Source organism: Ixodes scapularis, unplaced genomic scaffold, assembly GCF_016920785.2.
Source record: "Ixodes scapularis isolate PalLabHiFi unplaced genomic scaffold, ASM1692078v2 PGA_scaffold7__128_contigs__length_106722199, whole genome shotgun sequence".
NCBI classification, from domain to species: Eukaryota; Metazoa; Arthropoda; class Arachnida; order Ixodida; family Ixodidae; genus Ixodes; species Ixodes scapularis.
The window spans coordinates 37,718,988-37,784,468 of record NW_024609882.1 but is presented as its reverse complement, the minus strand read 5'-3'; the positions used below and the strand labels follow the sequence as shown (position 1 = coordinate 37,784,468).

General features: G+C 43.9%; 3 protein-coding genes across 3 annotated transcripts in view; 1 reads left to right on the top strand and 2 right to left on the bottom strand.

The window, feature by feature from the left end:
• Positions 1–5,891: 5,891 nt before the first annotated feature.
• LOC115308712 (60S ribosomal protein L30) lies at positions 5,892–9,727 on the bottom strand. Its single transcript, XM_029966758.4, has 5 exons — positions 9,682–9,727; positions 9,512–9,559; positions 8,613–8,758; positions 6,975–7,105; positions 5,892–5,970 (listed from the first exon to the last, which is right to left on the bottom strand). Exons 2-5 carry the CDS (start codon positions 9,530–9,532, stop codon positions 5,930–5,932), a joined length of 339 nt encoding a protein of 112 aa, XP_029822618.1. The 5' UTR covers positions 9,533–9,559; positions 9,682–9,727; the 3' UTR covers positions 5,892–5,929.
• A 186-nt stretch (positions 9,728–9,913) lies between these two features.
• On the top strand, positions 9,914–53,510 carry LOC8024178 (WD repeat-containing protein 35). The gene is made up of 33 exons (XM_040502261.2): positions 9,914–10,080; positions 10,258–10,369; positions 10,477–10,551; positions 11,009–11,101; positions 11,180–11,281; positions 12,251–12,330; positions 13,442–13,522; positions 15,106–15,262; positions 16,013–16,155; positions 19,545–19,670; positions 19,763–19,855; positions 21,548–21,640; positions 22,301–22,500; positions 24,303–24,369; positions 24,462–24,479; positions 24,584–24,637; positions 25,093–25,202; positions 26,351–26,471; positions 28,738–28,806; positions 30,404–30,532; positions 31,150–31,238; positions 33,212–33,329; positions 35,972–36,057; positions 36,531–36,677; positions 39,364–39,496; positions 41,201–41,263; positions 44,165–44,377; positions 45,121–45,267; positions 46,007–46,139; positions 47,523–47,609; positions 48,691–48,820; positions 51,230–51,298; positions 52,267–53,510. Exons 1-33 carry the CDS (start codon positions 10,057–10,059, stop codon positions 52,445–52,447), a joined length of 3,543 nt encoding a protein of 1,180 aa, XP_040358195.1. The 5' UTR covers positions 9,914–10,056; the 3' UTR covers positions 52,448–53,510.
• A 7,032-nt stretch (positions 53,511–60,542) lies between these two features.
• LOC8024180 (regulating synaptic membrane exocytosis protein 2) overlaps positions 60,543–65,481 on the bottom strand; it is a 96,528-nt gene continuing 91,589 nt past the window's right edge. The window contains exons 18-19 of the mRNA XM_029966753.4: positions 64,670–64,809; positions 60,543–62,570 (exon numbers count right to left, since the gene is read on the bottom strand). Of these exons, the coding sequence (XP_029822613.2) occupies positions 62,382–62,570; positions 64,670–64,809 (329 nt within the window). The 3' untranslated portion in view covers positions 60,543–62,381. The remainder of the gene's footprint in view (positions 62,571–64,669; positions 64,810–65,481) is intronic.

Genomic DNA, 65,481 nt, shown 5'->3' with positions numbered 1-65,481 from the left:
CAATAAAACAAAAAGTTATTTAGTTTTTCTTAAGATTATCTCGGTACAGGTGTAGCGCAATTCTTAGCAAAAAAAAAAGCATTTTCGCGCAAGATGTAGTAGACTTTCGCGTTCAATGTTGCAATTTGGCGTAACACTTCCATCACTGGGGAACTACCTTAAAGGTGCACTGACAGGGTATTTATGCTCGCTGAGGTTTTTAGTTGTACATGACATAAGAGAGCCCAACTACCCAGAACACAATTTGCGGCTCGCAATTCGGTTTCTTTCCGCCCGAAAACCCCCGATCGAGAGCTGGCCCGTTTGCGCCGCGCTCACCCTCTTCTGCATGGTCACGGGCCGTTTACTAAGGTTAGACGCAAACACCAAATTTAATCGAAGTCATGGGTCATATTTTGGACAGATCAAAACAATTAGGAATCACTCTGTACGACACGCTCGACCACCAAGGCGATTCGCACGAAGACGTCGCCGAGTCGTCGCCCCTTTTCGTGGCTGAAGACGGCGCTTGTCTTACGAACACGACTTGGTAAGAGCAAGCGTCAAGCACGAAGTGCGTACTTTGAGTTGAATATGCATGCATGTGTATGATTTTTTTACTACAGTCGGTGACAGGTCAAGAACGAAGTGGAAGCTCCATCCACCCCTTTCCACTTCAGCGGAAAAAACGGTGGAGAGGAGGTCGCCTCCACTTTAGCACTCGCTCTACTAAAGTGGAAAGAGGTGGGAGAGCTTTCACTTCGTTCTTGACCCGTCACCGACTATGGGTGCGATGTGACCAATGCGTGGTGCTGCCAGACTTCGAACCCGGGGAGTGCCTTTGCTGCAGGGAAATTTGCAGCAAACTTTCCGACCTACAGTCGACCCGCCGCATAACTATACAAACGAGGAGTTCCCCCTCGTCTGCCTGAATATTACGGTGTTGAAACTATCGTAGTACTTCAAGCTCAAGTCTATGATGTTAGGAAGTGGATATTCTGCCGGCAGCCGGCACGACTTGAAAAAAAAACTGCCGGCAGTTGTCCCCTATCGAGTCTCGTATGAAACGAATATTAAAGCTGTAGAGTAGCTTAGTGGAAAGGTGTCCGCTTCACACGTAGCAGTCCCAGGTTTAATCCAAAGGGTGAGACTACTTTTTTTTTTCTTCCTATAAACATTTTGCGATATTTACACATTGTATTTTGCAATTATCACTGAACAAAAATGTTCTGGACGAAACGTCGTTGAACTATGCTATGGGACTCCCTTTTTGACAGCTGCGAACTCAATGTAGTCGCTTCCTACAAAATGCAAGGAGCATATAAATCGGGTAGCGCCCGCTTTCCGAGGTGCCCGTAACTGTTCTGCAGGAACTGCAGCCAGCCATTGGTCTCGATCCTGTTGATCTTTCGGAAACTTGTGCAGAGTCTGCCGCACACTACCACTTTCGGATTGCAGAACTGTGATGCAGCTCTTCACGCAACATCTCGGGGCATTATTTTCGGAGCCGATGACGGACATTCACCAACTCTTCAATGTATTTACAAAACAACTCATCTTGAAGTGCAGAACAGCGAGGGGAACAAACGTAACTGCTGAACGATCGCACGGCGAACGTTACCCGCCACGCTGTCGACGCGTCGTCTGCTGCGCGCAACAAAAAAAGAAAAAAAAGAAAAATATTGTAGCCACGTGACTTCCGGCACTTACTCTCTCTTTCGTGCGCAGGTTTCGGATTTGGTTTCATTAAAAATATACGTGACTCTATAGCAAAATATTATTTGGGTAGTCGTCTGACACCATAATAAATCGCCTAGCAGAAAATTAAAAGCTTTTTTTTATTTTTTTTTTTGGGGGGGGGGAGGGTATTAGTTTTTACTGTATTTGTTCAAATATAGACCCGCATTTGTTCTCTTTTTCTCGGCACAGCTATATAAATTAAAGGACAACCTACAATCAAGGCCAAGGAAGGTCGACCTGTAATAGTACCGAGCACAAATTTCAAGCCAATCCAGGCACTCCCCCGTGTCAGCCGCTGCTCCTAGCACTCCGGTGCAAAGGAGTGAAGCTTGACGTGCGTGCTCAGGAGAGTGGTGGAGTTTGACACCAGCGGCGCATGTGCCACGGTACTCTCAGAGCCGTTTATTGGGAGAGTTTGGCCAATGGGTGGAGCAAAGGCCGCCGCCAGCGCCGAATACTGCCCCCGCGGTTAGAGCCTAAACTAAAAGCTTGACACAGAGTGGGAAATAAGCAGACCGCGACGTCACAATATTGTAAACGACATTTAAAGCGTGAAATAGAAGCGTTCAATCTAGGCGTCTCGGTGACAGTTTGCTCTGGGCCGGCTTGGTAGAACAGCTGCTTAGCTGAGACTGGCTGAAAGAAAGCAGTGCAACAAAGGCTGGAGCGCCCGAGCTTCTTGAAACGCGGATGGAGTCCCGCTCAGCTCGTGCGCTGGCTTTGGCAGTGTGTTCTTTCCCCCCGTCTCAGCTGAGACGCTGTTTCTAGAAAGTCACCCTAGCGACGCTAAAACGGCTTAAATTAGTCGTGCCGCACATTTAGAGCTCACGACCACCGCTAGCGGCTGTTTCGAGGCCTGTGGCAGGCCCCGAGACGCTCGCCTATTCAAACCATGAATGGCCAAACTCTCCCAATAAGCGGCTCTGGGTACTTTGTAGCCACGGCATGGAGGCATGATAATAAAGTGATTGCATCAGGAGTAGAAAACCCTGGTTCTGTCTTATTACAGTATCCACCATCATGCTGTATGCAAAATTTATCGCCACTTTAGCTCCCAACATTGCCGACATTGTATGGAAATTTAGACTACCTCGGCGATCAACCAGCCGGCGCAGTTGACGGGAAAGTTTCGTTTAACAAGTCAAAGCGCAGCCAACGCTATGAGCCAGTGGGATCAATGAAACAGCGTAAAAGTGCAACATTATGGCATTCGTCATCTTATACACGTTCTTTCATCTGGCTAGACCAATCAAGTGCAGCGAATGTCCCGCAACTTCTGCTTTTAGCATGGGTTCGAGCCTTCGATTGTGCTCTGACCCAAAACGAGACCATAAAGTTACTATAAGGGATGCTAGAGGTTCAAATGGCACTAGTGTGCTGTTACAAATTGAAGAGTGTGCAATTTCTCTGTGCCTAAATACAAGAGAAAATATCACGAATAATTCATACAAAGTAGATTGGAATGTTTCCCAGTCACGCAGACGATCAAAGGAAATTGAAGGCCACGTAATATAGTTTAATTTACCTTAAATACGTCCTGCTTTATTCTTTCTGCTCATGAATATGTGTGAAGATGCTCGTATTGCGTTCAAAACATCACCCCGCAGGCTCGAAATCTTTAAAAATATGAAGAAGCCAGAGAACAGGTGTGCAATAAACGATGCCCAGCATAGGAAAGAATAAAATGACACACCTTTCATAGCCTAAATACTCTATTCTTTACGTTTTTAAAGTTTTAACCGCTTGTAAATATATACGACAGGGTCATTTTTACGTGACAGGGCTTGCATATTAGCAACATACAGGGTGTTTCAGAGAACTCAGGCCAAATCGCTCGTGCAAAAACTAATCATCGCAAAAAAAAAAAAAAAAAGGCTTGTGTCGTTTTGGTCTTTGGCCAGGGGCTTATCTAGGAAAATGATTGAAGTCCGGGATTAGATTGTGAATTATGCTTGTGTAATTAACTTTTTTTTAATATTGTGTTTAAAGGCATGATTACAATTAGAAAATTGCGCGCGACGCAGCAGAGGTTGGTTGCACTATCTCTCCACGGGGCGCGGTGCCGCCCGGGCCGAGATGCGCTCCGAAAGTAAACCGAAACTTAAAGGGGCACTGACACATCAAAATCATATTTTTTTTTATTATCTGAAACGATTGAAAACGATGCCGGGACATTACCCACAAAATTTGAGATTTGGGAATTCAGTATTCGTGAAGTAAAAAAACAATTTCCAAATGCCGAATTCGAAGTTCCCGCGCGATCGGCGCCGGTGCCTTGACGTCAAAAATTGAGGAGACCTGAGAGTCGACTTCCTTTCACCACTCCCTGCTGTTGCCATGGCGACCCAAAGCGAGGAGGAAAGGAGTGAGCGGCGGCGCGGACCGGTTTTGAGCGGTGTCGCCTGTTTTCCGTTGGAGGATACAAATCCAGGAGACGACACCACAACGAACTCCCGATTTTTGGTATTTCAAAAAGAAGGGCCGTAGTGCGTTCGCAATTGCGTTAAAAAACATGTTTTAGGATTGCCGTAATTAAATGTTCTAGAGATGTCGCCTACAAAGCTTCTAAATTTCCTGATTTTTGACGTCACCGATCAAAAGAAGCGAGGAGGCGAGAGGCGGGAAAATCAAACGCCCAAAATAAACAGGCGCGCGCGCGCGCGGGAAAATTTTTTTTCGCGATGCGGTTTTTTTTGCGTGTCTATGACTGCAACTTGCATCGTTTTAGACAATAAAAATAAATATGACCTTTGGGGTGTCAGTGCCCCTTTAAAAACCTGGCGAATTTTTGCGGTTCTTCAGAAAGCCGTAAAATGCTTCACGCGCCTTCTATCGTTCGCCAATTTGTTGATTTAGTGTTTTATGATGATGCTGAGCAATTTTCTAATTGAAACCATGCCCTTAAACACAATATTAAAAAAGTTAATTACGCAAAAATAATTAACAATCGAATTATCCCGGACTTTAACAATTTTCCTAAATAGGCCCCTGGCCCAGGACCAAAACGACACAAGCCTTTTTTTGTTGCGATAAGTAGTTTTCGCAGGAGCGATTTGGCCGGAGTTCTTCGAAACACACTGTATAAGCATCACCAGTATGCTGGCAAACATTGAAAACACTACACAGCTTTCGATTGTTACTTTGCTTACTAAGATTTGCTTAGAATCGTCGCTCGTTTTTACATACTTGCTATAACAGAGGTTTGGGCCTTAAATATAGCTAAGTGTAACATAGTTCACTGGCAATTACACTTTTGCAATGCTAACAAAGGTACCAACTATTTAGTAGAACCTAAATAACAAAAGCTATCAAAGTTATTTTCCGGTGAAAACTCAGCCTTTTGTGGCACAGGAGCACCGCAAACGTCGACTAGTTGCTGTCTGCTATTTGCCTCTCGGAAGCTGCATACACACTAGTGCCAGTTGAACTTCTAGCGAACATTTTAAGTCTATGGATTAGAGAAACTGCATAGTAAGCAGAGGCACTGTGAAATATATTTGTACAATTTTCCTTTATATACTTTAACGTTTTTCTTTGTTGAAGCCCACTCGGCGCAGGTGAATTCTAGATCATTTTCTCCCGTGAATCTGAATATCCCATTTGTTTTCCCCGAAGGTGTAACTAAATGCGAGAGAACACGAAGCCTCCAGCCTTTTATTACGCCATAGAAGGATCTTTCAGCCTCCAAGCACATCACTCGTGTGGGCAGCGCATGTAATTGCAAGTTTGCCAGGTACATTTCCCAGCACCGACACCAGTCACATCTTTTTCTGACCTTTTCGAAAATCGCAACAGTGTGTGCATGGCTTTTATAGGCACTGAAGATGTGGGAGAACAGATATTCTGGATATGACATCACGCTCAGGGAAGGAGGGAGTTCAGCAGCATTTTGAAAACTATTTTCAGCAGCCTCCGTGCACGAAACTGAAATATAGTCTCGATATTTTGAAGGCCAAATGGAGATGATTTAAATGTTTTTCCTCAAATACAGAACCGCTTCTGCTTCCCTTTAAGCCTACCTCAGCACAGGTGTGGCACAATTCTTAGCAAAAGTGGCGCTTTTGTGCAAGATGTAGAGGACTTTCATTCATGGTACAAGTTGGTACACTACTTCCATCACTGGCAATACTTCCTGCCAACGATGATTGATGCTAATAAAAATAGAAAAGGCGGGCTGGGTCTTTATATTTATTACAATCGGAGGTCCACATCACTGCTCGGAAGGCATACTTCTAATGATGTCCGAATCACCTGCAAACCAAAGACATGGGTGTCAACAACACTGTCAGTGAGCTCTACGAGTTGGCTATAGTTGGTGACAGGTCAAGAACGTAGTGGAAGCTCCTCCCCCCTCTTTGTACTTAAAGGCCGACCAACAAGCAGAAAGAGGGAAACTCCCTCAATTCCTCCGTTCCATTTGAAAAAGAAGGTGACCCTCCTCCTCTCTACCGGGAGTAGTTCAGAGATTTGCTCCTGTGTGGAGAGGAGGGGAAAAGTGGGCGAGTGGGAATGGAAAGAAGGAAACTGGGAACCGGTTTTTTCCCTGGTAGAAGACGATTCTGTAGGTCGGACTAAGTAGAGCGAACGCTGAAGAGGAGGCGACCTCCTCTCCACTGTTCGCTCCGCTGAGGTGGAGAAGGGTGGGGGGAGCTTCCACTTCCTTCTTGACCTGTCACCGACTATAGTGAACACAATTTTTCAAACAGCCATCCCTCCCATACCCAACTATTATTTCTTTATTTTTGGTTTGTATCCCTAACCAAGCAAAGATTGATTACAGCATTCATTTACATTATTGCTAGCTATCTGCATTTCTTGTTCTAATGATAATTATAGTTATTGTTTCTTTTCAATCATAACACTTTTAGAATATTATGGTACGGCTGAACCTCATAAAACTTCTGCACACAAAAGCCCTATTCCCCACTTCTCTGCAGAGTCACTGGTGCTGGATGCAGCACTTTTTCCTAGTGCCAAACATTGTTCAGTTTAGGGATGTTCTAATCGAGGCAATGAAAACTTATCCTAAAATATTTTCTCAATAGGCCAACTATACTAGGTAAGCTTTGCACGAAGTTCGAGGTCCTTCCAGGAATGCTTGTAAAAAAGGAAAGTCGTAGAGGTGTGGCAAAGGCAAGTCCCGAAACAGATTTGCTCGCAATTGTAACCCAGACTTGAGGGGGCCACAAAATACGGATTGGAAGAAAGTCTGAATTCGGACAATGAGAAGAGATGGGGGGAGGAGCAAGACGTACCTGGGTCGGTGATGCTGAGACAGCAGACCCTGTAGTACTTTCCGCAGGCGGTACCAAGCTCGATGTTGTTGCCCGTGTAGTGGTGAACGCCAGTCTTGGCGAGCATGGCGTAATACTCAATCTCACTCTTCCTGCAAAGAACCAACAAGACAATTCACCAACATAATAACTGATACACAAGCAGGACCCAAGCAACTTTCCCTGAAGCTGCCAATTTTAGTCATTTTATACCAAAATTTAATTCTCTAAGTTGAATACCCACAAGATAATGCGAGACAGACTAGGCTTTCCGCAGACTGTCAAGAACATTTGCAAACTCAAGATATCCAAGTCATCTTGAAGCTCTCAAAAAGAATTCCGGGTTTTTGAGCAACTATTTCAACTACAGATTTACCGACAAATCTGGGGAAATATACTTCGTTTCATATTTAGTGCACAATGCTGCTTGCACAAATATGTCTCTGCACCTAGCATCTCATTAGCACAAGAACATGTGCAAAAGAACCAAAAGGCCAATCCACACACTCATGCCAGCAGCTTTGACAACATTACACCCCAAGTATAAAATAAAATACACTGTTGCCCCTCATCCCCATGCACAATGCTGCTTGCACAAGTATGACTCCTCACCCAGCATCTCATTAGCGGTAGAACATGTGAAAAAGAACCAAAAGGCCAATCCACACACTCATGCCAGCAGCTTTGAAAACATTATACCCCAAGTATAAAATGGATTATACAGTTGCCTTGCCCTCCCCCTCCCTCCCCCCTCTCTCTTTCTTTCTCTCTTCCCCCCCCCCCCCCCCCAACAGTGACAACAGCAATGGCACCCCGGAAACTCTGTACGACCGTCTGTTCCCGAAATCAAGTAAATTCAGTCTCATCTGGTGCATCCAATGTCCACTGTCATGTCACTGCAGACGATATGGCGAATGCACAGATGCTTTACCTAACAGAAATCTGGTTTCTGCACATGTGCAGTGACCTCAGTGTAATTTAAACGGTAAAAGCAGATTTCTCTCTGTCCCTCTTTCGCCAACCGTTCGACTGCCATCCGCGAGAAGCGACCCCGTTGAACCTGCGTTCAACGGGGTCGCCTCTCGGGGATGGCAGTTGAATGTGGCTAAAGAAATCGACACATGCACTTGAGTTCATGACGATCAATGATTTAACGAACATTAGGGTAGTGGTCCCTGCCCAAATCCTGCAACGGCGGGAATAGGCGAATAACAAGGAACTCAGCCCGAGCCTCATGCTTCGCAAACCGCAGCCCGTGGCCACGACTTACTGGAGGGAACGCCATTTGTTTACGGCTCTTTCTGCAACTACCACTGTGTGGAGATGCATGCTTTGTTATGTACATCCAAGGATTATTGGCAAGCAGTATCTACTACACGTGCCAAACTCATTGCACAGCCCCTTTTTGGTCATGAGATGCTAGAAAACATAAGGCGATTGTTACTGCGACAATGTTTCGCTTTCAGTCTTTCTTTTCAAAGTAACCCAAGGTGGTGGAAGGGACAAGTCAGGTACAGAAGTTGTAAACCCTGCAGACCAGTTCTGCACAATGTCAACCAGCGTTAAAATGGCCTGCAATGCATGATGTAACAGAGCACGGTAAGCTGAAAGGCAGGGTACCTGAGAGGAGGGGTGTTGTTGGCAATGATGATGAGCTTGGCCTTCCCCTGTCGCAGTGTCTTGATAGTCTGCTTGTGGCCGAGGACATACTTGCCAGACTTCATGACCAGCGCTAGCCGAGAGTTGATGCTCTCCAAAGCCTTTTTCTGTTGGCAAAGACAGAGCAAGAAACATTGAACCCTCTGGGAGAAGACAGCTGTATTTCATATAACTAGAAAACTAGAGGAGGCACAATCAACACAATTCGCTGTGTTCACATTAATCAATATATATAAAAAAAAAGCCCTCTTCTCTAGCGAATACTTCAACCATGCACTATATGTATATATATATAGATTTATATATTTTTTTTTTACTTTGTGTGTGCAGATACGCCGCGTATTATGGTGTCACCAGCCTCACGTGGTGGCTCACATAACCGATCAGAAACAAGCCTTCATCGTAGCAATTTGATTTACCCCATCAACATCAGTAATAGTCCCTAACAGATGTCTGACGTATCTCGGACTGCTGTAACATCGGCGGGAACGCTAGCGTAGTCCATGTGCTGGTGTTGCGGGGACCCGTTAACGAAATAAGGTGCTTGTAGAAGTCAAGAGAAATATTACCCAACTGATCGACGAGCTACTTGTAGAAAAAGCTCTGAAACCACTAATTCAGCCAGGTAAAGTTTAAAAAATCGAATTACCGCGAACCTAGGCACAAGTGACAACGTGTTTGCACAAGTCACAGCGTTGCACATTGGTGTCGCCAATCCATTGCCCGCTTTAAAGGTGTTTCTCATTTCTTTTGTATACGTTAGCACATCAAAGCCGCTCTTTATTTCGTTTTTAGAAACGCTCCAACGTTTTCCCAAGCGCCGGCAAACCAAAGAAAATGCAAGTTAGGTTTAGCGTCACCTGTTTCTTTTGAGCGACCATCTTCACGCCGGGCGTGGTTCCGGAACTCTGAAAATAAAAACACTCCAAATGAGCCAAAATAATCGGTCGACACCCCTTACACGCTTCTAAACACGCTAAAATTTGATCATTTGCGTTATTTTAGCGGCACATCAAAATCCGGCACTCACACCACGTTGCTGACGGCAGTAGAAAGGCCCGTATGTAGACTCTCTAACCCAGGGTTCAAGTCGACATGTCAAATTTTACGCAAACTGCTCACTCTTTTTTATAAGATTCAATATATTATAACTTTTAATTATATAATTTACGTAAACAATTGTGATTAAATTAATATTTAAAATAAACCTAAACATATTTTATTAGAGCCGCTGGGACCGAGAGTAGCGCGTAAACTTGAGCGAGCGCTTGAGCGTCGCCATGGCAGCTAGCCTGAGTTGTATCGTTGTTCAAATTTCGATGTTTTGATCCGACGATTGTTCGATTCGGTACTCCGCTCCAAGTCTCGAACAGTTTGGACTGGATCGCTTCGTCGTCAGAGTACCATGTTCATTTACTTGAGCAAGAAGGTGAGAGGACGCTTTTGAACTTCTTTTCCCACGCCCAAGCCCGCGCGGGTGAATGACTTCTTCCTAAACGCTTCTGTTTACAATGGGAACGGCGGTCAAGTTCTATCGTCTTCCGCGACAGCTGTCGCGCTTTGACCTAATCGTCGTGCTAATTCGCGCTTTTTCACTTATGTATAGATCGCCATTCCAAACAACACGAGGATCCAGTGTCTTGCGTGGAATAAGGACCACGGGTACATCGCTTGCGGTGGAGACAACGGATTGCTCAAAGTGTTGAAGCTAGAAACAGGCACGCCTCTTTATTGTTTCTTCACCAATTTGTTTTCGTGGTTTTTGTGCTCGTTATACGGTTAGAACCTGACATCAATCGTTGTTCGATCGTGTCGCCGTTTCTAGAAAAAGATGGCAAAGTTAGAGGACTCGCTGCGCCCAGCAATCTGTCCATGAATCAAACTCTGGAAGGCCATGGCGGTAAGTCAAATAAATCACTCACATACGCTCAGTGCGGAGGTATTATCTTGATGCGAAAATTCTATAGAGTATTAATGCATATGATAGCGCATTAATGCATTTTGTATTTCATAGGAAACGACCCTATCGTCACACTTGTATTGCTTATTTATAATCATTGACATCATGTTTCGAAACATTCTTGTTTTTAACTGCTCTACTTGGTTTCAGGTTTCTTAGCACTCATCTAATTATGTGGTTTTGACAAAAGTTTTCTAGAGAAGTTTAATGCACCATTATTTTGACCAACTGTTTAAAGTTTTTAAGCAGTTCATTTCACTTCATTACTATGATGACACCTTATGCAGAAGAAATATAAATATGTTTGAATTATTCATCCTACACACGTTGATAAATAAATAAAAGTTGTGAAATATGAAGCAATTTTTTTTTTTTAATGCTCATTAAATTATTTCAGGTGTGGTACAGGTTGTGACTTGGAACTCTCAGTTTCAAAAGCTGACGTCCAGCGACCAGAATGGCCTCATTATTGTTTGGATGCTTTACAAAGGTATGTTTCATTCAAAATCTCCCAACAGGTGTTTTCTGCACAACTTGTCTTTATTCACAATCTTTTGCATGCCTTTAGGATCTTGGTACGAAGAGATGATCAACAACAGAAATAAGTCTGTGGTGAGAGGCATGGCATGGAGCGCGGACGGTCAGAAAATCTGCATTGTTTACGACGACGGTAAGATGTGGCGTTTATTTATATGTATTTGTGTGGCATTTATTTTTATTTGTTTATTTTAGTAACACTGGAGCTGTCAATTGAAACTCGTAGGTAGAGTGGTACACCGCTGAAATGACAGCCTAAGAAAACATAATATTAATTGTGCGACCATGCCTTGAAAATTTCTTCTTTTTTTTTTTTTTTCACTCGGAAAGCTTAAAAATTATTTTTTGACTAACAATTTAAACTTTTTAATTTACATGTTGCTGCTTCTTGTGCTGAAGTACAAAGAATGCTGTTCAATTTGACAATTTTTACGGATGTTTTCGTAAGTGGGTTTCGAAGAAAATACTATGCCGTGCTTGACTTATGCATAATCCCGAGGTTTTGCTGTCGCCAAGCATGTACTCATGTCCAAGTCATTGTCGTAGCTTCGCTGAAGTAACGCCTCAATTTCAGCGTCTGTATAAATTTAGCACCCATGAGCCAGACCGAGAAGTACACACATTTTCTACCAGAGCAATTAAGTTATTTCGCCAGCGAGCAAACTCAAATAGACCTCCGTGCGTTTGGTATTGTGTCTGACAGATGGCAGCACCTATAACAACCTCTGACAAATATTGGCACGTGTTCCTCGCCACGCTGTCACCATCCGAAAAAAGTAGCGCTTCTTTAGACGCGCTCTCCATTTCAAGGTCAAAATTGATGCACCTCCAAAGACATGCCCAGTTAAGGGCATGTCTTTAGACTTTAGCACCTAACCCTTTAACCCCATTAAGGGGTTAAGTGCAGCAGTAAAGTTATCAGTTAGAGGAGCTAACTATCAGCATCTTCTACTAGATTCCAGCATTTTATCTCTGTTGTTTGTTTTGGTATACAGAAACTCTTGTTGACTTGATACAGAAAGAATGAAACCAACTCGGGACAAGGGACGACAAACATATCTTTCATGGAAACTCTTATTCTAATGGAAACTTGCTTTTCCAGGTGCCGTGATTGTCGGATCCGTTGATGGTAATCGTATCTGGGGCAAAGAACTAAAGAATCTTCATCTTTTCCTGGTCGAGGTGAGAAAAGATATTCTGAGATACTTGTTAATGTCTGATGTAATGTGGTATCATAATTTTGGTCCATCTTCCTCATATCTTTAATGAAAAACCTGAGACTGGGAACAGATAAAAATACGGACAAGCACGCAGACCGTCTAAAAATGCAGCTACTGATTCCATTTCACATGGTCACATTTATATATCGTTCATCAGTCTGCAGAATTAAAATCTAGATGATTTAGATTGCAATTTAAATCACAAGCAAGTTAGCAAGTTTTGTTGTACGCCTGCACGTTGATGACATTTTGATTTGTGCTTTTGAAAGAGGTCTCATAGAAATGCTGTGCCATAGTGTGCCATGAATGAAACTGCTGCACCTAGTGCTGAGGCACCATTTTTTTGCTAAGAATTGCACCACATGTGAACCGATGTGGCCCTTAAAAAAGTAAAAGATACAAATATTTTAATGTTGCTTTAAAATATTTAAAAAGTAGAAGAAAACAAAACTGGTAAAAATATGTTTTCAAAGCATCTCCACCCACCGTATGGTCTGTTTCTTCTTGGGTCTAAGCACAGTCGAAAGCCCAAACACGTACTATCACAAACACATGTGCTAAATGTGCAAGTCTAGGGGCAGTCGCTGCGATTGGTTGGTTCAACAGGTAAAAGAGCAGACTTAGAAAAGAGACGAATGCCGTGATGTCGCACTTTTGACGCCGTTGGATTGGTGCCATGGGCTCGTAGCGTCACCTGCGCTTTGACTGTAGATGAAACGAAGTGTAGACATAGCTCGTCATGGTCTGAATTCCCAGACAAGGGTAACAGTGTCAGGAGCCGAGTCGCAAGAAATATGTGCAAAATATTGGGATGGCGGTTGCTGTAACAAGGCAGTGTTCCTTGTTAGTAACTTGTTGCGAAGAGTTTGTAAATTTCGGGGAGAGTTGGCGACGTGTAAATATGACAATGTGAAATGAAATCGGTAGCTGCGTTTTGAGGCGGTATCTGTGTGCATTGGTTCCTTCTTTTTATCCGTTCCGAGTCTTGGGTTTTTTCGTCATAGAGCTAGTTCACTAGCTTGCCTGTGTTTTTCACTTTCTTTCTTCTTATCTTTACTTTTCGTTTTTTACAGTGGTCAGCCGATGGCAGGTTTCTGCTTTTCGGACTGCAGAATGGCGAAGTCCATGTGTTCGAACAAGGAGGGAATCCTGTGGTAAGTATAATGTCAAAACATATCTGCACTCCAAATTAAATTTTTTTTTTTTTTTTATAATTTTTGTAGATGTTGTTAGTTGCGTGCATCACACTGAAACCAACCTCTCGCAGCTTTGCTTGCCCCTACTCCCACAATGGGACACATAGAAAGACCGTGCATGTGCCTTAAAAAAACACGCAACTCAGAAAAATGTTTTTTTTTTTTTAAAGTGCCTGGATAGTGCACGTATGTCAGAAAAACACCATCCCCGAAAAAACAAAAAAAAAATTTTAGGGCAATATTGTCAAGCCTGACAAATGATGATGTGGCAAATAACTGGAGAAAGTAAACGTTTAATTGCGCGAACGTGTGCCCAAAACAGAATAGAACAAGGTTAGCGTCGCAGGTATCGATGTCGGCGGAACAGCAGAATTGAGCGCTGGGGCGGACTGACTCCGGCTAGCCATGCTGAGCCTCTTATGTTCACGCGTGGGTTCTGGAACAGTCGGTGTCAACTGCTCAGTGTGCAGAACATTTGGTCCTCAACAAACAATATGGTTCTCAAATTCACCAGAATGCGAGATTCACAGAAATAACAAAAAGGTATGTCTGCTTCCAGGAATCGAACCCCGGCCCCTTTGTGTGGGAGTCAAGCACGATAACCATTCGGCCACGGGTGCGCTTGTTCGAAGACGCGCATGGCAATATCTAGGTTGCAAGACTCATTTTGAGTATCACGATATGTGCGTCTGTTTTGTGTTGACGTGCCAAAATAGAAGCACGCTTTGGAATCACTGCTCACTTAGAATGAGTCGTGCAACGTGCGATTATTGCACTCATCTTTTTTTACATGAAAGATTTGATAATCTCTTTATATGAAGACGTTTATTAACCTTCTTATATGAGAAAAATTCATTTTGTGAATTTTTCTTGGGAGTTTGGTGCCTCTAGGAGCGATCCCGAAAGATGCTTTTTTTTCATGTAGACCTGTCAAACATTCTGAATCGCTCCCAACTCTAAATGTGTCTCGTGACGTAAATATTGTCGTGGATGAACAAGGATAGACAAACGTAAAACTAAAGATGAAGGTTTAATTGCCGAACGTCTGCCAGAAACAAAAGAAAGAATGAACGTTGAGGAATCAACAGCGAGTATTGAGGCATTGGCACGACAGCTGGCTAGGGCGAGAGTCTCCGACTCGGCAAGGCCACACTGGGCTCCTTATCTACTATACTCGGTATCTTGAACATTCGGCCTAGAATGCTCGAGTGTCAAACTAGGGTGAGACTGACTCGGCAAGGCCATGCTGGCCTTCTTATCTTTTACACTTGGTATCTGGAACATGCCTTCTAGAATGTCTGAGCTTCGAACATTTGTGGTAAGAGTAAACGCGAATCTTCTAGAAGTATGGAGTAGCGTTCTCTCTCGGCCCTGCACTCAACAATATTGTGTGAACTGTTTTTTTTCCCCTTCGGGGAAAGGCTTTTTTCATTTTTTTATGACATACGTACATGTTCTTTTTAAGAACTTGACAGAATGTGCTTCGAGAGTTCAGCCTCCCTTTAAAACCATGGTTGTCACGCTTGCTTGGTCATTTTCAGTCCAAGATATCTCTACCAATACTGCATACCTCGACCGGCACCAAGTTGATAGGGTTGCACTGGTATAGCGGTTGCCTGGCCGAGCCTGGCTGCCCCGTGCTCGCAATAGGCTACGAGAGCGGCAAGGTTCAACTCATGTGCAGCGAGAGCGATGACTGTGAGTCGCTTTATGTCTTCTTTGTCGTGTTGTTGCCGTGTCGTGTCAAAGACAGGCCTCCCATCGTTTCAATGCCAGTGACTTTAGAAAAAAAAAAAAAATGAAGGCTACAGATACTATTTTGGAAGTTTTAACCTCGCATTCAAGTTCAATAGCTTGCCCTCCTAATGGAAAACTACCACTTGCCAATAACTATACCTGCTTGTTTGTAACATGCAACTAGCAACCAATAACATACAATGTTATGAGAACACTTTGCACTAGGGCACAGTCCTTAGTTATAGGGCCACAGTGCATTCCTATTGGCATGAGCTTAGACTGGAGCCTTAGTGGCGTCTCAATTTAGGTTTAGGTCGTTTGCCTCGACAGCTATGAATTTGAGAAAATGTTTCGCTCCTTGTGGAGCATTACTGATTTCTCCTTTCACATGTTCAATTATGACACTTGTGCTATGTGCATTTAAGATCATATTTTTCTTTGTTCATCAAACCATACACATATCAAATGTAAAATGCAGATTTCTTTTTTTTGTTAGCCAATTTCTGTTATTACCTTTGTACACCATATACACTATATGCATGATTTTTTTTCTTGATGCGACAGGTGTAGGGCAACAGTACAATTAGAGTAATCTTTCTTTTTTTCTTTGGAGCACTTTTGTTTTTGTTTGGACTAACCGCATGTGGTAAATGCAACACACATATCAGATGTATGTTCTCAATTTTTGTTTTAATTCCGTTGCAATTTCAGCCCCACTCATCCTGGATACGGACATGACGGCAACATGCCTCCAGTGGAATCACGACGGGACCATGCTTGCAGTCACTGGAAAGCACTATGCAGGAGACACTGAAAAAAGGAACATGGTCAAGTTTTTCAACCCTTACGGCCAAGTATGATCGTTCAACATCTTGTATAAATGTTTTTGGTTTTAAGTACCATAGCGAATCAAGGCGCTCGACCCATTAATCAGAATAGTAGAAGGTACGGAGTATGACACGGTTGGCACGAGAGAGCAATGGCCGATTTTTTTCCCTTTCTTGTAGGATTGGGAGGCTGTCATTAGAACTACTAGTGTGTTGAATGGTGCTCATTGGGGGCACATCTTTAAGCAGTAAAATGTTATGTTGCATAATATTCTCTCTGAGTGAGAAAAAAGCGAAAATCCACCGGTGTAATGTTTGTGCTGTGTCTTACGTTCCAAAGAATGCTTAAAGGGCAACTCTGGTCGAAAACGAAACCAAAATAAGTGACTGGCCTCACTTTAGTGGCACAAAATATGATCACAGCCGAAATGTTACATCAGAGTGAAGCCACACACTCCACTAAAACCAAATTTAAAGATGCAACCAGCTGCTTTTTAGCGGGTTAGCTTTTAGTCGCGGAACACTATGCGGCGCACCCTTGTGACGTCACGTCGCAGCTGTACGTACGGCTGATGATCAGCGTTGCCATCCCTCTAGCAGATAGTTTCGGTTTTACCGTAGATGTCCGGAACCAAACTTTGAGCCATGATATTTATAAAACGACACACAATATCTTAAAAAGATTATACCTTGTAATTCAGAGACACTGCTTTAGCTGAACACAGTCGTAATCCCAAATGAAAAAAAATTGACCAGAGCAACTACAAGGTAGAGAGGCTTGCCAGGCAATGTCACAGTGCTTACAATGTTTTTATTTTCTCCTTCTGTAAGGGGTGAATTAGACAGGACCTGGAGGGATAAAAAGAAAGTTTACATTTTTGGAGTCGGATATCATATGCAACCACTTGGCTCTCCCCATTAAGTCACATGGCTAGTTCAACAAAATCAATAGTACCGCTGCAAATCATTGCATCCGTCAAAGCAAAAAAACTAGGGGTGTTAGAATATTGAAATTTTCGAGTATGAATATTAGAAAAAAATAGCTTTGAATATCGAATATGTTTCGAATATGTGTGTACCACTAAGAAATAACAAAAGAAAATATGCTTATACTTTTTTTATTACAGTAAAAACCGAAAATGATGTTAGCAACTTCAGGTAAATGAAACAACCTGACTAGGCACCATATAAACGATGCAACTGGTGATGCAGCTATTACAACTTGACTGGTAATCACTTGACTACTGTACATGAAAGCAGGCAAAGGGTGCAACTGATAAGGTATACAAATTGACAAAATTAAGATTGTAGAAAACTGCACATTTCTAGATAGCATGTAAAAATGCAACCTGTAATGTTGTCACAGAAACTGGTAGTCACCTTTTTTAAGAAAATAATTGAAATTGCCCTTGACTAGCCAGCAAGTCAAATATTAGCTGCTCATGCAATTATTGCAAATTATCATGCAAGGAAATTAGATGTTCCACATATTCAGTACATAGACGTGCCCATTTCGCTGTGGCAACTGCTTCTGCAGCAGAAAATACCCTTGCTCCTGCAGCAGAAGATATAAGGTAGCTAGAAGTGTGACTCACAATGGAGACGTGGCAAAACGAAAGCCAAAACAGCTCCTTTGTCATAACCTAATATACATACCGTGTCTGCACAATTCTAATACACACTTTTTTTTTTGCCAAAATCAGTTTCCAAAATTACATATGCTTTACAATCGAAACCTAAAGCCGAAACTCAAAAGAAAAATGCAATACTCAGTATAAGATGACTAGCCCCATTTGCCATTGCAACCGTCTGTTTACATTCGCCATTTTGGTATCCGTATCACGCACATTCTTTCACATCTGCAAACTCATGTCTGCCGTTTTAAGAATGGAAAAACTAAAGGAATTCCACTAGGAGGCCTTATTTAAATGAAAGGCCATCACACTGGCAGGAAAAGATAACAACAAAGCAGCACTGTGTGGTCTCGCAATGGCAGTGATTCGACGAGCCCACAGAGTGTTGTTTGGAAGACAACCCTCACAGAAACGACGATCGCTCACACGTACAAGCGCGAGAAGCGCGGCACATAATATGCTTTAGACAAATGCAAGGATTACTTCTCTGGACTGCGAAGAACCATCGTCGGACTCTGACAACAGCGACTAGTGCACAGTATTTATTTTTATGTTAGCGTGCATTTCATAAAATCTGTTTTATGAGGCATGTGTTCAACTTCCTTATTTTACCTAAAATCGGCAGCAATTTACTTTTTGAATATCTGGGTGATAAATCTGCCTGCGCATTACAATTGGGAGTGCATTAAAGTCGTGCAAATATGGCAGTTCTACTTATAACGTAAACAGAAAGGTTTTATGAAAAAACATGGCTACAATACCCACAATTTTAGGCGACTAAACTTGGCTTTTAAGGAAGCTCTGAATGTTCAGGGAATGTCCCGTGCGTGGATTAGTCACTATATTTGCCCAAATAATACATTGCCAGAATATTCCGCCATAACCGAATATTAGGAAATTTCTCAGTATGCAATTCAATTCTCGAATCGAATACGAATTGAATAAGAACAATATTCAATTTGTATTCGAAATCTCAAATATTCGCACACCCCTAAAAAAAACTACACATACCATAAACTCCCGAGACATAGCCCACCTGACATAAGGACCAAATCGTATGAAAATATAGAGTGGGTTAACTTTCGATGTACAATCAAGAAAAGTTTTAAAAAATTGCCCTTTTTAGGTTGTGTCTCTTCCAAGCTTGTTATGGTGGCGAGAGGCAACGAAGCATAGATGACTGTACTTCCCAGTCAGCAACGTTCTCTTATATCCCGCCATAGATAAGGAGCTGCATTTACACTGGGGCCATCATTGATCCCGATTCCCAATACTGCTACACATTAGTAGGAGTGGGCTATCCTTCGGTCTTTAAAAAAATATAGCAAATCAAGCCAAAAATAGGGGTAAGCTATCTTGCGGGGGTGGGGAATTTTTCAGGATTTTACGGTAATGCAAGGTGTCCAATATTCTCCTTTCAAGAAGAAGAATATTGGATATTCTCCTTTCAGGGAGAACGAAGGAAGAGTGGCACTCATGGTCACTTCTTTCAAGAAGTGACCATGAGTGCTACTTCTAGACCTTTTTTGCACTATACTTTACCATTTCCTTAGGCAAAATCGGTAATCTCTTGCAATCTGTTACGCACGCAGACGTTTGCATTTTGTAAGTCCGTTGCACTTCAGAACGGTTCTGCACCCATCTCCAGCCACTTGTGGTTGGTTGTTTGAAAGGTGACTTAACTTTGGCTCTCCCCATCTTTCTGGTTTTCTTGGCTCGGACGTATAAACATATCCCGACCTTGAATCCCCTCTAAAGGTCGTGCACTGTTTGTCTTTCCAGCACTTGCACACATTGCGAGTTCCGGGCAGGGACATCTCAGCTTGTGCCTGGGAGGGCACTGGCCTCCGCATCGCCCTGGCCGTCGACTCGTTTATTTTCTTCGCCAACATTCGTCCGGACTACAAGGTCCGTCGCCCACTTCTTTCTCCTTTTTTGACATGGGCACACACAGGGCCAAACGAGGCGTCCGACGTCAAAAGCACAACTTTTTGTTTCAGTGGTGCTTCCTGGCAAACACGATCGCATACTCATTCAGCAAAGTGGATCGTGTGGAGAGCACAGTCATCTTCTGGAACATCAACAGCAATGAGGCAAGTACTCTACGGTTGAATCAGTCCCAATATTCCAGGAGATTTCCACATCCGGTACCCTTCAGTGATTGGAGGGGAGGGTCTGTGGAAAAAAGACGACGAGCGACGTTGCAGGGACATTCAAGAGAATGGGTTGCCTCATCGATGTCCTGAGGCGTTAGTTTTTTAAGGAATGACACAGCAGGCGAGCAGATGTGTGCATTATTGGCATCGGGGGGGTTAAACTCCAGCTGCTGGGGTTTGTCACTGGCAGGATGAGAGAACAGCAGGGAGGAGTTTCGGTTCTTCCTTCCACAGCAAGGGCTTCTCACCGTTGACAACGTGTGGACGCCTCGTGGACTTTGAGCATGCACACACGGCCAAAGCGCGATAAAAGGCAAAGGGCGCACGCCACAGGCGGGGCGTCCAAAAAAGGTGCCCCACCATCCTCATCTCGTCGGTTCCCGTGAAATTTTTGTCGACTGAACGGGTACCCGCCATCCCCCGCGCTCGTTGGTGAACGCGACGGCATTTTAAGAACAGTCGCTAGCTTGGGGGACATCCCGACCCAGTGCACAATTGTGACGTCGTCGGGCAGGAGTTCGGTGGGCAAAATGAGGACGTGGTACACACACACAGAGCTCGGAGGCTTGTTTTGTTGAGCACTGGCGGTGTGGAGCCAAAAGACGCGTCGCTCTGACTCGTGTGCATGGCGTCCCGCATCGAAAGCGGTCCTGAAGTGACGACAAACGACGTCCGGAAAGCCGGAGGTGCCGTCCTGGTGGTTGGCGCTAGAAGCGTCGGCAAAAGGCACAAGGGAACGCGAGTGGCGCCGTCGTCGTGGCGTTTGTACCCCCGGCTGGTAAAGCTTCCGTGGGCCGTCAGGCTGGAGGGCGGCTCGCAGCGGAACAGCCGCCTGCCACTTCCACTACCGCTGCTGTGACACCATCGGGATCACGGCTGGCAACGGCGTGAAACTTTTAGGACGTTATTGGACGGAAGTCGAGGGACCAGTTTTTGGGACGCTATGGTTGGAGATGCGTTCTGGGCACCATACTGGTGGCAGATGATGTGCAGGTGACGGTGCTTGTGGCCGCTACCGGTGGGATGGGTTTTAACTGTGGAACGAATTCGGGACAGAGATGGTGTTTCATTTAGGCAAATCGGTGTGCACCTGCACCTGCTCGTGCAGAGGAGCCGAATTTCTTCTGGGTACCGTTTTTTCTGCTTCGACGACTGACAAATTTGTTGAAGCTGCTGCGGAGAAGAAACGTGTCGAGCGTCGGTGTAGTACGTTCAAGCTTATTTAAGATTTTGCAATTTAGCGAGTATTTGCAACACTGAAGGTAAGGTAGAGCTCGAAATTGCCACATCGAGCTTTAGGGAACGGCCAGCTATTTAGAAATTTTCAATAGAGTCGGCTCAGAGTGGTTTTAAGACTAGGCGTCATTGAGTTTGTCACAAGGGTGTGAAGAATCACTTATATTTTCCACGCTCGTGATGCATTCCTGAAAGACAAGCTGTGCCAAATAATTAAAAAGGACTCTCATTGTCACAGTCCTAATGTCGCTAATTCCTTAATATTTATTTATTTTATTTAACAATACTGGAGCTCTCCTCAGAAATTCGTAACAATGGGTGTATGCACTGTTAAAAATAGGAGGAAAAACATAGGTAAACTAACAGCTTTTACTGTTTTTCTCGCACGAACAGAAACATGTAAAGTATATGAAGAACCTTTTGAGGATGGGCTCTGCAGGAGAACTGTGCGTGATCGCCACCAAGGAAGAAGGACCAAGTCCTCAGGTCAGAGGAACCTTTACATTTACTCCAACTTGATTTGCAGTCACCTATTGCACTTGACTTTAGAGCCATGCTTAAGAAAGCACAGCGGTTTGGGAAGCAGCTAGAATCATCTGCGCAACAGAGCATGGCCTAAGTGCAGTCAGATCTTGTGTACCATATTTTCTGGACTAGAGTTTGCTCCCGGTTCATAATCTATATGAAAAACAAAATATTATTGTACACAGCACACTTGGACAAATGCTTGCCTTATTAGCTCACAAATAAGCTTTTATCACAGATTAATAATTTGGATATAACATTCCGATTTGTGAAGTTCGGTTGGTTTTGACCTACATACCATTGATTCAGCTCCATATCTGCACACAGTACTCCTTTTACAACAGACGGAAATCTTGGTCAAAATCAAGGTCGATTATTACGAGTGTAGACTCTGCCATTCACGAAAACCATCACGTCTCATCATAGCGAACAATCTAGAAGAAACAAATCATTGTTATAGTTGGCACCTGTGGATAGTCCGTACTGCCTAAAATTGCAACTTTTTGCACGTATGGTCCGGAAAGTATGGTACTGGTCTCGACAATCTAATGAAGTTGGGAAAAGACAGCATGTGCTACACGAGGAACTACCATTCTAGCCTGCTGCGTCGCAATCTTGCAGTACACACTGAGCGTCTGCAACTCCATCGGAACGCCGGTGGACTCCACGACGACGGAAGTGGAGCCGCGCCACCTTTACATGACGGAGTCCTACGTCCTTGCCGCGTCGGCCGACCAGGTCTTCGTCTGGCGCTTCCAGACGCCGCGGGGAAGAACCGTCCTGGAACTGTCCGCGCAGAGGAGCAAACCCACGTTGGAAAAGTAGGAAAACTTTCGCCCGATTCACCCACACTTCCCCAGATTTTCCCACATTTTGTTGCAGACTCCTGACGATTGCTTTGACAGTAACATCCAATGTGTTGCATATAATTATGGTGGCTAAAACGTGGCTCCGAGTAAAGTGTTTAGAGTACCACCCGTGCATCAAGATTGGCTTTAGAGTGGCAACAAATGAAGTCGCGGGAACTGGCGTGTCATGCTGTCGAATGCCGCAACCCCAGCGGTTGGTCGTAGATGTTCCAGCAAAAGTACAGGAAGTTCCCGAGAGAATGAAAACGGTGTTTTTCGGCCCGAGTAAATAAACTATGCATCGCTGAAATCTCAAACTCCGTGAGAATCTGACGCTAGCGGTTCGAATAGAATGCATAAGTTTGAGAATGTGATGTCACCTGGATCAAAAAATAATTTAGAAAAACGAAATTTCTCTACGAGCCGACGTCCACCTAAGCCTAATCTCGTCAAAACAAAACTTGGCATTGTGGACGCTTGTGTTATTTATATCAGTGGTAAACACTTGTCGGCAAGAAAGAGGACATTGATTTCTTTCTTGCTGACAAGTTTTTTTTTTTTTTTTCACTGAAATAGATGCCACAGGCAACCACAGTGTCATTTCCTGTTTTGACAATATTAAAGGACACATGGTTGGGAAAAGAAAGTCATAAAACAAATTTACAACGAAAAAAAAAATTTTTAGAGCTATACTTATTGCGCGATACGAATTTGTAGTTGGCACCCGCGGGTGCCGCAGAAAAATGACTCTTATTTATCACGTGACTGGTACATATTTGTCACGTGGTGCTTGCGTTCTTTCGGAAGCTTCCTATTGCCTCTAAAAGTAATTTATTCATATTTGTTTGAAGTATAACAAGAAACTAAGATTAATAAGTAACTTTTAGAGCCCAAAGGAAACTCCTGAAAAAGCGCGCGCAGACGTGATAAACCTGTGCGCTGGTCATATGACGGCGGCGGTGCCCCGAAGCAAACGGACTTGTGTGGCGGCAACGACTGCGGCGTGGAGAAACGCATTGAAGTGGCGTCGCACAATGCTCAGTGTGCTTTGCGGCGGCGGTGACGCAACGCGGCGGCGCATAGGCCTACCTACAAATTCGTTTTGCGCCGTAAATATAGCTCCACATTTTTTTTTTTTTCGTTGTAAATTTGTTTTATATTGTTCTTTTTCCATCTAGCCTGTTTGAAAAAAAAAACATTTTTTTTTCTTTTGCATTTGTCCTTTAAGCTTAGGTGAATGTCGGCTCATAGAAAAATTTCTTTTTTTTTTCCATTATCTTTTGGTCTAGCTAGTAATGTCATGTTCTTGTGTTCTATCCCAACCACTAGCGTCACATTCTCATGAAGTTTGATCATTCTACAATGCATAGTTTATTTACCTGGGCTTAAAAACATGATTCTCGTTTCTCGAAAACTCCCTGTATAAGCGAACAAGAGCGTTACTGTGGTTGCCACGTTCTAACTCCCGGCTGCCTAAGCTCCCATGAACTGTCAAGCTAGAAAGTGACCTGCAGCAAAACATCCGTCTGCCGCACCCACCTCCGCTGATCTGCCACTGCCAGGTTCGCGGCAATCAACAGCATGACACCTTTGTGACGTCATCAGGCAAAAATCAAGAGAGAATTTATTGGAAGACTTTATTTGAGGATGCGTTAAGCACACCAGTTGGAGACGTGCTCCAGGCGCCGCAATACTAATTCATAACAACTATGAACGAGATTGGCACAAGTGCTTCTCGGCGACGCTCGACTAACAGGAATTTCCACCGTGTGCAGGGTTTTCCATGTCAACGACATGTCCTTGGGAGGAGAGGGCCCTCTCGACCCGGACAAAATTTACGAGGTAAGCTCGCATTCACTCTTGGTGTCAACTTTCACTTCCGTTTTGCCTATGATTCTTAAATGACACGATTCACTTTTTGTGTTCTCGCACAGCCGAAAAGAAAACATCAGGTAAGGCTCTGACATGCTCCATTCGTGTCAAGTGAGGGAAAACTTTGGCGTTTGTTGACAAAGACTTAGCAAAATGATGTTGCGTACCATGCTTCTCATTCCAGCCCAATTCCGACCCCATCTGCTGCCTTACGGCGTCGGAGAGGATGCTTATTGTTGTGAGTTTGCTTTTCTGTACCCTTAGCGTGTTATACTCGGTATAGATATTTAGAATCAGTATTAGCTTCGACACCTGCGATCTAAGAGCCAACATCCCCTTTCTGGGTAGTGTCCCCCCTTAACAAAACTTACCTGTTACAGTGTAAGCTCGTTACAACTGACCTTGATTTTGACCCAGATTTTGGACTGTTGTAAAAGGAGTATGTTGTACGCAGATATGAAGTTGAGTCAATGGTATCCAGAGTAAAACCAACCGAACTTCACAAATCAATAAGTTATATCCAAATGTCTGTTGTAACCAGGTCTGTTGTAATGAGCTTAGACTGTTTGTGCATGCACCTCTTCTGTATAAGGATCACCTGTCGGCAGACTGGTGCCACCAAATCCTCGTCTTTATAGCCTCCTCCCTGATGAGACAAGCGTACAAATGAGGGCTTGTTTTTGTCAATCATAGGGAAGAGAATCTGGGACGTTCCAGCGCTACTCGATGCCACATCTGGCAATGGTGCAAAAATATGTCCTCTCCTGCCGGCCCACCAAGATAGCACTCAACTGCAACTCCAGGTGAGGTGTCATTCATACTTACAGGTTGTTTGAGTTGTATGCTGGACCCAAGCTTAAATTTAGTTTTTTTCCTCTCTTTATAGTGTAGGCAGTGGCTCACGCAACACATAGCTTAGATTCTTTGCGTCTATTGCCATTCTAAGGTCATGGCAACAGACTGCTATACTTCGTTTCAGCTTAGGTCCGAGCGCGGCCAATGTTATGAGCCGAAGGGCCAATCAAACAGCGCCAAAAGCACAGCGTCATGGCGTGCTCTTTGCGTTTGATAGGACTAGCCGGCAGAGGAGCGCGCAGAGAGAGACGGCGAATACCGGCTGGTCTAATCAACTGCAGAGAGCACGCCATGACGTTGTGCCTCTTTCGCTGTTTGATTGGCCCTTCGGCTCATAACATCGGCCGCGCTCGGACCGAAGCTGAAACGAAGTATAGAGCCTTGGGACATTGATGAAATGCCAAAACTCTAGATTGTTCTCACTCTCAAACCAATGGCAGGACCGTCTTTTTGTCAGAGAAATGAGACCACTGTATGTCGCTCTTTGGCGCAAAACTGTGTGCACCTACTTTCATGTGCATGCGTTTCTCTAGAAAGGCACCTCTGGAGACAGGGGTTATGTTTTGAAGGAAGGTGAAAAAGAGAAATGACTGTACCATACATTTATGTAGGTAGACGTGTCCTAGAGCGAAACCTGTTTGCGGCAGCCACCCTTATACAAGAGCTTTACTGTATGTAAATGTCAGTTCATTTAGTACAATAAACCATGGATGTAAACAAACAGATCTTAATAAGTAGATGCTTCTTGTATGCAAGTTCCACTTGCGCAACAAATTGTCAGCTGCTACAGGTGGCCTAACTGGCATCAATACAGCATCAAGCAGCCAACTAGTAAGCGCCATTTTCTTGTGAGCAGATGCTACAAGAGTAGTAATATCGTAACATTCAGTAACAAGCTCCTGCAGGACGTTTCACGAAAATAATGCCTGCCCTTACTTCATAGGTTCCCCAAACTCTTGCAACTTTTCCCTTGCCTAGTCTTCCAGCACCCTTGAGCTTTTGAATGTCCTCGATTCCCAGTGACATTGGCCGCTTACTGTAGTGTTTATTTGTAATCACTAGAGTATTATATTTTTTCTTTTGTTTTCTTTAACAGCCGCATGTCAGTCATTGATATCACGGGAAACATGCTACTACACGACCTTGAAGCGAGGTCGTCTCAAGGCGAGCAACTGGCCTTCGAGCGCCGAGATGTGTGGGACGTCAAGTGGGCAAAGGTGTGTTATGTATTTCTTTTAGAGGTGTCACAAATTACTCCAAACGGGTGCTCCCATTCTGCTTATTTCTTATCTCCGAGGCCTTACTGTAAAATCCCGAGAGATAGCCCACTTACATCAAGAGCAAATTGGTAGAAAATATGGACTGGGCTAACCTTCAGTGTACAATCAAGGAAAATTAAAAAAATAGTTATTTTTAGGTTGTGTCCCTTCCAAGCTTGTTATGGTGGCAAAGGGCAACGAAGCAAAGATGGCTGTACGTCCCAATCAGCAGCGGTCGCTTATATCCCACCATAGCTAACTAGCCTCATTTACACCGAGGCCATCATTGATCCCAACACTACCATTACTAGGAGTGGGCTATCTGTTGGTGTTTAAAAATATAACAAATCAAGCCAAAAATAGAGGTGGGCTTTATTTCGAAGGTGGGGCATCTCGCGGGATTTTACGGTATTTTGATTTATGTTTCAGACCAGTACTTCCATCTGTTGCCAATCGTCAGTTGAATGTGCACTAATTCTAGTGTGCAAATATAATCTCTTTATGGTGAATCAAATCTAACATTCTTCAAATCACTGTTGCCAGAGGACAGCTTGTAAACACAGTACTAAAAGGTAGTATTCTGTGAATATTTGAATTTTAGAATAGTAGTTTCGAATAATACTGCGATATTTATACTTTTCGAAAGGTTGATCGCCGCAGGTTAGCCTTGTCGAGGGAGCTTCTCACCGAGCACCTGTGCACTGTGGCGAAGCCAAAGCTATGGGTCTGCTTATGGGGCTTTAGGGGCTCTGCTTATGGGTCTGCTTATGGGGTATGGGTCTCACTGATATTTTTGGCTTCATTGCCAGAAAAGTTGTCCCCAGTTATACCAATATTTACAAGTACTCAGCCCAGCGTACAATCTCCTCAGCCCAGAATGCGCATATTCGTCGCATTGCGATGCGAGCAAATCATGCACCATACGCACAAACACTGAAAATAGTACCGGCCGGGAACCCTTTTTTAAACAGGTCTGTTTTTTTGGGTTTTTTTCCAGATTTTATTTAGAAATAAATATACCGTATTTACTCGAGTAATAGATGCACTATTTATGAACAAGGCCCTTGCTTCTACTTTCCTGCAGAGCACATATGCAGCCAATCATTGTGTTGCGCATAAATAACAAAGCGAATGATTAGATCGAGAACAGGAGTCTCCATACAAATTCAATCTTCACAGATGGTATCTTTGCGCGAAGACGTTATCTCTCTCCTGTAAACCGCTGGAGTCATGTTGTCGATCGCTGTGATTGGCAATCCGCATGCTCCGTGGAAAAGCAAACCCTCAGATTTTTTTCATAAACAGAGCGGCTATTACTCGAGTAAATACGGTACGGTCGAGACCGGTTATAACGAAGTCAACGGCAATCGGAAATCACTTCGCTATATCCGCTTCTTCGTTATAACCGACTTCGGTCAATGAAGTGCAAAAGGAAATGGGAAATCGTGATCGCTTCGCTGTAGCCATATTTTGTTATAATCAACTTCGTTATAACCGTTCTCGACAGTATATGCATATAGCAAGCAGATTTATGAATCCCCTAGATTAGGATAGCTCTGACAAATCTGTCGTTTACATGCCACAGTTCATAAATATAGTTATATTGAAATAAACTGGACTTTTAAGCGAACAAGGGGAAGGTTAAAAACAACCTTAACGAGTTTAGCTAAATTTTCGTTTATAAGCTAGGTGCACGGCAGTGAAAGACTTTGTAAAAACTATTTTATATTCGATCAGAAAATATTTGGCCAAAACCATTATTCGCTTCGACTTCGTCTCAAACTCAAAATCCTCTACGTATACGGACATGCCTACTAAAAGTATTTGATAGTCTTAGTGGTAGAACTCCTAGCAGAACATTGGGTAGAACATACACTAGAATATATGGCTGAAACAAGGAGAGCTTGAATTTAATAACCCCAAGAATAGATGTGTTCACCCTACAAATAAAAGTGACATTGCATTTTTTTAGAATTATCCGGGCAAGCTGCCCAGTCTCAGAGTTTGTGTTAACCATATCTGCTGATGTTTAGTATGCTTATAGTACTAGCCCACCAAAAGTTGGAAGAAGCAGGCTCAAAGTGGATAGCAAAGAGGAATAGGTGTTTTGACATTAGCACATCCCTATTACTGTTCATTTTGAAGAATTCTAAGCTCTTCGTACCATATGACATAAAGGTGTATTGTTGTATTTAAGAATGTTGCTCTGACCTTTGATTTACAGGACAACTCTGAACTTTTCGCACTCATGGAGAAGACTCGGATGTATGTTTTTCGAAATTTGGACCCAGAGGTGAGTGAAAGTGCAGGTACAGGTGTGAAAGGGACACTAAAGTGTGTTTTCGAGATCCTCATGGTCATAACTTAATCTACGAGCTCTAAGCATCCTAAAGACAACGAAATTGCATTTGTGTGCGGCCGATTTGCATATTGTAAAAGTGATCAGAGATCCTGACAGTTATCGTTGTCGCAGAACGACAGACGGCGCTACTGAACCTTGCTGAATATTGTCGAATGACGGCCAGCACTTGTCAGCTACTCACGAGCTGTGGGCTCCTGCGTGGACGAGAGGGGGAGGGGGGGAGGGTCCAAATGCTTGTGTATGTTATAGGGTCGACTGGATTTCGGTAGGAGCTGAAGCCCCATAAGCCGCCCCCCCCCCCTCCCCCGGCTACGCCCCTGACACCTACCAAAGAATACTGTTTATCCGCAGCAAGCGCCCACCCCCAAAATTTGACGCATCTGAAAAAATATGCACTGTACATATATACCGTATTTACTCGCATAATGAACACACTTTTTTTTCCCGAAAAATTTTTGCATTTACACACTTCGTGCAAATGTCATATTAGGTTCCAATATGACACGGTAGGGTACTGTGGCACGTCTCCACCGATGGAGGCGCACCCACGGCTGGTCGGGGGCATGCCACAGTAACCATGCATTATGCTTTATAAACTGTGAACCTTTTTAGGGCACTGTCGGCGTGAATTTTGCCGAAAGAAAAGCGCCCTACGAAGCTCACTCAGCACAAAGAGCAACGTGACCGTTTTTAGGCCTAACCACTTTTACGATTTCACTGTCCGAAAGCGGACCACAGACGACGGCATGTTTGTTGACATGTGATGCATACGATAGGCGAAGAATGTCCGGGGCTGGGCAATTCGTCGACCCAAGCTTCGTCAAGTGTGCGCGCCGCTCGATTTTACAGTTGATCACTTCCGCAACTACACCACTACACACTTGCAGCCATTACGATAGCAGCTTGGCTTGGCTTGACTAGGCCTGACCGTTTCGCGGCAAAAGAAAATTGGCTTGGTGGCAATTCGAGACTTGCGGGGCCAAAAATTGGAGGAACGTTTATTATGCAAGGGAGAAAAAAAAAAAAGTCTAAATATTGGTACCCGTTGTGGCGGGTGCGTTCATTATGTGAGTAAATACGGTATGTAAAATTTATGACCTCACATGTGCCCAGCCCCTATTTTTTCGCGATTATCTTCAAATTTTGAGCGGGCGCTTGCTTTGTATTTTTTCGGTACATATATCTTACTCCGTGGTCAAGGTGCTGGTGTCGGTCGATGCTCGCACAAGGCCCTCCCTTTCTTTTTTCAAGTTTGTGGCAAATGTTCTGGAATGCAGCCGCTACGCGGGGGCCTACCGAACCACTCAACCCGTGCCGGTGACACTGAGCACGACATCCACACACGCACGGGCCGTAATTTCAGGTCGAATATCTTCCGGGGCTTATGTATTTGCTAGGCTCGTTCCATAGATTGCGATGGTTAACCTCATCACACTTTTAGGGCAAGCAGGAGCATGGGCCTTCATCTCATTGTCTTTTAGAGTGAAAGAGCAACTCATACCTTTATCTTGCGGCTGTTCTTTCGCAGGAGCCGGTGATGTCGAGCGGGTACATCTGCACTTTCTCGAACCTCGAGATCAGGACTGTGTTGCTCGACGAAATCATGCAGGACCCCGAAAACCCGAGTCCGGACTTCGTCTGCAACATGGAGGCAAAGGTACGAAGTGCCCAGTTTGTGCCTGGCAGAGGCTCTACAGTTCGGCGTGGGATGCAACCTATATACCCGTTCGCAAGTTTGCTTTTCGAATGCGATTGACCGCATGGCGACCGCTTCCAGCGAATGAACACATCAGTGCTATAGTCAGTAACAGGTTAAGAAAACTTGTTGAGGGAAAGGAAAGCTGGAGAGGAGGAAGCAGACGCTATGCTGGAGAAGAGGAAACCTCTTCCTCCCTTCAGCGTTCTGTGTGCTTCCTCCTCCCCAGCCTTCCTTTCCCTCGAAAACTTTTCTTAACCTGTAACTGACTAAATCTATCGTCCAATCTGCATGTCACTAGACTGCAGGTGTTGCAGTATTTGAGCGGTAAAGCCTATGCAACATTGTCGGAAACATCTCAAACCCTTGGCGAAAGCGTGATGCATATAAACATGAGGAAATACACGCACGTCGGTGGTGTAGCAGGACTACCGGATAGGTGGCATCAGTAGTCTCTCGTCATAAGTGGCTATGAATAGTTGTAATGCAGTCGATTGCAGTCGAATGCAAATGTGCGAAGCAGCCTTTAGAAGGGCCGTATGGACGCGACTTAGGGAAAGCCGTTGCCCCTCTTACAGTCCTTGAGAGACTCTCGGGACCTGCTGGCCAAGGTAGGCATCGAAGAGGCAACACAGTTCATCGAGGACAACTCTCACCCTCGGCTATGGTAAGATCTTTTTTTTTCTGTGTGTGCCACGAGAAAAATGAGCAAACCTTAGCCCAAGGATAGTAATTGCCAATAAATAAAGGAATCAACACTTCCATGGTATCAATGCCTCATTGAGTACGTAAGGTGCTTACTTCTTCACGCTATCACGTGTTATGTGCGGGCTGAGCTACCTAAGAGGGATGTTCGTTCTGTCCTGTGTCAGCCTTGCCAGCTCTTGCGTATAAAGTAGTAACACGAAAAGCACTCAATAAGTTATCTACCTGACAAGTGGCATATGTTGCGGTGCACGTGCAAGAGGACGGGTTTGGCTGTCCCCTCAGATGTGCACATTTTATGTGTCCTCGGAATAATTCATTACGAGGTAGAATATACCGTAAGGTCTCAAAGACGGCATGTTTATAAAAAGAGGCCGACGAGTTGCGAGGCGCTGATAACAATTAAATTTCAGCGCAAGTCATTTCTGATCCAGAGTGCTATTGGCATTTGCTTGTTCGCCAATCTTCTTTCGTAAACGACAACAATAGGCTGTTGCACAGGAAAGCTCGTACCACTTGTGAGCCTTTACGTTACTGTAGTGACTGCTTATAATGAAGTCAGTTATAACAAAATAGCGGCTACAGTGAAGCCATTACGATCTCCCATTCTCGCTAGCAGTTTTTCAACGTGTTTGTATCTGTTTCTAGCAAAGGAAATTGAGCAGCTCTTGCGGATGTGTTTCTGTCTGTTTCTAGCAAAGGAAATTGAGCAGCTTTCGCAGATATAGCGAAGAGAAATTTTCTGATAATTTTTAAAAAATAATCAAATTCTGAAAGTTTACCGAGTTGCACACCACCGCACTTTGCCGCCGCGGCCGAGCAACCGCCCAGAACGAGCTGCAGATGTGCTGCGAAGGCCACCGGCGGCAGCCACTGCATCGTCGTCTGCTCCCTGCTCCTTATCTAGGAAGCGGCTTTTCTGTATCGCACTCGGAAAAGCCCTTGCGGCATGCTGATAGGGCGTTTGGAGCATTAGCGACAATGTACCTATGGTGTAGTACCAACGGAGACGGCAGAAAGAACCTAGATTTGAGAGAGGGAGCAACTCCAATTTGATGGTGGACTCCTCCTGGGCAGATGGGCTCAAGCGCACCTGCATTTGGTTGTCTCGTGGCCAGCGTAGCACGGAAACAGGGCGGAAAGGCGAACATGTTTGCAGACGGTGAACACTTTTGACTCCTTGCAGGCCGCAGCTTATTTTGCAAACACGGCTCACAAGCCACGTGACTCCAATTGAGAAGTTGCCCCCTTTCTTAAATCTAGGCTCTCTGTACCGACGAAACACGAACTTGAGCGCAAACTCGGTGTCGTGCACGCTTTGTTTGCTTCATGTTCCGTGTCGGCATCACTAGTCAATGTGGTCGCTCTCTGCGCGACAGTCTAGCTTCGCACAAGCACCGATTCGGCGACTCATCGTCACTCAGCAATGGCGAGTCCCAGCATTGCCAACACCTCGACGGGGAAGACAAAGGTATTCTCAAAAAAACAAAAGACAAAGGTAATCTCCTTGAAACAAGGCATCAACGTATAGAATGCCGTCCACTGCCGGCATCCTCCGCGGCAGCCGTCGTAGCTGTTGATAGGGCTCTGATTGCGTTCCGGACTTAGCTCGTAAGATTTTCTTTTGATCGTAACCTGTTGCTGTTGGCGAGAGGCGGCTTCGATCTAGGTACCTTGCAGAGAGCGTGCGCAGGGAAGCCTCGACAGGTTTCTGCAGTCAAGATAAACATGGGCCTTTGACAGCCTGTGTGATTTTTTTCTTTTTTTGTTTGCGTGATACTTTTATGGAGTCCAGATCTGACGAAGACGCACATGTAGCAAAGTGTTTTCAAATTCACATCGACTTCGTTATAACCGGTCTTGAGAGAACTACTAGTAGAATATGTGCCGTGAAACAAAGTTCTCACTCCGAGTTGATCTCTCTACACTGCACAGGCAACTTTTGGCAGAAGCAGCGCTACAGAAGATGGACTTCCAGACGGCAGAGACTGCTTTTGTCCGCTGCAGAGACTACCAGGGGATTCAGTTCGTCAAGCACATTGCCAATTTGCCGGTATGCCCTCGGACGAAGTTGATCTTGCTCGTCTTGTTTGGGCTGGTGCCTCGGGAATGTGACAAATGTTCCCATTTTATGCCCTGACTGAAGCCAAGGTGGCTACCTGCAACTACATAGTTGTGTAGTACAGAGCTTTTCAGTGGTCTGGATAGACAAGCAGAGGCCAGAATACTACAACATTTTGGGAATTGTTCACTACAGGTAATCTGTGTTTGCAGACGTGGTGCGAGATGTTGACACACACATACTATACAGCAGGCGTTCTCAAACTTCGTCCCAGGGAACCCCAGCAACCCTCAAAAAGTCCCAAGGATAACCCCCCCCCCCCCCCCCCCCCGCCCCCTTTGTTTCCAACCAATCATACTGGGCAATAAAGGTGTTTAGATAGTGAACAAGAGTTTATTGCTCTGACAGAATAAGACAATGTAGGACTACAGACGGAATAAGAAGGCAGCTGGACTTACCAGTGCAAAGGGTGAGGTTGCTTTGTCTGCAATACCAACACAATCCATGCCTCAGTCTGTGGAAGGTTAAACTAGGGGAGGGGGGGAGGCACTGCAATTTGGGTGCTTGCAGAACCCATGAGACCTGTTTTACGCGGAACCCAGTTTCAGAACCCATGCTATACAGCATTATGGGAAACAACTATGGCAAACAACAGACAACAAAGCAAAATATTGAAATGAAGTTATTAACAATGGGAATCTTTGTAGACCTAACAAAAGTGTTTGACCTAATTAACCATGAACTTTTACTACAGAAATTAAGTGCTTACGGGGTTCGCGGTGTTGCTCTCAATCTAATCAAAAGTTATCTATCAAACAGATGCAAATTTGTCACTTTAGATGGCATTATTTCAACAACTAAACCTATTACCATCGGTGTTCCGCAAGGCTCAATATTAGGTCCCTTTCTTTTTTTAATATATATTAATGACCTGGCAGCCTATTTACAAAAAGATTGTGTTCTTTATGCCGACGATACAAATATTTTTATATCTAATGCAAGCGTGACAGAACTATACATGGAAGCTAATAACACTTTAGAAAAGCTTGCTAAATGGCTAACCCATAACAAATTAGTTCCCAATATAGCGAAAACAAACTACATAATTTTTGCCCCGAAAAACAAACTAATTTTAAACACACCTCAGCTTTCGTTTGCAAGTATTAACCTAACTCGAGTGTACCATACTAAATTTTTAGGACTAACACTTGACCATCAGTTAACATGGCACCAACACGTAAAAGACACAACTAATAAGATATATCGAAATATTCCAATTCTATATAAACTATGGCACATATTTTCCTTACGAACCCTCCAAATGCTTTATCATAGCTTCATTCATACTCACATTTCGTACGGGTTATCCATTTATGGATTGACATATAAAACAACACTAAAACCCATAGAAATCGCCCAGAACACGGCACTACGAGCAATGCTGTTTGTTAATAGGCGCGAATGTGCTCAATTTGCGTACCGCTTCCTCAACATTTTAACAGTTAATCAATGCCTCGATTATCGTGTAGCATTATTAACATTTAAGTTCATCACCAATCAAATAACATGCTCTTCAATTAGTTTTACTCATCAAGATGTCATGTATCCTCTGCGTTCACATTCACAAGCGTCACTGTCTGTACCATGGATACGAACTAATTATGGTGCGTTCACCTTCATTTATATTGCTACTAAAACGTGGAACTCTCTACCACCCTGCCTAACTGCCATGTCATCATATCTTTAAACAAGCCATACGTGCCCACATACTATCTGCATGATTCATCAACCATTTCTATGCCCCTCCCCCTCCCCTCCCCCTCCCCCCCCCCCCCCCCCCTCCGATTCATTCTTCTCTCCTAGGCACACCTTTCACACAATCACAAACACACACTGATATTGTCCTTTTTTTCTCGACTTTCTAGCTTTTCTTCTCTCTATTTTCACTTGGTTAATATTTTGATTATGTAGATACCACAATTGTGTTTCGTTTTTTTATTTTTTTTTATTTTTTATATAATGGTGTTAACTTGATCGCTGACTAACCCTTTATTACCAAGGGGTCCCTTCAACAGTTTTCTTTTGAAAACTTTGGGACCCCCGTCTGAATAAGTGTAATTATCTAACATCTTGTGTACAAATAAAAACACATTTTGACTTTGACTTTGACTTTGACTTTGAATATGCTATGCAAATATTTTTTTCTCAATACTTAGGGAAAATGATAAATATCTTGGTGGATTATAACTTATACATACTATCTGCTTTTCTAATTTTAGTAGATAAAGACAAAAACTGGCTAAACCTGCTGTCTTTAAGACCTCTGGCCATTCCTCTTGTTTTGCAGTCTGGTTGTAGTTTTTATCTATACTAAAACCTTCTACTCTTTCCAACATCCTTTAGGGAAAATATGTTATGCTGACATCAGACCTACATACTGGGGTAGTAGCAAAGTAAAGTTTATTATAACTCAAAAATGTGCATTATTTTGTGCACATTTTTGTGCACAAAATATGCACTTTTTGCTTGGCAGTAGACTGCCAAGCAATGGTGCTTGGCAGCCTACTGAGAATAGCTTGGTGCCATCTAATGATCTTCAAAGCTTAATTAATTTGCGCTCAATACCTTTTCAGAATGAGGACATACGAAAGGCCGAAGTTAAGGCTTACTTCAAGCAGTTCGACGACGCCGAAAAGATCTACCTAGACATTGACAGAAGGTGAGAACAAAGAGTCCTCAACTTAGTTTTCGTCTGCACTCACTAACTCGACAGTCATACCTTCCGGCAAAAGTTTGATAGACTCTGCAACTAAGAACCTTTCGTTTAGGCATGCCCATTCACTTCAGTTGCATTCACTGTGCTTGTTTTTGTTTGTTTTTTTCTGTTTTTTCCCCCTCCTTCACGCACGTGCCTCACTCCTGCATCCTGCCAAGTCACGCCGACTGCTGCCGAATCTTCTGACCCGGCTGGCCCTCCAGAATTTCAGCGAAGCTGGCAAACTCTAGTCTCGAAACCAAAATCAGCAGCAAACAGAAGCAAACTGTATATGTAGCGTATATCAAAGAAGACGTAGCGAGTGGATCTAGTCACATATAAAGCATGAGAGTGCCCGTCGCTTCTAAACGTGCACGGCTGGCTCGCCCCCAAAGAAAAACCGGAGAATTCCATCGCGACTGGTCGGCTGCATCCAGAGACCTGGCGATCTCAATGCGCAAGATGCTGGGAGACTGGTTTCGAGTGGTGCAGCTCCTCAAGACGGGAAACAGCGGGGCCGACGACCGACAACTCGAGGAGGCTTGGAATGCCATTGGAGATTACTACGTCGACAGGCGCAAATGGTGCGGTGCATTTCCCTCTGGTTGCATGCCCTCTGGTTAGCTGTCGTCTGCTTAGTCTCGCACACTTGCTGTGAAACTACGCCGTGTGTAAACGGTTCTTCGGCTTATAATGGAGTGCCATTGTAGTATGCACCTTATTTTGAGAAACAGAGCTCGAGCAGCTAATGCAATATAGAGCACTATTTTACCCTTCTAATACTGAGAGGTATGTACAGTGCTTTTCAAATGTAATGGCACCACGAGGTAGCTCATTTTTGGTGCTTTAATTAAAGGACAACTCCGCTTCATTTTTGATATTTAGAAAACTATGTAGCCCTCTTCAGTATCATATAGGAAGAGCCCATGTCAAATATTACGATCTAATTCCGTCTATATATTTAATAAACTGGCCAGCAAACCTTCAAGTCTAGCGTGCGACATGAGGCGCAATCGTCAGTGCAGTCAATGCAACGGAGTTTGAGTGGCAAACGTTGAGCCACTACGTCAGAGGCATGACTACGTCATTCTCACATTTTGTTTGTTTTTACATCTCAGAGCAAAATTGAATGATGACGTCATGAGTTTCTCCTCCTGGTGTTGGCTGACCGGGCGTCCACGTGATCACCGTAACGCAGATGCGCTAGTTTACGCTGCCCTGCGCGCTTATCGGTCTGTTTCTCTGCTCCCCTTCTCTTTCGTCTTCTCCCCTTCCCCCTCTCCCCCGGGCCATCACCGTCCACGCCACGCGAAGCGACCTGCGCGCGTCGCGTGTCCTGTCCCTCGCCCCCCCTCCCGAACGTCACAAGACCACGTGGTTCAACGTGACGTGGCCATGACTTTGACCACACGAGACCGGTGTTGCCCGACGCAACCAAAGTTTCGGTTTCGGTATCAGCTGATGTTTAAATTAGGATTACACAAATAATATTCCACATTTCGCGAATTTGAAGACGTAAAGTTGTTTAGTAGTGCTTTGTGAAATGGAATCACATGTAAGCCTAAATTTTTCGGAATTGAGCGGAGTTGCCCTTTAAGGGAAGACATGGGCCTAAATATAATTAAAAAGAAAAAAAAAAAGTCATTTTTCAATTTTGAGTTTTTTTGGTATTAGAAACGAATCATACACCCTTACATTAAATTTGATAACCATATGCCAAATAGTTAGTTGATATAAAATATTTTCAACAGATTGTGAGGCAGTAACAAAGTAAAAGAGTTCAATGTTTGAATGCATCTTTCTCGGCACCATTTTTTGTTGCTAATTTCATGCGAAGGAATCTCTTGTTTGAAGGTAAATGTAATCTGATACCACAATCAAGATGTTTCTGAACTAAAATTTACTGGGGAATTGGGCTATCTACTTTATTTTGTCCTGAGTTGAATTCCTCATTGAAAATAAGAACTTTTCAAAAATTTTACATACATAGGACAGATATGCATCATATTTTGAGGTAATCATTCTTCCTCAAATATTTACATTAGAGTTATAAAACCTAGATAGCCCAAAATTCCACATCCCCCACTTTATATTCTAGCAGCCAACATGGTGCTTAATAGCTTCATTTGCATATCATAGTTTTCTTAACGAAGAGTGACACATCATCTTATGCAGGTATGTAAAATTGTCCTAGAGACGCGGAAGTTTTGCACAGTAAACCTACATCTTGTGTTAAATGTCCCCTACAAATTTCATTACGATCACTTGAGTAGTTCAGAAGTTAAATCTCTAGCCAGTGTCCCCCCTTAAATACTGTTTTCATGGCTACTGGTCGGGCCAACTAGCAACTTTATGGATCCCCAATCACTACCCTTTCCGAGGATGGCATTCCAGCTGGTTCAGTGACTGGTTTATTCTTGAGTAACCGGAGGTAGCTTGATGTCTAGACAATAGAATGTAGCATTAAGCTTGCGAAGCTCATCAAACATCACGAGAGGCTTATTTTTAAGTTCTAAAATACCGGGCGTCCGCAAGAAAACCGAACCCTGTTTTTTGCAGCCCAAAAATAAACTAGATGTCGCGGAGAGCTCAAACTCCGTCAGAATGTGGCCCCAGCCATTCGAGCAAGATGCCAAAAAGTTTCAGCACCAACCGTTATCTTATTCAAAAGTTATAAGTGAGGTTTAAAAATTTTCAGTTGGAAAATTGGGCCCATTTTTTCCCGATTTCGGTTTTTGGCGCTATGTATTCCAGAGCTCCATCGACCGCCATTTTAACATTGACATTTTCAGAAAATCGCTTATAACTTTTGAATAAGATAACGGTTGGTGCTGAAACTTTGGCATCTTGCTCAAATCGCTGGGGCTACATTCTGACGGAGTTAGAGCTCTCCGCGATGTCTAGTTTATTTTTGCAGTGCAAAAAACAGGGTTTGGTTTTCTCGCGGACACCCGGTGGTATGTCCGAGAATTTTCTGTTAAGAATGGCTGCCAGTCTAAGTCAGCAGAAATGTGTCGGGACTTAGTGTTGAGAGAAATACGTGTCTTGGCAATTACAATATGCGACTATAGAGGTCCGTTAGAAAACCGTGTAACATTCTGTAGCAGTCAACAGATTTTTAATCAGTCACGTGAGGCTAGGATTGAGAACTTTGATTCCTTTAGGATTCTGATGTGAAAGTTTTATTGTTCCTCGGATTTTTTTACTACGGAAAGATAAAGCCGTGATCTTGTAGCTGGCACATTGAACGGGTTGTTTGCGGCACCCCAGGGACAGTGCTGTCACTTACTACAAGCAAGGACACAACCACGGCCGCTTGGCCGAAGCCTACTACACCATAGAGGATTATGACAGCCTCGAGAGCCTCATGAAGAGCCTACCAGAGGGCCAGCCACTTTTGGCTGTAAGTTCCATCAAGACGCAGCTAGCTCTTTCACAAGCTAGATTTCCATCTTGGGGTCTCATCATCACCTGGATTACGTGCATACCCAACGTTTCGTTGTAAGGGGCATCTAGTGGCAGTGTTCAGTTGAAACTGTGTTTTGCCGTTTTTAAAAACTGTGAAGTAACTCATGAAAAGTATTTAAATTACTGTTACTAGTTACAATGAAACTTCTGAAGACATATTAATTCATATAGCATTTGTTTAATGATGCAAATATCACTGCTGCATGTTCTTCTCACTATTGCAGACTCTTGTGAACAGAGTGTTAAATCAGAAGTTCAAAGCAAAACTGTACCAATATCTTTTTGCATTGGAGCCTGAACGGATGGTCAGAACTGGCAGCATACCTCGACATCCCGTGGGATATTTTAAAAAAGTGAATAAAATGTAACTTCGTTACTTTTTGCAAGTACCTAACTGTAACTATACAGTCTAAGCTCATTACAACAGACCTGGTTATAACAGATTTTGGGATATAACTAGGGTGTGTATTTTCCGGTTTTAACCGAAAAACACCGATAAACATCCGTCGGTGACGAAAATATAAAATCGGTTAAAACCGAAAAACACCGGTGGTTGGATATTTTCACCCTGGTTAAAACCGAAAAACACCGGTCGTTGCACGTTTCCGACCTAGCGAAACCCTTTCCCCGTAGAGGTTCGTCAAACGTGTTATCTCGTGGATCCTGCATTCTTCCAGTGTTTATGGTGGCGTCAGTCCGCCCTCCTTTCTGGGGGTCAAAAGCGTCTAGTGAACGCAGTGGAAGCTAAGCTCTTATACGCCTTTCCCCTATTGTGTCTCCCATGGCCCCCTTTTATGGAAAAATTAACACAGTGGAGGGTAGGCTCTCACGTGCCTTTTCCTCATTGTGTCTGGCCAAGTGATGTCGGTGCAAGCCATGTATTCAGAGGTTGCTGTGGTTCCTGGAAGACACTGCCAACGTCCGTGTCGTACAGGAGGGTGCGTTTTCATAATTGCGGGTTGCGAACTGCAAGGTACGTGCTGCCATGACGGCAGCATGTTCCTTGCGTGTAGATGCAAGCATGAAAGTATGCTTACATCTACTATAATAACCAAGTGTTAGAAATAGTTGCTTCCTAGAGAAGAAGTGTATGAACTATGTGAATAAAATTGGAACTCTCTGTCTGTGATCAAACACTTTTTTTTCACCGATATTCACAGATTTTAGCCTGGTCGTGAGACGTTCCACCGAAATACACCGGTGTTTTGAAAATAAATAAACACCGAAAAACATCCGCCGATTTTTCTCAAAAATAAACACCGGAAAGTACACACCCTAGATATAACATACCGATTTGTGAAGTTCAGTTGATTTTTCTCTACATACCATTGACTCAACTTCAAATCTGCATACAACATACTCCATTTACAACAGACCGAAATCTTGGCTAAAATCAAGGTCTGTTATAATGAGCTTAGACTGTATTTAAACACATTTCTAAGGATATAATTAACTTAACAGTTCAGTTTAAGTTTCTATACCTTAATTTATTTTAAGAGCAGCTTTTAGAGCTCTTCTGTGTTGGTTAGTTTATGGGTAGAATGCATTGTGGTGTCACTCTGTGGTTTCTTTCGAACCTTGATCGCATAGCTTCAGACGTCTCTCCAGTGTTTTACATTTGCTGTAACTTTGGTTTCAGGACATTGGTTCCATGTTTGGATCTGTGGGTATGTGTAGTCAAGCTGTGGAGGCATTTAAGAAGGTAGGGCTGCATCAGAAATCAATGGCTGTCAAAGTGACATGCTTGTATGTCTGCTGGTCACACTAGGGTCAGGGTATAGCATAAGGGTGGTGTTACTCTTGAAACCTGCAGTTGCATCTTTGCAATAGCACCACAGTAGTCTGGAAAAAATTGCTGCTTAGAAATTTGTAAGCAGGAACAGGGCTAAGGGGCATTGTAAAGCTTGACTGATATCTAGTTTACTTCCACTTTTTTAAGGTAATACAGTGAAACCCTTTTAGAACGAACCCACATACAGCGAATTATTGACGATATCGAACTCGCAGAAAATTTAAATAAAAATGCATGTAAAAAGTCATCTTTATAGCAAACAGCATATTGGCTATATCAAACTTTTTCCCCGAGAAGGTTTCCAAAAACGCGCCAACAATCGTCTTCTAGCCTGTCCCTTCCCCCCAAAAAAAAGTAGGAAAGAAAGAAAATTCCAATAGCTCAAGTTGCAAACATAACTGAGCAAAGAGAAGCGATTCAGGAGAGATAAGCTAGAAAAAACAAAATCTGCACACGTGCAAAAAGAAATAAATCTTCCCAGCGCATTGTTACAAGGCCGAAGTGAAGAGATGCAAAAGAAAGAGAAGCTCTCGCCTTACAATGGACGCATCGTGGAAGTTCGTTGTAAATGTTTTCTGCTACATCGCTTGCTATATCGAACTGATCGTAGCGTTTCCTGCTGTTCGTTATAAACGGGTTTGACTGTATATTGTACAATAAAACAAATATAAACAATTACTCTTCCCTATTTTTGAACTTGGTGCTGTGCTTGCCAGATTGACTTGATGACAATTCTTGTTCAGTTGTTTTTGTTTTATGTAGGTACTACAGTAAAATTTTGTTGATAGTTTTTCAGGGGATTGCAGAAAAAAAAATGTATCATCCGCGAAAACGTAACAACCGATAACGCACTTAAGGGGGCTCTACATGAGATAGAAAGCAGCTCTTATAGAATGGTTTACTTTATGTGTACTTACAGAACTGTTGAGGACTCAGACATGTTCACAAAAGCATCCCCCTGCCGCTTCGAATTAATGTTAGGCAGTAAAAGCTGTTTCTTCAGGAGCCGCAGTCCTCTATCACTCTCCACACAGTCATGAACATTTACTTAGCGGCGGAAGCTGTCCAATGCAACGATCGCATCCGCAAACGTGTGCGCAGCGTAATCGTTCGTTTCTTGATTGACATCTTCATCACTTTCTTCTCTTTTAAATTTTTGACTTCTCTTTAAAAGGAGAGTACCTTCCTTTTTCGCGATGCCATGACCGTCGTGAATGGGCGCAAAGCGCACATACTTCGAAACCACAGTTCACGTAATCGAGCGGAACAGAAACTTGAAGCGCAGCGTGCGTACGGGCGCACCTTGTGCCAGAGAAAGAGAAGGACAGATGAAAGAGAGAGCAAGAGAGAATGAGCGTTTGCCGCCTTGCCAGCCTCGCTCCCCGTTTAAGCAGTGCTCCAAGGTCACACCTAGGCAAGATGGGAAGCAAGCTGTGGCAGAGCTTAGCAAAGCCCAGCGAGGAGACAGAGAGACGGAAAAAGAGGAAAGGAGTAAAAGGAAGATGCGATGCAGACACTTTTGGACGTAACAGACAGAAAACGAATACATGTATCTCTATGGAAGTAAAACAGGATGGCGTTTTTGAACGTAGCAGGCGGGAAAACATCAACCAAGAACGTATCAACGAATTTCTACTGTAGTACACTGAGACAAAAGCGAATTTTGCACTTTTTGATAAACTACTTATTTTAGAGAAGGTGAATGGCCAGTGTGCACTTGGTCTCGATTGGCAGTTCACGGTACTCCCCACGGTGTTACTCACAAACAATTATGCAGTTCCAGGTTTGATTATTGTAAAATTCTATATGAACACTCTCCCCCCAAAAAATTGCCCATCTCGTTTAGTGGCTATTTTTTAAATATTTTTTATTAAATATTTGCAGCATAAGAATTCCCAAACATTGCCCAACCCCGATTCCCGCCGGATGTCGATCGCCCGATGTTCGACAAAAATCGCATCAACCGTGCGACCTGCTGTCCTGGTACGCTTGCAAGCGAGTTCGCAGACATTCCCTCATGTTTATTGCAGTGAGAGGTGCAAGTCTGCTGCATCCGTGATCCGCGGTATCCGTTCTCGTGTTGCGCAAGTTCGTAGTGGGTTCCTGCAATCCTTTTGTCCGTGACCTGCGCACACGACATCGGTTTCCGTGACCCTTGAGTTTGTAGCGGGTTCTCGCGTGTTCATTGCACTGCGAAGTGCAAATTTGCACTGTGTCCGTGTTCTGCGGCATCCGTTCCCATGTCTGGGGAGGGGAGCTTGCAGCGAATTCCCGCGCATCTACCACGCCGTGGGGCGCGAATTTGCCATGTCTATGATTTGTGGTATCAGTTCCCGTTCCCCGTGGTTTGTAGCAGGGCCCGGCGTTCATCGCATATCCTTGATCAAATTTTGCTGTCAGATCGCTCACTGCTTGTTTTTTAACATTTCTCTCTTTGTATTGGGTAGGCGTTCTTAAGAGATTATTAGGTAGTTGCGCTTTCCATGGTTGCAGACACCTTAAGAAAAGCAAGACATATGGCGAGTTCCAAGCATCTCATTATCGCAATGCGGCCAATGAGCTTGCGGCATTAGCCGATTAGAGCCGAAGATTGAATCACTAAGCAAGAAGCTCGAACGTCGTGAGCCACGTCGTGCATTTCTTAAGCCGTCGGTGACTATAGGCGTCCCTCGTCTCACAGACGTGCCAAGTAGACGCTACCACATGCAAACCGCAGTGTCGCTGTACTTCTAAAGTGCAACGTAATAGCGAAATTCCAAGCAGAAATGAGCCATCCATCTCCTAAGCGTGTGAATGTGCATCACGTTTCAGTGCAACAAAGTGAAGGCAGCCATAGACATCTGCGTCTCTCTGAACGAATGGAACGACGCCATCGAACTTGCAAAAGAATTCAACATCCGGGAAATAGACACTGTCCTCGCACGGTACGCGAAGCACCTGCTCGACGAGAAAAAGGTCCTCAGCGCCGTCGAGCTCTATCGGAAAGCCAACCGCTTCCTCGATGCCGCTCAGCTCATGTTCAAGGTATGTCCTTTTGCCATGCGTCCAAGTTCTCGGAAACATTGGGTGGCCTTGCGCACGACTGGAAGCTATGAGCCTGTGGTCGCTTTCTGGGATCCCGCAGCTTACGTAGGGACAGTATACTATTTTTCGATATGAAGTTGGAGACGGGTGTGTCGAGATTCTTCGCACGTGATCGTCAAATCGATAATCGGCGTCGTGAACTTGTCTGCGGCACCGATAACCGATTTGCCAATCAGTCTAGCGGGTGTGCTTACTATGCAAGTCTAGCAATCAAGCTACAGCTGCTAGTTGTTGGTTTTTTATAGCAAGTGTAACTTTCAAGACAAGTTAACCAGACCAAAATTTTTTTATAATGTACTCTGTTACTTGTACTTTACAATTTAATTTATGTCTCCAAGCTGTATGACACAGAAGAGTAGTAATTGGCCAGAGTGGCAGTAAACTAACTATAAATACCTCACTCAAATAAGAATGTTTCAATGCACGAAACACACCTAATTTCCGCTCGCTCAAATATAATAATTTCAGATATGGGCTCTGAACATCGAGGGAGGCTTTACGTGCCAAATTAACAAAGGGCGCCTGGATGCGTTGAACATTGAAAACCAATGCACAAGCTTTTACAATTTCGCGTTTGCCCCCAAAATATACAAGTTGGATGCAGGTTATAGCCGATTTAGCGTCTGCCTTGCCAGCATTGTAGCCTGGTTCCATTACATAAATTCTGAAAATTTACCGCTCAGATTGCAGCAGAAGAGTACAAGAAGAACCACCACACTCCACTCACAATGAAGAAGATCTATGTGCTTGCCGCAACCCTTGTTGAGGAGCACCGCACCCTGGCACGGAGAGCGTCCAGGAGTGTCAGCAGCATCAAAGCTGCAAACGAAGTAAGCCAGGTCGCATTTTTCTTAGATAAGGCACCTACGTGTGCCGAAGCTTCTGTGGAAAGCCGGCTTAATAGGACCCAAGAATCGAGGCAAAGTGTTAGCAAATAAAAATCTGACCTTTTCTCCGCATGAAAACCGCCGCTCGAGAGCTGGTTTCTGGGTGCCTCTGTCGCTTTCTTTTTCTGAGTGATGTGCAATGGCAACATTGAACCCGGAATATTTGAGACTTAAGAGGCCTTCTGTGGCAGCTCTTTTAATGAATATCATAGATCCTATGAAACGTAATTGATGCGACCACTTAAATGCCGAAAATGCTTCCATTTAGACAAACTTTTATTGCATTGTCACGGGGAGTGCAACAATCCAGGCGGCTCCCAGCAACTCCCAGAGTCTCTGACATCACTGTCTTCTGCTCCTTGGATATTGATTTGCTTTTGCGGTTAATATGCGCATTTGCAACAAGCATGTTTTTGGGTAGTGTCTCAACAACCTAATGTAGAGCTTTGCGCAAAACAAAAAAAAAGGGCTACTTTTGGGTGTTGTTGATTCTTGAAGAAGTACAAAACGATTTCTAGGCAGCGTTATTGCGCCCCGAATTTGCCACAACTTGATATCCTCTCTGCAAAAGCCAGGGCACGAGACACAGAATAGAACAAGCATTTTATGCTCTTGTATAATTATTGCGATCACCATTTTTTGGCCAGAGATTGAATACTCGCCAGCGTTTCCCTCCGTGCAGGTGAGCCTTGCACTGGATGCGCTCATGTCGGACGACTCGACAAGTTTAAACACGTCGAGGCCTATGGATCAGCCTTGGCGTGGCGCAGAGGCGTTTCACTTTTACATCTTGGCACAGCGTCAGCTCTACGAAGGTCAGCCATTCAGCTTTAGCTAGCCTCGTCAGTGGCCAGTGTTAACGGGAAATGTTCTTTAACTACCGTAGTTGTTCGGCATTTCGTGAAGCATGGATAAGAGCGTGGCCGCGAAGCTCGGCACCGGTTGGTTGATGGGTGGGAGAGAAGCGAGGTGCTCGACGCCGATTGGTTAACGGGGAGGTCATATGACCAGGGGTGGAGTGAGGAGGAGGAGTGGGTTGGAAGGTTCTGGGTGAAGGCTCGTTCAGACTCTTGCGACCGAGTACGACTGAGAGAGACGAGATCTCTTAAAACTTCTTAAATGTTTTTAGAATGAGGGAACACACTGGCATTGTGGCGCCATCTATGCGGTAACCCTGGAACTGCATTTCACAAGAGCGGAGGTTTTGCGGGATTTCCGAGGTCAAATGTGCGTAATACCCATAGAAAGGCTCGTTTATAACATTGACAAACGTTTTTCGAGCCAAAAAAGAAAGGATAATGCGCGAGAAATAAAAAAATATACCGAACCGCCGAGTTTACACTGCTTCCCAATAGATGGCGCCAGTGTGTTCTCTGGTTTAAGAAGTTTTAAGGAACCCAGGTTTAAGAGGTCGCAAGAGTGTGAACGGGCCTTGATACACCAGGTTTATCATTTCAAGTGTACAGATGACACGCATTAAGTTATCGGATGAAGAGCGCCTTGAAAGTACTAGGCATCTGGCTGAGCAGGCTAGGTGTGCAGGTAAACAATGATATAAACGTTTGTGATGCTATAACATCTTTCATATGCAAAAAAATTGCCTATCAATTTGCCTTACATTTCTCAATGCAAATTGAATTTTATTTAAATCCTGGTAAACCAGCTTTGTTTTTTTTTTAGAGACATTCTTATAGAGGAGCAGCTTGGAGGATGATTAAAAGTCAGCATAGCATGGGTTTGTTCATGACATCTATTTATTTGCCACAGAAGGCTGTCAAGATGGGATTTTTTTTTCTAATAGATGTGGAAAGTTTATGTGGTTCAAACTGTTCGTAAGGGGGAGGCTCACTTTTGCCTTCCTTGTGCCCTCATGGGGAGCTAGCTGATAACCTGGAGTTTGCATACTCTTCTTATCAGGGTAATCATAGTTTGTCACTTCAGTGACCTCTTTATTAACTGGTCTCTGAATGTCAGAGTGCCAACGCAATGAGGCTTAGCATTTTTTAACGATTACTAATGGACATTTTTACATTCCGTTTATTGATCCAGCCAAGGAAAAAATTGTGATCATAAAGCTTTATCAACAATAAACTTGTCCTGAATCAATAGTGGGAAGTTACTGATGTGGCAACGAGAAAGTGTTTTGATTTCTAGTAAGGCCTGCTCATGTTTGTAATGCCAATACCTATGCTTAACAGGTTTTATGGATGCTGCCATGAGGACTGCTCTGAACTTGAGGGATTATGAAGACATCCTTGATGTTTCGGAAATTTACACTCTCCTCGGTGAGTAGTCTTTTTCTCGTAAATTTGTGTTATAAAACAACTAGAATATTTTTGTTATTTTTTTTTATTTTTGGTGTTTTATAGTAATGCTGTAGTACTGTTAATCAAATGCATTGCCTCTGCACATTAAAAAAGCCTTTTGCTAGACACTTCTACACTGAGCTCCATAGGACTTTTTAAAATGGCTTGTTGCATACCTGAGCTAAAACACAGTTCTACAAGTTGATTTGGCCCTGTATGGCCGCACATTTTATTTATTAGAGGTACTGGATATGGAGGTAATGTTAATAACTTAGTACATTTGGTTAAACCTGCCTTTTATTTTGTTTTTATTTGTTCGACTAGCCTTTTTATTGTCCCTCCCTTTCATTTTCTTTCATAAACATCAAAAACCATTTTTAACAATTTTTCTTTTCTTTTTTTCTGATTAGGTCACATTCATTTTAAGTATAACAAATTAATACAGCGTGTTAACTTGACTGCAATTGTATCTGTACACTCAGTCAAAGTAACCGTGGTATGTAGACCCAGATACTGTAGTGCATTTATGCTATTCTATATTCCCCGAGTCTTACAAAATTCAGGAGGGGCACAAAAAAAAGTTCTGCAGGCAAACAGGCACTTCAAATATAAACCCCCGCACCCTGTTGACATCTTGGGGGGGGAAAAAAAGAATATTTAAAAGTGAATATGTATGCTAAAACCAACCTTTTCTTTCTTCATGTATAAATTAACCTTGTACTGTTATAGTCAGACATACAACATAAGAAGGGCAGTGTGAGGGGGAAAAAGGGGGGGGGGGGGGGGCAGAAACTAGGAAAGGCTGAAGTGGAGAGGAGCAACCTCTTTTCCACCATGGCTTTTCTTGTGCACACCCTTTTCCCCCTTGCTTTGTCATTCTTAAACTGTATTTGACTATAGTTAAGGAAAAGATTTTGCTTGTTACTCCCAGGGCACATTCCCCTGGCTTCGTTGAAGTAACAAAAAAAAAAAAAAAAAGCTTAACAACCCCAGCTTTTTTTTTTTTCTTGGCAATTGTTTTGTGTCGGCGCGTCAACAGTCTTTCGCGCATTTTCCGTAGCGCTCACGAGCTGCGCAAACCGGTCGTTTGGGACCTGCTCCAAGGCCTTTGTGAAGCTGGAGTCGCTGGAAACCCTGAGCCCCGATCAAAGGCAGGCGTTCGAGAAGCTGGCCGTGGACATCTTCACAAAGTGAGAGCCTCTCGTCTACGGAGCCCGTCTACAGTGCCTGTGGGCACGTCTTCGACCGGTGCGCTTATCCCGTCCTCAAAAGTGGTCCCTCCATTTCTGCTTGACGACATCATGGAAGCGTCATGTCACGACCCCGGTGGCGGCAGAGGTGGACGAGGCAGAAGCCTGTTCTGCTGTCTGTTGTTATGTTGCAGGTCGCTCTGCTGCCAGATGGTTGACGGAAACCGAAGCAAACACGAGCTGGGGACTTTGCGACAATGGCGACCCTTGCATCCGCTCGCCGTTTTCGCCGCATTTCTTTAGGATTGCAATGTCCGACCCTAGAGTAATATAGCGATATGTAAAGAGTGGTCACCAAAGCCCCATCGCGGCCAAGTTCTTGGGATACGCAACACCCGCCAGCGGGCGCAGTGGTGCCCTCTGATTTATACGTCTGTCGTACTTGTACCATTAAGAGATAGTAGTTCTACTTTAATTTTAGTATTTCTAAAATTGGTAGTAGCTTCGAACGTTTGTTAAAAATATTACGACGACTGCGATCGGGGCTTTGGCAAGATCCATGGCTAGACAGCCGCCGTAACTGCGACAAAGGTGGCAGGGCAGGGGGTGTGCAGTTGTTGTTGTCGTGTGAATTTATCGTCTTTCTTTGTGACGAAGGTGAGACAATTATGGCCAATTCGTCTGGCCCCGCATTGCACCGGTGCAGTGCAGTTCGTGGTATATGGAAGGGGAGAGGGGAGTTTCCTTCTTTCCCCGCCAGACTTTTGTGTACTAAAGTGGAAAGAGTTTACTGCACTGGACGGGTACGGTGTGCCCCAGACGAATAGGCCATTAAAGTGCAACTGCGTGGAGCGCGTTTCAAGCCTCTCTCAAGCGTCAGCTTCATTGCCGAAAAGTCATTTTCTGTTTCCCATAAATTCATGCGAGCCGACGCCACAAGCGTGAACTTGTCGTCTCGAACGATGCTTTCACTGCGTGTGTGTATTACAAGTTTGTTTAAAGCATCGAGCTCGCTCTCGTAGCTCCTCCTCCGCTCACATTTACGGTGAAGTGGGCTACATGGTTCGACAGATGCCTGCGGAACAGTTATTTCTGTTATGGTTGTCTTTACGGTCGCAATGAATATTTGTGCATTACCCAATTTTCTTGTTTGGCCGTCTCCCTTTTTTCGTCGAGCGAAGCAGTTTTAATTTTCTATCACATATTGTGTACAGTTTCCTGCCTGCTTTGGAATTTAGTATTTATGCGTGCGTTTGAGCAATCAATTCCTATCTATAAATTAAAAATTCTAGCTGGTTGCAGCAGTGTTGGTGGCACAAGCTAGTGCTTAATAATACGAACAGAATCGCCGACATTAGTCATCCACGCCTTTCAAATAGGGACGATCTATCTATCCCTAGCCACGCAGCGAACAGAAGCGCCCAAACATGAAGCCGAGACCAACTTCACAACGGTCGCTAGGTGCGCCGCCAGTCGAGAGAGCCACTGGGGTTTATGGGAATGGCCACTCTTTACGTTCTACTATACATTACAATCGAACAGCATGACACGTTGGCTCCTGCGATGCAATTTGTTGCCACTTAGGGGGGACATGGGCCTAAATTTTAAATTTGTTTGAAAAAATTCATTTTTTAATTTTGAGGTTTTCAGTTTTAGAAACTAATTATACACCTTTACACCAAATTTGATAACCATACGCCAAATAGTTACATTGGTATAAAATATTTTCAACAGATTGTGAGGCAGTAACAAAGTAGAGGTTCAATGTTTGAATGCATTTTTCTCAGTTCCACTTTTTGCTGCAAATTTCATACGAAGGAATCTTTTTTTCGAAGGTGAAAGTATTCTGATACCACAATCAAGACGTTTCTAAACTGAAATTTACTCAGGAATCGGGCTATCTACTTTATTTTGTTTTAAGTTGAAGTCCTCAGTGATAAAAATCTAAGTTTTCAAAAATTGACATAGGACAAACATGCATCTCATAGTTTGAGGTAATAACTCTTCCTGAAATATTTACATTTAAGTTATTAAAACTAGATAGCCCGAGGTCCCATCCCCCCCTTTATATTCAAGCAGTCAAAATGATGCTTAATAGCTTCATTTTCATATATAGATTTCTTAATGAAAAGAGACACATCATTTTATGCAGGTATGTAAATTTGTCCTAGAGACCTGAAAATTTGCACAGTACACCTACATCAGAAGCTAAATCTCCCCTGCTAATTTCGTTCCGATCACTTGAGTAGTTTAAAAGTTTGACCTCTAGCCAGTGTCCCCCCTTAAACATCACTTTTGATGCACGGGTAGAATGAGCCATTCGAAGATGCGTTTCAGACACCATACTACCTGGTAATTCCTGGCACCGAGTGCAGTACACCAACTGCGCTTACATTTTTTGTGCTGCAGGTACTCTCGCAAGGATGCCAGGGATGTGAAAATGGAGTGCCCCAGTTGCGAGTCTGCGGTCACGGAGTGGTAAGAGGTGCCAAACCAACCTTAAAAACAGTGTGTGTTGCATGGACGCTGGTGAGATAAGTGTAGCTATTGGTATTCTGCATTACAAACAAAAAACTTGTAGCTCGTAGGACAATCTTCCTTGGTAAGGAGCTTTCAGTTGTTGCGCCCCCGGCAAAAGCTCCTTGTTGGACGACAATCGAGAGTTGAGCTTGTCGGTACATACCTGTAAATGGATGAGCTTGAATTTTAGAACTGTGCTTGAACTTGAAGAAAGAAAGGACATGACAGGACAGACAGGTGTCCTTTCTTTCTTCGTGTTCGAGTACAGTTCTAAAGTTCAAGCTGACCTTTTTACGAGCTTTGTGTTGCGTGTCAACTACAAGCGCACACTTAAGCATGCACGGCACTGGGACGTCATTCAAGTCGGAACGCTCGTGCTAGTGAAAGCGTAACTTGGGAGGACCTTCTCGTCATTTTAAAACTGCCGGTAACTATACTTCGTTTCGTTGTAAGTCCGAGTGCAGTCGAAGGCTTGAACACATTGAAACATGCTAAAACTGCAAGTCACTGGGAATCCACTGCACTTGATTTTTTTAGCAGATTATAGAATGCATAGAGAAAGATGAAGAAACCACGGAGTTGCACTTTTGAAGTGGTTAGATTGGTTTCGTCGGCTGCGCCCAGAACTGAAACAAAGAACAGCCGAATTTCGGCGCAAAAGGAAAAAAAAATAGTGGTTAAAGAGGTAGCCACATTGCCAACCGCATATACTAAGGTAAAGACAAATACACCTTGATTTCTCGCCACTTGTGCGAGTCTGGGATTGTTTGCACTTTCCGGCTTGTGGTTCAGTTCGTCGTCATTTCTAATGTCCTTTGTCTGGTTCAGTGAGAATGTCCGTTGCTTTAGCAGCTTCTCAGCTTTACTTCTGCTCGAGCCTCTCCCGCATAAAAAACTTTGTCACGTGCTCTCTTCCTGCCTCGAAGGTCGCTAGCCTGTCCAAGCTGTGGAGGCAAGCTCCCACTCTGCGTGGCCACTGGAAGGATCCTCGGCGACCCCGACCAGCAGTGGACGTGCTCCTTCTGCAAGCATGGCGCCGATAAGCATGACATGTTCGCACGCCATACCTGCCCCCTGTGCCACAGAGCCAAGACGAGCGCAGAGTGAAACTGAAAATGGGGCGGAACCTTTTGTGCTGTGAGCAAGAGCTCGAGCATCGAGTTTTGGCGGTTCTTCAGACGGCGGGACAAGCTACAAGTAAGAAGGTTCTATGATCTCACACCGTGTCTCCAAGGACAAAGTTGTCTCCGCTCCCCAACAGATGGTATCATTGGACTTTTTTTGTTGTTACTTATGTACTGGGAGTTTGGCTGGGGCATGTGCCACCTTTAAAGATAATGTCCACAGTTTCGTGGCACCGTATTGAAAGACGCAAATGGCTTTGTGTCGATTAACGCAAAATAGCAGACGTGCCGTTTGATTTTTCGATTGTTCCTGCCAATTTTTTTTACCGATTCCTTATTGTTTTATCTCTAGTAATAGATTTCCACCAGAGTGATCATGGAGCACTTTTTAGCAGTGTAGTGATATGCATGCAGCACTTACCTTGTCTAGAGAAAATTGCATTGAGCAAACAACTTGCAAATCTTTTGTTAGTATTGTTTACCTATAGTATCTCATTTTGATAGATCATATTGTCGAATGCAGTATTTTTTCACTGCTTGAGTTAGTTCGGCTGCTTCATCGCAGACGCCAAAGAAAAAGAAATGGAAGCATATGTAAGAGTGTACATGCGGACGGTTTGGGCGAGGCAGTCGGTTGTTTAGGATGAAGTTGCAGCGACTTCAAAGATGGTGTTATACTCTATGTCGAAACACCAATACAATATTTGGCGGTTGGATAGGCGACATACGCTCGATGGATGAAGAGTGCTGCAAGTTTCGTAGCCTTGGCTGTGTCAGAATGTGATTTGTGAATTGGAGTAGAACTATGATCTCTATTCTTTTTTTTGTTTTGTTGTACAACACATGTAGCTATATCATGTCTACTTTGAGGTTATTGTTTGGAAGTGTTGTCCGGTGTTGGGGGTTAGTCTATTAAAAAATGCATTGTCGAATCCGTCCAGTGATCTGTGGGCACCACAGATCGAGGTGCAAGATTTACGCTGCACCACTTTTTAAAGGTGACTTCTTATAGTATATATTCTAAATAAAGCATCCAAGTTTTTATATTACTGGCTCATTTCTTGCTTCAGGGAAAAAAAAAAAAAAAACATTGGTGGACTTGTGAATGTTAGAGGGATTAAAGCCCCTCGGTCTGTTTGGGTTAGTCTTAAATGTTGCAACAATTGCAGCAACACACGAGGCGTGCGGCCCTTGGAAGCAAATGGCTGCACAGCGCTGAAATGAGCGGCTTTTGGAAACAAGCACTCGTTCGTGGCACATGTCTTGCGCGTTCACACAACAATGGCTGTCGGTACTGTGGAAAACACCAAGTCGAATTGTTTCCATACATGTACAATATAAGAGACTAAACCAGTTTAAACAGTTTGCAAAATGCCCACAAACTATGAGATGGTCACCGATACTATCGGCTTTCGCGTTTTTGTTGTTTGATTCCCAAACTAGACGCAGAAAGAACATTGTTATCGCTGTCCACGGTGATGTATGGAAGTGCGACATAGCCGTCTTGCTCACCTTGACGTTCTCGGATGCGCCGACAGTGCGCTGCCGAGATAACGACGAAGCGCCGGAAACAAGAGCAGTATGTCTTTCTTGTATAAATTCATAAGAAGGGTGGAAGTTTCGGCATTCTTTCTGCATCCAGTTTTGAAATCATTCTACAAAAAGGCAAAGCATGATCATTGGGTATCTGAAATCCAGTTCAAACTGTTTTAGCCTTTCACAACGATTAACTTTAAAACAAGAGAAGTCTGTTGTGAACCATCTTATCATTAATTGAAAAGTTACTTAACAAACCTAAGTTAATTAGCCATTTTAGCGAGGCAGCTATCACCCAATCTGATGTATGCCGAGCCCCAGAAACACGGAGTGAAGACGGCATTCCTGTAACTTGCCTCTTTTCTAAAAAAGGTCCGTTTGAATTACTTACAAACAAACACGCTGTATATATCTTATTATAATATAGATATTTACAAAAATGTAAGTCGACCCATTTTTAAATTTTTTAAAATTTTAGGTGGGGGGTTGACTTATAATTGAACCAAAGCATTCCACCGCCAACAAAAACGAAACAAAAGTTTTTTTGTTTTTTTTTTATTTGCACAAACAATTATTATTGACAGCGATTCGCAAATTAGCCCAAATGTATGGCGGTGAACGGCACACGGCATGCCTGACTTCCGGTGGTGGCGGCACTTCTTGTAAAAGCCACTCCAGAATGGCTGCTGGAATGGCTCTATTGCGCCTTCAGCTCATTGCTCACCCTCTCGTGGCAGAAATGGAAAGCACCCTAGCGATAATATAGTGAGGGTCACCCGGTCCACCTGCTCAGCAGGCACGGCGGAACTGCTCACAATCATGGTTCGCGAACAGTCATATCTGAATGCAAGCAACACTCTTCACTGTCCCAATGTAGTGGTGCAGCCGGTACGAGATTGCACCCGAGTTTTAGAGTTGTGCGCTCGACATGGTGCTTGCACGTCGTCGCCATGCACCAATCAAAGACCGCAATCTTGGGCTCCGCAAACGGGCAGTGCGGAACACGCAACATTAACGCAAACACACTGTGCTTGCGTTCGATCATATACGCAATACTAAAACTCACTACTGTTTTAAAGGTTTTCCAATGCCAATGCATGCAGTGAGCAGACGGTGCAAACGGGTAGGCGTTCCTTTTGAGTTAGAAAGGCTGAGATTAGCAAAATGACGGAGCCTGGAAATGAAAGAAAATGAATGTCCTGAAAAGTTTAAAAAATAACGGTATTCTTTTTTTATATTTTGGGGCATTTGGTCCGGAAGGATGGGGGGCGAATTTGGAAGTGTTTCCTATTGTCATATGTTGCGACTTTAATTGAACCATATGCTTTACTCCCAATTAATGTAATTTTACATGGATTTTTCACACTAGCTAAAATGTTTTTATTTATTTTAGACTTTTCATTTTATAACTTGTTGAATATACCCACCACAATCACGAAGATATGCCATTTAACCATAATGATAACCTTTATAAAAAGGTCTCCCTTTGTTTTCCTTTTAGCATGTGAAAGACTCAGACATTGTTATCAGGACCGACATAAACACTGGATGTAACATAAGTTCCTATGCTTCACGCATTGCCTTTAAAAAAAAAAAAAAGAAAACATACACAATTGTGTTAACTCAGATTCCGTTTTGGGTGTTTTGTAGTGAACAGCCTTTCTTAATTTATATATTTTTTGACCCTATTCTGAACTCATCACCCTTAGCAATATTTTGTAAAATTTTCATTGATTCTGTTATTCTTATTCTGGGAATAAATACTAAAGCAATTAATCACCTAAATGCTCCAAAACCTACTAAATGGCCTGCAGTTCATTATTTCAAATGCCAATTATCCGAGTGAGAAAAAACGGCCACAACATCCAAATATCAGCGCTGATTTTTTTCAGCAACTGCAATGTTCTGCGATACCTCTAAGGTGTATGAAAAACCCCGTCTGTAAAGGAACACCGAGCTCTCCAAAATATTTTGAAGTGCCTGGATCAGACACGTATGTCACAAAATCAAGTTTCCACAAACAATTTTTTAGCTTAATAGTTAAGCCGTGAGACACATCTCGCATTAGAAGAAAATTTGAAGACCAAGTTATTTAAGATACAAGTTAGTTTCAGTTTTGTTCCCAAATTAAAGCGTGCCTCCTGGCATAAATAGTATGTTAAACACCATTTTTGTTTCCAGGATAAAGAGATGACCTGTGGATATACATAATGAGAAATACACAGCGCAAAAGGACAAAAAGGGAAGAGACACACCGGATAGAACAGAGCGCTGACTCGCAACTAGATATTTTAATAGAAGCAAAAGAGAAAGAAGAATATTTTGGTCCCCATAAATAGCACGTGTAACCTGTGCCATGATATGTGGTCGCTATGGCACGCGCTGGGTCTTCATAGTCAGTTTCATGAACTCCAACTCTTTGTTGGACGAGACAGATGGTGTGCTGATGCAACTTGCTCCTCCACTGTGGATGTAAAAAGCTTCCAGAACCTCTCGGGTTGTTTTGTCCCGGTGTTTTCCCATAACTGTGGTGGCATCATAAGACGGTTCACATAAACATTCTTTACAGTGAAGAGAAAAATTCCCACCCACCGTGGCTCTGAGGGAGTAGTCGTGCTCACGGAGCCTGTCGTTTAGGCAGCGTCCTGTTTGTCCAATGTAGGAGAGGCCGCAGGATAGTGGTATGTTGTAAACAACACCCGTGGCACAAGGCACAAATGGCTTGGCGTGCTTTTTTGAACATCTGTTTTTTAGACTTCCCTCTGCCTTGGCGTTGACTTTAGACAAATCTGACTCATCTTTTGGGGAGCTGAAAAGAACACAGAAACTCCATAGCGGTTTCCAACATTTTTTAGGTTATGGGAAATCTTGTGCACATACGGGATGACAACTGGTCTCTTTCTTTCCACACTACGTTTTGTATTCTGGATCCCTTTTACTTTCCTAATTATGGTGCTTGCAATATCTGACAGTAGTGCTGATGGATAGCCGGCTTTTTGCAGTCTCGCTGTTTGCAATTTGAAGCTCTCTCCTATAGTGTGGAGACAAGATTTGTTGAATGCTGAATGTAGACTAGACAGAGCAATGCCCCTTTTTATGATTTTTGAATGGGCCGAGTTGTAGTCAACAATGGCCTTCTTCGACCTTGGCTTGTAAGTCCAGCATACATGGTCGTTTTCTAGGCGCAGTGAAATGTCAAGGTACTGAAGCACACCTTCTTTTGGGATCTCGAATGTAAACCTTAGGCCTCCCCCACATGTTTTAAAGACACTTATCACTTGTTCCCTTAAGGCCCGTTCACACTCTTGCGACTGCTTGCGACCTCTTAAACCTGGGTTCCTTAAAACTTCTTAAACCAGAGAACACACTGGCGCCATCTATTGGGAAGCAGTGTAAACTCGGCGGTCCGGCATATTTTTTTTATTTCTCGCGCAATATCCTTTCTTTTTTGGCTCGAAAAACTTTTGTCAATGTTATAAACGAGCCTTTCTATGGGTGTTACGCACATTTGACCTCGGAAATCCCGCAAAACCTTCGGTTTTGTGAAATGCAGTTCTAGGGTCACCGCATAGATGGCGCCACAATGTCAGTGTGTCCCCTCATTCTAGAAACATTTAAGAAGTTGTAAGAGATCTCGTCTCTCTCAGTCGTACTCGGTCGCTAGAGTGTGAACGGGCCTTTACCGTGTCCAGTAGTACTCCTCTTTTAAGAATCACTGGAAAGCCGTCTACGTAGCGGAACACCTTACTAACAAAAGTGTCGCCTAACTCACTCGCGATAGCACAGTCCACTTCACCCAGGTAAATGTCACTTAAAACGGGGGCAACACATGACCCAATACACACCCCCTACTTTTGCCTGTAGCTATTCCCCTTCCACGTAATTATCATGGATGGCAGGTAGAATTGCAACATTTCCATAAAGCTTTCCAGGGTTATACCACTTGAACTTCTAAAGGCCACCTCTCCATTATCTTCGATGCACCTCTTCAGCTTCTTTGTATAAGCATGAATAATTTGTGTCGCTCAGTGAAGCCAGCACACTAGACAGGCTCAGCAACCTGTATACCAGCACAGATCTCCGACCCTCACTATAACTGCCATCTTGGAAAACGAGTGGCGCCACCTATAGACTGTTGGAGTTGTGACACCTCACTCCCCCCTGCTTTTTTTTTTGCAGTTTTTCGCACGATTTACGGTCGCACATCATTTGATCGAGTGTCCAGATCATGCTGGAGCGCCAACTATGTTTTTGTGTATTGGCATACGTGATCCGAGCAGTTTAGGTTTTCGGTGTTCGTTTATGGCCATACTTATCTAAAAGCAACCAACAACTGCACTGTTGGATGCAAGGTCGACCCGTCAGAGCGGGTGGTGCTCCAGTGGCATCTGCAACGGCGCGGGATCTTAACTGTAACGGCAAACAAAGAGTCCTCCGCGGGCCAAAGTCTGGATTGGTCGGGACGCCTTCCAACGTACACCGCAGAAGTGCGTAATTGGTCCCCTACCCGTGACGTGCAACGTGATCACCGAGCAAGCGCGGGAGATGCAGTTGATGCTGTTAGTTGCAAGGTGCGAGATTTCGTTGGACGACGCCGACGACGTGCTTTGAGAACGTAGCAGTGACGGCGACGGGAGCGACAACACCAGTGTGGGCCGAATCATACTCTCTAGTTGCAGACAGAGTGAGAACGACAAGGAGCAGGTCCAGTTGTCCAGCGCGAGCTTCCTAGTTTTGATAACGCTTGGGTATCTCAAGCGCCTCACTCATGCATGCGCAACCAAAGCACGCTGGAAGGCACATGCTGCAGGCCGGACTTTCGAAAGAGATTCCCTGCCGTTCTCCCATGTTCGTTGTAAAATGTGCCCCTAATTTTTTTTTTTTTTTTTTTTTTATGTGCGATGCTGGGAGGGTCGACTTACAATCGAGTCGACTTACAAGCGTGTAAATATTGTATCTTGGAGATGTGACCTAAGACCATAATCTCTAGTTGTCATGTAACATGCTGCAAAATGTATTGTATTCAAGGGTACAGTCACAATCAAACTTAACTAAAGCGTGGCAGTGAATTTTAATGAGGAAATGCACGAACTAAAGCATAATATGTACCCCTCGAACTTATTTATGTTAACTGAAGGTATAAGACGGGCGTAACGAGACAGAAAGCCAGCACATACGTCGACACTAGCGTAAAACCATGTACGGGCACGTTTAAAACGACCAAAATATGCCAAGAGTGGGCTTAGCATTTGCTGCAGCTAAGTATGACTATGACTGTACTTCGGCGGTGGTCATTGTCAGGGTATAGCTACTTCATCCCGGCTCCGTTGTAGCCGGACTGCAGTTTAATTTAGCACTTGGCACAATACAAAATACTTCTCTAAAATAACAAATTAATTGAGCCATTTAAGCTGCATATCATCTCCAAACTGCACTGGTTGCTGGCTTGGGAGCACTCACTCTAAGCTCGAGCGACTCTAGTGCCACAACGCCAGACAAATAGCGGTAGTGCATTCCAGTTCTTGTTTGCAACTGTGTGCCTGGTACGTCTTCGAAGACATTTTGAATGTCTCGCGTCTATGAAAAGAAGTGTCACAGAAGGCCATTCAGGATCTGGAAGATTGGAGGGGGGAGGGGAGGCGATGATGCCAGAGTGAAATTCACACCGATGCTGGGAGTTGCTTTTTCTTAAAGATCAAAAAGGCAAACTGTATTGGTACAGTATACAAAATGCATCAGTAACATCACTGAACCACAAGTCCCAATACCACCGAGTGTTGACAGAATTTTTTTTTTTTGTTTTCCTCAACACCGCACACGGATATATTTATATCACAAATATCCATGTATCTCTTACCCTCGGTACACATTTAAGTGGTTTTTCAACTCAAGGAAATCAGAAACGAGAACTTCGGAAAACAACTGTCTTTTTTTTAGCCATTTTGTTTTCACTCGCTCGTAAAAGTGGTTCTAGCATTGTACCGAGCTATCGACGGAAGCGTAAAAATTCACAAAACAATGTTTAGTTTGCGAGAACTTTTTTTTTCTTTTTTTTTTTTACCTTTCTTCCCTTTTTTTGTGTGGGCACGCGCATTTTTTTTTTTTTCTCTTTCTCCTTTGCACGAAAAGAAGATGTCGTATGAGGACAACCTATGAGGTGATATGGAAGAACTTCACGCGCGCCGTGACATCCTGTGTGACGAGCATTTCGGGCCCCGCTTTCTTCAATTTGGCTGCAAATATGCCTAGTATGTATGTAAAGCATAGAGACGGGTATGTAGTATGTATGTATGTATGTATTTATATATGTATAGGTATAGTCGGCATTGTGAATATACTCGCATATGGTCACGACACGCGCGGTTACATGCGAAATTTCCACTAAAACCGGTTTTAATGGCATATTTTTTGTTTGCTTTTTTTTTTTTTTTCTCATCAGAATGTGTGATTGTGTGTGGAGAATGTGTGCTATGAAGTTTGATTCTGCCTAGTTTGGAAGCTTTGGAAAGCTTTTTTTTTTTTTCTGGCGGTATGAATTCTAGTTTCAAAAAACGGTTTAGGTCAGCTTGGATCTTTTCTTTTTTTTTTTTTGTTCAGTCAAGTCTTTGAAAGCGGGCAGCGCTCGGTATTGGCGTTGTGATCAATAGTACTATTGTTTGATAACAATGGTAATATTAGTAACAGTAGTAGTAGAAGTTGTAATAGTAGTAGTTATACTAGCAGTATTATTATAGTAGTAGGGAGCAGCATGGTCTTTGAAAAAAAAATAAAAAAGTACATTTGTGTCCCAAACACTCGTGAAAAACGAACAAATGGAGCGATGGTTTTCTAAACAACGTTTCTCGTCACAGTGGGTTCGCTATTGTGTACAGTGATCGCTTGCGCCGGAAGCCGTAAAAACAAAGACTCGAACAAGATAAAAAGATTTCGCTCACAGCTGATGGATGATACGACACAAATAAAAACGAGGGTGCCTAAACCATACCATTCTCTCTTCTGTGTCGTAGGCGACTAGCGTAAAATTCAAAATGCAGCGACAAACGACGCCATTGAGAAACGTTCAGCGACACATTTTCCTTCGTAAAACAACAACGTTTAAAAAGGGGGAAGGGCCTGTTTCGTCCAATGCAAAGCTATTAAAACAATGCCCGTGAACCAGAGGGGCAGTGAGTTTTTCTTTTTATACACAGTTAGACAACCTCTTTCACGCATCACGCGCGACGGCATCACTAACAGAAAAATTGAGAGTGCCGCACAAGAAACTGCACCATCAACAATCATAGTAAAAACAAACGACCAGGACACCTTTTTTGTCGTCTTTTTCTTTTCGCGCTCAAGATGATGTGGTGAATTCGCGGCGGTGATGACGATGATGTTTTCGGCCCGTGCTCGACCTCCTAGCGTCTTGTTTTTTTGTTTTTTTTTCCCGTTTGTTTAGTCTTTTTATGCTCGGTAGTAGAACACACGGACAGTTTTTTTTTTTGTTGTTTTGTTTCCTAGGCATGACTAGAAACGGCACAAAAGACACAGATGTATGCACAGAGCATAACAGGCACTTTCTCTCAAAACAGGAGAGAGAAGCTTCGGCATTGAAAAACTCAGTCCGAAAGAAATAAAACGGAAGAGAAGGAGACGTGTTTAACCCAAAAAAGAAATCATGCTCTTTTTTTTTTCATTTGCCGTCGACCTCGGAAACTCAGAATCAGTTTTCTTTTTTTTTTCTTGCACTCTTCTTTTTTTTTATAAGCGTATAATATTTATATATTACGACGCGTAATATATATACATTATACTCTGAGCATCTCTTTTTGTGCAGCCGCCGCCTCCTCGCTACCTCCCCTTTTGGCGGGAACGACTCTATCGGGCCGCTTTCGGAATCTGGGCACTTCGAACTGCCCCCTTGTGGTCCGCTCTCGCCCTTTTGTTCTTTGGCCCAGCTGGACGAGAGAGAGAGAGAGACGACACTCCAACTTCCAAACTCATAAAATATTAGAAAAAAAGAAAACAAATTCGCACGTCCTCGTAGAGCATCCCCTCTCAAAATCCCCATCCAACAACCGCAGTGCCGTGAAAGGACCTCCCTCCGTCTGCGTTTTCCCCCGTCGTCTCAACGGAATCCGCTCGCGGCTTCCCCCCCGTCGTCTTGACAGGATCCGTTTACGGTTTCTCCGTCGTTTCGACGGAATTCGTCGTTGCGCTTGCCGCGAACGGCAGCTCCGTAGCCGCGACCCGCTTTCCGTGGCCGCAGTCACTGTCCTAGCCGTCATCCTTCCTTCCTGTTCGCCTCGGTGGCGGAGACAAGGAGGGTGGGGGGAGAGAGAGAGTCGCGGGAGCACAACACGTGTTGGAGAAGGTGTCGCGCGAGCGTCCCCACGGCGATCTCAGCCGAAGCTGTCCATGGAGGCGAGGGAGTTTCCTTGCGAGGCTGGTGCCATGACCAGCGACGTGAGGGGAAACAGCTTGTACCACCCGATGGTCATGTTGGTCAGGTTCAGGTCGTCCAGCATCACCTGAGCGGCACCCATGAACGCCTTCTTGTCCATGCGGCCGTACTCTCCGTACACGGTCACCTGGAGTTGAGGTGGGGAGCAAAAATAAATCGGAACGGCTTAGAAATTCTGTTTAGGGCGAGGAACGTGCGACAGTCCGGGGGTTCTCGAGCTCTTTGATCTTGAGGAAACTCCGCCTGCCTCGAACGGCAACTGAGAATTCCCTCGTGGTCTCGACGTCAATGCAATAAAATGGTGCGGGAGCATACAAACTTGTAAAGAATAATGTGCGTACTTGGGAGTGCATCACTCAATTGTACATCGGTGAAAGACACTTTATGCTTTGCTTATGGCAGAGAGGAACAAGAAGGCAACCCTTAAGTCTAGGGTAGCTGGTGAACCCACGGCCTAGGTTCCCCAGACTCCCCCACACTTGGCCTAGGCTAAAGCCAAGTGCCTAGGCCAAAACTAATGAGATACAGACAGGTTAAGCCTAAGCCATAACCCATCTGTATCTCGTTTTGTATGTGGAAGCTTGTGGTCGCAAGTTGGCCGTTCTGAAAGATGCCATCTTTCTGCTAGTGGAACATTCATTGCAACAAGACATGCATAGCTTTTCATATTATGCCTATGTTGTGCTGAGGCTTGCAGTCATAGATAATTTATTAAAAAAGAAGTTGTACAATTTCACCTCACAGTTGCGAAGAACCAGACGACAAACGTCTGTCTTAGGATCGAGCTCTTAAAGCGATAACTTTACAGGCAACACTTTGCAGAGATTTCAAGGCCATCGGCTGTCGTTGCCGCTACGGAAAAACTCTTCTCTCCCCTCTTGGCACAAGGCCAGGGAAGTCGGTTCTTCCCATCGGCAGCACCGCTCGAAGAGAGAAAAGAGGGGAGCCCTGGCGTCCCGCCAGTAGTGGTGCGACGAAGGGAAAGTCTTCCTGTCATTCGCTTTAAATACTTGTTTCCAAACATTACTCACGTCATGCGAAATCCCACTTTGGCAGTAGCCAGTTGCTATATGCGTAATGTTGGATGGTTTTAGAAACGTTTATCGTGCTTGCCCACTTACTTCACAGATCAACTATAGTCGGTTACAAGTCAAGAAGGTAGGAGAAGCTCCTCCCACAAGTGTGATGCGCCCGTTTCAAATCTCTCCGCAGTCGAAAGAAGAGTTCACTGGAAACGCTCCTTGTTCCGCTTCAATGGATTCCCACTTGTCTCCGATCCCACTTTTTAAGAAAGCGACCTTTGTATTCATCGGAGAGGGAACCGAGCCCCTGAAAGCAGCCTTTGTATCCATCGGGGGGGATGCTAATCCCCGAAAGTCGTATTTGTTTCCGTCGGTGGGGGAGAACTCTAATCTCCCTCTCGTGGCTTCCACAATGCTAAGTCAAAGTCGAAAGATAAAGCAAATATGTACAGAAAGGCAAGACCCTCCTCGCGCGTTGTCCGCGACGTCACGGAAACAGTGGGACGCTATTGGATGCAAAGGTGGCGGAGGGATATCTGATTCCCTTTGAGGGGCATTTGCCGCTACCTTCTTAACCTGTAACTGACTATAGCACTGCTGGCGGTCGTCAGTGGCATCCACAATGCCAACCACGACAGCAGTGAGAATTAACCACGTCGCACCTCCATCCTCAGGTACATGACGGCACCATTCCACCCGCATTGCACAACCAAGCAACAGTTATGGCTTTCGTTTCTTTGCACATTGTGGGCAAAGCATATGACTTTTTCTCCTCTCTTTGCCTGAAGTGCCATTATTAAGCATTAGGATTCTAGACCACCATGCAAGCTCTTGTTTCAGAACATGTTCCTACTTGTCTTTATTAGCTATTAACTGAGGGAACACCAAATACTCTAGACCAACACGCGGCCCTGATGTCACACAGCTGCGGTTGTGCTGTCGACGGCATGGCGCATGCGCAGACGTTTCACTTCACCCGAATTCGACTTCTGCGCACGCGCAGTGCCCACACCTGGTGTGGGCGGACGCGGTCTTGTTTGTAAACAAATTACAATGTGTCGGTCTATAGAGTTGACCTGTACAAAAGTAGACTTGTCTTATTCTTACATTTCTCAAATCCATCGATTGCCTCGTTAGAAAAAGTTACAATTCTGTTCGATTGTGCATTGAACGGAAGTACACAAAGTAGAGACACTGGGCTTACCTGCAGCACACAACCTCGATAGTCCTCGTTGAATATTAGCACCTGCTGGTAGAGTGGATCTAACGTCCGCCGGGCAGTCGCCGTTTTCGCCTTGGCTATGCACTTCCTGCCATTGATCAGGTACACCTTCACATAGGGTGCTGAAATGAGAAGATGGACACTTAGAACAAGAAAATGTATTACATCAGTAAACACTGCCCTTTCTCTTAGGCAAGAGAGGTTATGAAACCTAAAGCAAACTTGCACATACTGCGTATGCGTCTAAAGATTATAGAGCTGCCGAAAACGGGGAGCTCATTTTGTGCGGATTTTTTGTGTTGTATTTCACAGGCCTAATTTAAGTCACTCTCATATCGTTATAATGTAAAAAGAAACCTATTCGTCTCGGTACTTTTTTTAGGAATGTGGGCTCGAGAGTACATGGTCCCCTTCCTTTTTTTGAGCTGATCGAAACGATAGGGAAGGATTTTGTGATTCACAACGAGCACAAAAGCAACATTAAGGGGAGCTCAAATTACTGCAAAATATTGAATATGTGCCTGCCTATGCTGAAAAAAAAAATGAAAGCCATTTACAACTCCCTGTAACGCCAAATTGGAGTGCAGCTTTTGAGGAGGAGGATGGAAGGGTACTGAGGGGAGGGTATACCCCTCCTCACGGGGTGACGTCACGGGGTCACATGACCTAAGGAGGGGGGAGGTCACGTGACTTCATGGTTATGCCGACGGCGACTCTGCTCAAGCCGGAATTAGGCGCCTAAGAGCTGCGCTCTAATACAAAATGTTTTAGAGCGCAGCTCTTAGGTGTCCATT

Excerpts from the sequence above, each read along its gene's own strand:
- LOC115308712 (XM_029966758.4), bottom strand. The coding sequence starts at position 9,532 with ATGGTCGCTCAAAAGAAACAG. Across the intron at positions 8,759-9,511 it reads TGGTCGCTCAAAAGAAACAG|AAAAAGGCTTTGGAGAGCAT; the intron begins GTGACGCTAAAC and ends CTTTGCCAACAG. Across the intron at positions 7,106-8,612 it reads AACAACACCCCTCCTCTCAG|GAAGAGTGAGATTGAGTATT; the intron begins GTACCCTGCCTT and ends GGTTCTTTGCAG.
- LOC8024178 (XM_040502261.2), top strand. The coding sequence starts at position 10,057 with ATGTTCATTTACTTGAGCAAGAAG. Across the intron at positions 28,807-30,403 it reads TTCGAAATTTGGACCCAGAG|GAGCCGGTGATGTCGAGCGG; the intron begins GTGAGTGAAAGT and ends GTTCTTTCGCAG. Across the intron at positions 31,239-33,211 it reads AACTCTCACCCTCGGCTATG|GCAACTTTTGGCAGAAGCAG; the intron begins GTAAGATCTTTT and ends TACACTGCACAG.